The sequence below is a fragment of the Suncus etruscus genome, chromosome 15 (assembly GCF_024139225.1).
Source record: "Suncus etruscus isolate mSunEtr1 chromosome 15, mSunEtr1.pri.cur, whole genome shotgun sequence".
Lineage (NCBI taxonomy): Eukaryota > Metazoa > Chordata > Mammalia > Eulipotyphla > Soricidae > Suncus > Suncus etruscus.
In genome coordinates this window covers 31,783,610-31,844,557 of record NC_064862.1, presented here as the reverse complement: position 1 = coordinate 31,844,557, position 60,948 = coordinate 31,783,610, and the positions used below count along the sequence as shown (strand labels likewise).

Here is a 60,948-nt window from a genome sequence, read left to right as displayed (position 1 = left end):
TTCTGAGAACTCTGTTTATGGGTGATTGTTCTTTCACTGTAACTTTACCTTGTCCTCTTTGCATCATTGTTCTCATAATTAAAAATAAAAAATTAAAAAATTATATTGTTAAAATATGGAAACCTGATATATTAGTATTTTTATTTTATTTATTTATTTATTTTTGGTTTTGGGCCACACTCAATGACACTCAGGGGTTACTCCTGGCTATCTCCTGGCTTGGGGACCATATGGGATGCCGGGGATGGAACCGAGGTCTGGCCTGAGTCAGTCGCGTGCAAGACAAGCACCACTGCGCTGCCGCCCGGAACATTAGTCTCTTTTCTTTATTTTGGGCCACACCCGGCTGTGCTCAGGGGTTACTCCTGGCTGTCTGCTCAGAAATAGCTCCTGGCAGGCACGGGGAAACATATGGAACACCGGGATTCGAACCAACCATCTTTGGTACTGGATCAGCTGCTTGCAAGGCAAACACCGCTGTGCTATCTCTCCGGGCCCAACATTAGTCTTTTTAAGTGTGATAGAAATTCTTAAAAACATTCTTACCCGGTAGGGGAGATACCATGATCACCAAGGTGGTTTCCCCAGGGCGAGGCTCACTCATTGTACTCCGGGTGTGCTGACCCCTGCAAAAATTTAAAAAAGAAAAAAAAGAAATTATTAAAAACAAAATTATTAAAAAAATTATTAAATACAATAGTTGTCAGATTAAGTTCTTTGTTACACACAAATATTGCTATTCAAATTAATATTTTGAAATTTCTTTGTCATAAAAATGTTTTTCCCCCAGTATCTTTATTTTCAAGTGGAGTATATTCTACCCCCTGTAATTTTGAATGCATCTTTTCCCCAAATCAACTAAATTCTAAATGGAAACAATGATGACCATTACATACATTATTTTAGAAAGTGAAGTAGATTCAAATCTGGATTTAAAAACCAGAGTTCTAAAACTGCTTTGCATAAAAACTATCACTGAGGGCTGGAGAGATAGCACGGAGGTAGGGCGTTTGTCTTGCATGCAAGACAGTGGTTCGAATCGTGGCATCTCATATGGTCCCCGAGCCTGCCAGGAGCGATTTCTGAGTGTAAGGCCAAGAGTAACCCTGAGCACTGCCGGGTGTGAGCCAAAAACCAAAACCAAAACCAAAACCAAAACAAACTATCACTGAAATTAGTAGAAAGCTTTTTTTTTTTTTTTTTTTTTTGGGGTTTTTGGGTCACACCCGGCAGTGCTCAGGGGTTATTCCTGGCTCCAGGCTCAGAAATTGCTCCTGGCAGGCACGGGAGGACCATATGGGACGCCGGGATTCGAACCGATGACCTCCTGCATGAGAGGCAAACGCCTTACCTCCATGCTATCTCTCCGGCCCCCAAATAAGTAGAAAGCTTTAAGAGTTTTTCTGAGGTTGAGGTTTTTAACACTCATTTACTATTTATGTTATTAAAGGTTAGATTTACAAGTCATACTTATAAATCCTAACATTTCAGAAAATAGGTAAGGGACGAGATTTGAGTAGCCAGCAAAGCTATTTTTGTCACTTCATAACATCAATAATAAACATAACATTTCATCCTCCATTAAACTTTCGCATTTTTCTCATTATTTCTTTTAAATATTTTTGTTATTCTCTATTCAATATGGGCAAAAGTGCATACAAGTTCCTGATCCAGTGGTATTTTATACTTGTATACCACCCATTTTAAACACTAGACACCCTTCCTCAGTCTTTCTGCTCACCTCAGTTGTCACTGGGTCCCCGAGTTTCATGAACTTCAACATGATAACAGTAGGGACTGAAAAGATCAGATAATGACAGTCTGACTCAGACTGTTATGGGAGATTTCCAGCTTTCAGTAGCTGTTTGTCATTTTAGGTTGACCATGGATGACACTAAGGACACACTCAACCCCACCTACCCCCACACACACTCATCCTCACAGGTTGACCTCCTTCTGAATTCATCCCAGTTCACTGAGCCAGGGGCCAATGCCACTTATCAGCCTTCACAATGAAGAATATAGGGACCACGATTCAGAGAATGAACTGCTCACGCAGATGCTCAGAGTCAAAATGGCGGAGGAGGCAGTTGTTTGAATGTAAACTTCAGAATGTTGGGCCAGGGCATCCTGCATTGGGGTGGGGGGACGACGACAGGAGGGCCTGGGTGGGGGAATATTCCATCGGGCTTGGTTGAGGGGGGTGTCAGGCGGAGGGCCAGAGCTAGAACTTTCCTTCAAACTTTTCCACGGCAGCACAGTTGGCATGGCCACTCTCAGCCACTTAGACAGCTTTCAGATACACAGCACACAGGTTGGACTTGCTCTTCTCTTTACTGCCTCTTCCATCAGTCGAATTTTGTGGCTTTCAAGCCAGTCTACTTTCTCTCTCCTGCTAATCCACTTCAACACTTTCTCACACCACAGTGGCTCATCAACCCATGGAATTTGGACTTCCAAAGGGGCTGGCCCCAGTCGATGCAGAGTTTTTGGTTGCTGTTTGCACATACATTTTTAGGGTTCAGTCCCTGTGTCTTCAGGTGTTTCCTGGAACTGATAGTTCTGTAAGTTCAGAGAGGACTTGCTTTACTAAAGTTTTTTTTTTAATTTATTTTTTAAATAATATCTTTATTGAAGCACCATGATTACAAATACGTTTGTCGTTGGGTTCTTATAACAAAAAGAACACCCCCTTCACCAGTGCAACCTCCCACCAATATTCCCCTTTACTAAAGATCTTTTCTTTCTGAATTGCCATGCATCCTCAAGTTTCACACAGGTACCAGATCCAAAGCTGCTACTTCTTTCTAGTCTCAGCAAAGTACAGACTATTCTTTTTTTTTTTTTTTGCCATGTTAATGTTAAATTTTAATCAAGGATAATCTGTGCATAGTTCAGAGCTAAGTTTTCCAAGGGCTAGAGGTATTGATAAATGTTCCTCTACTTTCCCTGGTTAAAAACAATGCTTTCTGTCACAGAGAACTACTTTTCTGTTTTGTTGACATATTGCTTAACATGTGTAATGTGCTGAAGCCCAAAGGCAACTTAGATTATTTTTGTTGTTTTCCCCTATCCTTAATAATGTTTACATTGCACTGTATTAGTTGACATGTGCAATGATTTTTTAAATAATTTTTTTTTTTTTTGGTTTTTGGGCCACACCCGGCGGTGCTCAGGGGTTACTCCTGGCTGTCTGCTCAGAAATAGCTCCTGGCAGGCACGGGGGACCATATGGGACACCGGGATTCGAACCAACCACCTTTGGTCCTGGATCGGCTGCTCGCAAGGCGAATGCCGCTGTGCTATCTCTCCAGGCCCCGATTTTTTAAATAATTTTTATTGTGACCAAAGTGGATTACAAATCTTTCACAGTAATATTTTATATACATAGTGGCATTGAACCCAGGGCATTCCCACCACCAGTGTTGTCCTCCCTCCAACCCTGTTCCCAGCATGCATCCCGTTTCCCCTCCTTTGCCTCCCGGGCTGCTAGTATAAATGGTTCCCTCTGTGTCTAGTTTGTTGTAGAATGGATATTGATTCTGTTGTCATTGGCTTTGGATTTGGTGTTTAAGACTGATAATTTTTTTTCTACTCAATGTTCATACAACTGTTTGGTCGTGGTACCATCCATTTTCCCCCCTCAATTTATGAGGCAGAACAAGATGATTCAAGTTATGTGGTTCTATTTGAAGGGAAATAAAAACAAACAAAACAAAACAAAACAAAAACCAAATAGGACAAACAAGAAAAAACCCAAAAAAGCAAAAAACAAACAAACAAATCCAGGAGGGGTCCATCTGCAGTGGTCCTCAAACTATGGCCTACGGGCCACATATTGTATTTGTATCTGTTTTGTTTATTCATTGCAAAATAAGATATAAACAGTGTGCATAAGAATTCGTTCATAAATTTTGTTTTTACTATAGTCAGACCCTCCAATGGTCTGAGGGACAGTGAACTGGCCCCCTGTTGAAAAAGTTTGAGGACCCCTGATCTAGAGGGTTATAAATATCAATTTAAGAGAAGAGAGGGGATAAAGAAGAAAAAACATCACAAAAAGACAAAACAACAAAAAAATTAAGAAAAAAGAACAGACAAACAAGAAAACAAACAAACAAACAAAACAAAAACAAAACAAAAAACTACAATGACAAAAAAAATCCAAAAAACACCACTGCAATACAGATAACAACCAAGCAATAATCACTAGCCCAAAATAAAACGTAGAAAAAAAATCTGTACTTCCTCCCCACCCCCTATTTTGCAAAGGCACAGTAAATATTGGAGAGATTAGAAAGGGAATTCCCTTGGCCCTTATAAGAGATACAGGGATTCTCTGCCTTTGAAGCATACTGTCATGGGAATAATTACAGGCTCTGTATATGCTCGTTTACTCTTCCCTAGGTCTTTTTGTGGTGTCTGGAAACTTTCTGCTCAGTTGTGGATGATAAAATCAGGTCCCTGTAATTAGAGATCTTGGTATTTTGTGCAATGATAGTTTTAAACAAGGAACATGGCGTCTCTCTTTTTTTAGGAGGCCAGATCTGAACAGCACAAACTTCTATAAAGCTTAGCCAAGTCCTTCCATCTCTGACAACTCAGTTGCAAATGGCAAAGGGAGGTCTTACTTAGCACCTGAAAAGAATAGATATGCATCTGGGTTCACTGATAAAGTCAGAATCAAAATGTCCTTCAGCATAATTTTGTCCTTAGTTAAAAAACCCTAAATTCAAATTTCTAATATAATATTGGTGAAGTGTGTAGGAAACACATTTCTAAACTTCCGATTTTCTCTTTTTTTTTTCTTTTTTTTTTCTCTCAGTTTTTGGGTTACACCCAGCAGTGCTTGGGGTCACTCCTGGCTCTACACTCAGAAATCACTCCTGGCGGGCTGGGGGGGGGGGCGACCTTATGGGATGCCGGGATTTGAACCACTGTCCTGCATGCAAGGCAAAGCCCTACCTTCATGCTATCTCTCAGGCACCTAAAATTCCCATTTTCAACAGATTAGTAAGTGTTCTCCAAAGTCTCAATCTGAAAATATTTGGGATGTGACATTCCTATACAATATTCAATACTGTTTGACTGCTGAGCAGGAAATGACCTGCTCAGTGATTTTTCCATCAGATCATTCAACTCTCTGCAGTAACTCTCTGTAGCCAATCTTTGTGAGTTTCCCAGCAGTCATCTTGTGCATTGAATCCTGGCTTAACAGATGATGCTGTGATAGAAATTCATGCAAAATCAAGAAAAACTTTTCCTAGACACTGATGTTGGACAGGGAAAACAATAAATTGAGACAGTTCTTGGGTCTTGAACTTTGATAGTGGGGATGTAGTCAATGATTTTCAGCCAACAATTTCCTGGGAAATGGATTTTGAGATGAAATATGGCCCTCAGTCTCGGGGGCAAAACTTTAGTGTTACTTTCTCCCTCTGTCACGAAAGTCCACCAGTAACTACGGACAATCTCATGCATGACTCACAGAAGTTTCCACCTACAACGCCCCCTGCACAGATGCAGATGCATACACATTAGGGCCTGGCATGGCCTCTTCCAGCTCAGCACTTGAAAGATAGAGGTGGGTCAGGGTAAAAAAAAAAAAAAAAAAGATAGAGGTAATGGATAGACATGCATACTTTCAGCTCTGGCTGGGTCTCTGCTGGCACCATTGCCCTACACAGACTTTGGGTGAAATAATCTTGCTTGAGGGTATTTGTCCCCATGTCCATGTCAGGGTAAGATAGATGAGTGTGTGTGCCAGGAGTAATCTCTGAGCATCATCAGGTGTGGCCTAAAAACAATAATAATAATATAATGATGATAATTCAAACACTGTAAGTCACTTTATTATTTAAGGCTTCAATACAATAATGACATTTCTCATTTGATTAATGCCTGAAATTAGTTTTGCAGGAAGACCAAGCTAGAACTTGTGGGAGATAAAAGTCTGGAATCCTCGCAGTGAAACATCACTGGTTATAATATCAGATCTGAAATCACCTTTTACCATTTGGTCATCATTAATTTTTTTTGACCCTTGAGGAAAATATCTAAGGGAAAGAGGTTTATATTTCTTTCAGATCATACATTCTTTTTTAAAATATCCCCCCCACACACAGCACAATCCTAAGTTATTGTGGAAATAAAGCAAAATCCATAACCAGATCCCTCTCCATAGGTTAATCTCAAAAACAGAAAAACAAAAAAAGTGAAAAAGAAAAAAGGAAGTATCTGAAAGATGGTCTGATAATTGATCTAGGACTCGTTTTTCATTTCATTTCTTTTTTGGGGGGTGGGGGGATCACACTCGGTAGTGCTCAGGGTTACTCCTGGCTCTACGCTCAGATTGTCCCTTTGGCTCGAGTGACCATATGGGATGCCGGGATTCGAACCATCGTCCTTCTGCATGCAAGGCATGCTATCTCTCCGGCCCCTCGTTTTTCATTTTAATGTGTCTACTATGCCTCCATGGGACAAGGATTGGGATGAAAAGCAGCAGAAGATAACAGGAAACTCTAAGCCTCCTTTCTCCTGATACCCTGGAAGAGATAAAGCAAATAGAGTCCTTAGCAGTGGACCCTGACCAGCTCTGCCTTGTGGGAGTGTCAGGTTTGGGCCAGTCCCTTCTGAAATCAGAAGAGATTTGGTGCATTCAGGGTGGTCACTTCTTCTGAATTTCTACTGATTCCCTCAAAGGGAGATGGTACTTCTAATGTGCCAGCTTACTACAGGGGTCAATGGCCTCGCAAAAACTGAATCAAAAATTTTGCTATAGGCAGAGTGTATTGTTTTAAATTGTTTTTTACTGAATCACCATGAGACACAGAAGGTAAAGGTGGCTGATGTTGAGTTTCAGTCTACGATGTTTCAGCACCCATCTCATCCTATCGTTCATTTGCTGCCACCAATTCTTCCAGTTTCCCTCCCTCCCCTCTTCTTTTCTGCCTTTCTCTCTCCTCTTCTCTTCTCTCCTCCTTTCTTCCCTTCCCACCTCCCCTCCTCTCCTCTCCTCTCCTCTCCTATTCCTCTTCCTCTTTTTCAGGCATCATAGTTTGTAATATGGTTACTGAAGGAGTATTGTACAGATCATTTTCCATCCTTTCAGCACTCAGTTCTTCTTCAGAGTGATCATTTCCCAACTATTATTGTTATACTGGTATCTTTATAGAGTCAATTTGAATGAAACTTTCCCTGAAATATACTTCTGAATATATATACTGAATATACTTCTTTAGATCTGAGCAAAAGTGATTTAAGGGGCCGGGCGGTGGCGCTGGAGGTAAGGTGCCTGCCTTACCTGCGCTAGCCTAGGAGACGGACCGAGGTTCGATCCCCCGGCGTCCCATATGGTCCCCCAAGCCAGGAGCGACTTCTGAGCGCATAGCCAGGAGTAACCCCTGAGCGTCACCGGGTGTGGCCCAAAAACCAAAAAAAAAAAAAAAAAAAGAAATTCCAAGGCCTGGGCCAGAGCAATAGCATAGTGGGTAAGGTGTTTGCCTTGCATGTAGCCAACCCGAATTTGATCCCCAGCAGCCTATATGATTCCCCAAGCTGACCAAGAGTAATTTTTGAGACAGAGCCAGGAGTAACCCCTGAACACAGTCAGGTTTTGCCCTCCCCGCAAAAGAACTTCCAAGTGGGCAAGAAATCCCTGGGTTCTGGGCTAGCTCAGACTGAGAGTGTACACACCCTGCCAGACCCCCTAGCAGAAAGTGGGGTGTTCTTGGGTCAACACATCCCCCACTAGAATGGGGGTAGGACAGTAATAATCAGCATGACAAATGCCTTACCTCCATGCTATCTCTCCGGTCCCTGTCTGTTCCCTTTCCTTGTTACCCCATATACTACAGATGAGTGAAATTATTTGAAAATTTTTTTTAATATTTTCTTACCAAACACAGAAATTTGCTTGGCAATTTGGGTTAGGTAATTTCCTTGTATATCATTTGTCCTTTAAATCAGAGTTTAGAATGGCCGGAGTGGTGGCACAAGTGGTGGGGTGTCTGCCTTGCACGCTCTAACCTAGGACAGACCGCAGTTCTATCCCCGGTGTCCCATATGGTCCCCCAAGTCAGGAGCGATTTCTTAGCGCATAGTCAGGAGTAACCCCTGAGCGTCACTGGGTGTGGCCCAACCCTCCCCTCCAATAATAAAAGAAAACAGAGTTTAGGAAATGTGAAATGTGATTAAAATTTTGCTTTTTGTCTTGTTTTGGGATCATACCCGGTGATATTCAGGGGTTACTCTTGGTTCTGCACTTAGGAATCATCTCTGGCAGTCTCAGGGATGCTGGATGCAGAGATATGGGAGGCTGGGAATCAAACTTGGGTCAGCCATGTGCAAGATAAGTGCCCCATTCGTTGCACTATTGCTTCAGCCCCTGTAATTTCATATTTTCACAATCCGCACTTGATTATAGAAACCCATCCTTGTGTAGATGGTAATAATTGACCCAAACCACTCTGGGATTTCCATGATGGCCCATCACCATAACGATGCAATGGTTTGCAGCCCAAAATTATTGCAACTGCGATGGGGCTCAGTAATTAAAATAGATAAGAGGTAAGGTTTGTGATCTGCTGCTTAGACCCTAAAATGGGAGGCCTCAATTGCTGTTTTAAAATATACCAGTTTTAAAATATACCAGTTCAGGGGCCGGAGAGATAGCATGGAGGCATCCCATATGGTACCCCAAGCCCACTAGGGTCGATTTCTGAGTGTAGAGCCAGGAGTAACCCTTGAGCGCTGCCGGGTGTGACCCCCCCCCAAAATATATATATACCAGTTCACTTTTCCTCAAACTCTTTTCTTTCTTTTTCTTTCTTTCTTTCTTTCTTTCTTTCTTTCTTTCTTTCTTTCTTTCTTTCTTTCTTTCTTTCTTTCTTTCTTTCTTTCTTTCTTTCTTTCTTTCTTTCTTTCTTTCTTTCTTTCTTTCTTCCTTCCTTCCTTCCTTCCTTCCTTCCTTCCTTCCTTCCTTCCTTCCTTCCTTCCTTCCTTCCTTCCTTCCTTCCTTCCTTCCTTCCTTCCTTCCTTCCTTCCTTCCTTCCTTCTTTCTTTCTTTCTTTCTTTCTTTCTTTCTTTCTTTCTTTTTCTTTTCTTTCATGTGGCTATACCCAGCAGCACTCAAGAGTTACTCCTGGTTCTGTGCTAAGAAATCACTCTTGGCAGGCTCAGGGAACCATAACCCAGGATGTGTCCTGGGTCAGCCAAATGCAAGGCAAATGCCCTATTGCTGTGCTACCTCTCCTCTCCTTTTTTTTTTTTTAATTTATTCTCTCTAATTTCTCTTATATCATTGTGTGATTTACTCATTTTATTATTTCTCCTCAGTTTTATATTTTGGGCTATTTTTTCAAGGTACTTGCCATATACTTATTAATGTAGATGTCAAGTATATACTGCACCCATAGGTACTAGCTATTTACTAGTCATATATATATATTTTTTTTGTTTTTGTTTTTGTTTTTATTTTGAGTCATACCCTGCAGCGCTCAGGGGCCACTCCTGGTTCTATGTTCAGAAATCGCTCCTGGAAGACTCAGAGGACCATATGGGATGCTGGGATTCGAACCAGCATCCTTCTGTATGCAAGGCAAACGCCCTACCTTCATGCATCTCTCAGACCCCCATATATATTTGTAACTCCACCCTGGATTTAGGTGTAGCTACCTGAGACCCACCCATTTCTGGGAGGGGTCTTGGGAACCAGATATTATGTGTGACCTTACCTGCAAGACCCCGCCCATTCCTGGGAGGGGTCTTGGAAAAGGTAGATAAGCCTTTGAGCCAGGGGATTAGGGGTCTGCCCTGCTGGGCTCTCTGGCTTTTGGGTCTTTGCCTCTTTTGGTCTTTGACCAGCATGGAGGTCAAAGGAAAGATGGCTGAAAGGAGTTAAGATGCAGGGCTAAGAATAGCAATGCTTGAAAGGTTATAAGATAGGCCACACACATGTGGTGAATAGGGTATGAATAAAGCTGATGCTTTCTAATGCCTGCCTATGAGTGAGTTTAATACCCGTCGCTTTCCTGAATCCCAGACCCGCCGGTTCATGGGGGTTCTGGAGCCACGTGGCCGGGGCCTAAGGACAAAGGCCTCCATCCTTCACCATCCACTTCCATCCATCTCCATCCAGCTCCATCATTATTTATTTAAGACAACATATATTGTTATACAATTTTTGGAAGGTTCTTTTGGTTTTATTTTGTGTTTTTTGAGGGGGCCACGCCCAGTGGCGTTCAGGTATTACTACTGGCTATGCACTCAGAAATCACTCCCTCTAGGCTCAGGGGACATATGAAATTCCAAGGATCCAACCTGGATTGGCCATGTGCAAGGCAAATGCCCTACCTACTATTATATTGTTCTGGCCCCACCATTTATCTAATTTTTTTAAATCTTCAGTTATATTTTAAAAATAACAGTTTCAGAATTGAGAGAGTACTGGCAATGTTGCCATGACTAGATTAGCATTTCTTTCTTTCTTTTTTTTTTTTTTTTGTTTGTTTTGTTTTGTTTTTTGGGTCACACCCGGCAGCACTCAGGAGCTACTTCTGGCTCTATGCTCAGAAATCGCCCCTGGCAGGCACAAGGGACCATATGGGATTCCGGAATTCGAACCACCATCCTTCTGCATGAGAGGCAAACACCTTACTTCCATGCTAGCTCTCCGGCCCCCTAGATTAGCATTTCTTACATGAAGCATACTCACTATGACACTTTCTACATTGTCCTTTATACTGACCATGAAAAGAGTCGGTCTATTGAAATCATGTTAATGATGTTTGCTTAATATTTTGCAAAGCAGAGCATAAGAATATAAATATGTCTAGGGTACCTTTGTTTCTAGAATTGAATCCAAGTCTCAGAATTGCAGAATCAAATCCTGCAACCTGGAGGAAATACTATATTTAATATTTACTTCTATGGCCTTCATTATGCATGTTGTGTTGGTTAAATTTTCCTAGGAAGCCAAAGTGAGTATTTCTTCTTTCTTTGTTCCAACTTGAAGGATGTTCAGATGAGCCTTCCAACAGCAGCTCAGTTCATGCCTGTCACTGGCACATCCACTCTATTGCTTTCTTCAAGTCTAGTATGGCTCCCTAAGCCAGTCCTGAGACACTTCCCTGCCTTACTAATGAATCTAGTGTTGTCTCAACCAGATTTGGGAGGAGGAGGAGGAGCAGGAGGAGGAGAAGGAGGACGAGGAATCTCCAGTTGGATAGAACTATCAAGAGCAACCATTTGGGGCTGGAGAGATAGCACAGCGGCGTTTGCCTTGCAAGCAGCCAGTCCAGGACCTAAGGTGGTTGGTTCGATACCCCAGCGTCCTATATGGTCCCCCATGCCTCCTAGGAGCTATTTCTGAGCAGAAAGCCAGGAGAAACCCCTGAGCACCGCTGGGTGTGGCCCCCCCCCCAAAAAAAAAAGAGCAACTATTTTGCAAGGCAAATGGGCTAACTTTGAACATGTATATTGCCTTTTCTTTAATGTAAATATAAATATCTGAATCGTGGTATATGGATAAATGTGGGGGTATTTTTTAAAAATAAATGATGACCCAAAATAAAAATCGAATGCTCTGTGTATTGAGTATTGTAGAAATACTAAATATTTTTTACTTGGGAGACAGTGTTACTAGAGGATTCTTGCCACCAGAGGGCAATCACAACCTGTCATATTGTGTTTAGGAGACATTTTTACCAGTTTTGCTTTGAATCAAGAATTTTGTGCTTTCCAAGTGCACTAGAGCAGAGAAAACTATTCTCTTAATAAAAACAAAAGTGGGGGCATTAATGGTGATGTGTTGCACTGGTGAAGGGGAGTGTCATTTTATATAACTGAAACCCAATTACAAACATGTTTGTAATCATGGTGCTTAAATAAATATATTAATTTTAAAATAAGAAAAAAAAGAAAAGAAAAGAAGGGGGCCGGAGAGATAGCATGGAGGTAGGGCGTTTGCCTTGCATGCAGAAGGACGGTGGTTCGAATCCTGGCATCCCATATGGTCCCCCGTGCCTGCCAGGATTGATTTCTGAGCGTAGAGCCTGGAGTAACCCCTGAGCGCTGCCGGGTGTGACCCAAAAACAAAAACAAAAGAAAACAAAAGAAAAACAAAAGTAAGGAGACTTGTACCTTTTCTATATATGTCTGCTTTAAGACCTTTGATTTCCAGGCCCGGAGAGATAGCACAGCGGCGTTTGCCTTGGAAGCAGCTGATCCAGGACCAAAGGTGGTTGGTTCGAATCCCGGTGTCCCATATGGTTCCCTGTGCCTGCCAGGAGCTATTTCTGAGCAGACAGCCAGGAGTAACCCCTGAGCACTGCTGAGTGTGGCCCAAAAACCAAAAAAAAAAAAAAAAAAAAAAAGACCTTTAGGTCTTTCCAAGGTTCTTAGTACCCTCTGCTTACTTACTAGTATATTTATTTATTTGTGACTCTTCTAAATTTTTAAGCTTTCTCAGATGCTGCTAGTCTATTTAATTTCAGAGTGGTCTGAGAGCATCTATTCTAGTTTGTATTTATATGAATCTAGGCACTTGTGCCTATGGCTGAGAATAGTGTTTATACTGTTAAGTGGTTCATGCCAATCTAAGAAGATGGTGTTTTCTTCTCCCAAATCATGGTTCTGGTAAAACTTAATTCACTGAATTCATCTTCTCATCTCTAAGCTTGGGGCAAGAGTGTGTGGCCTGAGCCTAAAAGAGTTATATAATTGCAAAAGTGGTTTATTCCATTTGTTTCTTTTGCCTAATGTCTGAGCTCAGATAAGACATCCCTGGTGATTCATTCAAGTATCCACATTAGACAATCAATCTAAGTATGCAGCTTAGTGATAGAGCACTTGCGTTGCATGTATGAACCTCTGAGTTAGATCCCTGGTACCACACACTTGCACACAAGTACATGCATGGAAAATTAAACAGTGAAATATACTACACATTTACTACATAAATTCATGCAAAGCCCTCCCACATACAAATGTGATAGTTGATTTATTAACAGCCCTCACAGATAAACTGTGAAAAAAGATAGAAATATTCCAAGTACATAAACTCTTATGTGAATAATCCCAAATATGAACCCAGATGTGAAATTTGGTCCTCAGAGAGAGCAAAAAGCAGTTAACAAACTGGCTATGTGTCTGACCACAGCATCAAGAGAAACCACAGAAGTTTGCTTCAGACTCTCTCTATATATGCTCAGAATTACCTGAATCTACATGATCCCAAACTGTCTATGTTTATAAGCTGGAACTATGTATACTAAACCTGACTAAATATCAATACTAGTGTGAAAACTTTTTGTTCGTATTCTGAGAATAGGGCCAGGAGAGATAGTACAAGGGTGCTTGTCTTACATGAGGTTGACCCAAGTTTCATCTCTGACACCCCATATGGTCCCCCAAGCACTTCCAGAAATAATTCCTGATTATAGAGATAATAATAACCACTCAGCATTTCCAGGTGTGGCCCAAAACCCAATCCACTCTTAAAAAAAAAAAAGAAAAATAATCTATAATCTGAGAACAGTAAACCACCAATAAAAGTACCTGGAAAATTTCTTTGATAACTTGCTGTCTTAAAGCAAGTGTTAAAACCACAACGACCTGCTTATAGGACAGGGCTCCCTGCATTGCCCTTTGATTGTGAGGTGAAACGAGAGGACGCTCCACATCCTGACTTCAATGTAGGATATGCAGATTCCAGGATCTTTTTTTTTTTTTATCTTTATTTAAACACCGTGATTACAAACATGATTATAGTTGTATGATTACAGTCATGTAAAGAGCACCCCCCTTCACCGGTGCAACATTCCCACCACCAATTTCCCAGATCTCCCTCCTCCCCACCCCCCTACACCTGTACTCGAGACAGGCTTTCTACTTCCCTCATTCATTCACATTTTATGATAGTTTTCAGTGTAGTCATCTCTGCAACTGCACTCATCACTCTATGTGATGAGCTGCATGTCCTGAGCTGCACCTACCAGCCCTCATCTCTCTTGTCTCTGAGATACTGTTAAAAATGTCCTTCATTTTTCTTAAAGCCCATAGATGAGTGAAACCATTCTGCGTCTTTCTCTCTCCCTCTGACTTACTTCACTCAGCATAATAGATTCCATGTACATCCATGTATTGGAAAATTTCATGACTTCATCTCTCCAGATTCCAGGATCTTTAATACAGAAACATGATACCAACAACAGAGACTGTGTGAAAAATAAAAGTGTGTTGGCACTACAGACAATGTCTTGGATTGGACGATTTAGCTTGCCTGGAGCTTAGAGAGTTGGTCTTGTGCCAGAAAACTTCAGGGGTCAGGTCTCTTTGTATTTAGGCCAAGGTTATTTCTTTCCATGTCCCTCATATTTTGATGGGCCTATGCAAACAACAATTGCCACTCTAACACCATTTTTACTGTGCTCCTTTGGCCTATGCAAACAACAATTGCCACTCTAACACCATTTTTACTGTGCTCCTTTGACTCTAATCCTTAAAAAGAACCCACTTAAAATTTGAGATTAACTTAAGCTAATATGCATGTATATGGAAATGTAAAAAAATACTATGCCTGTAATGTTTAAGGAGTTATGTAAGTTTTATGGCTTTAGATTGCCTTGTATGATGTTAAGAAATATTATAATGTTTTACAATCTGGGGACTTGAGGGACAAAGTAATTGTACATGGATTCTGTCTTATTTATCTTTTTTTTTTTAATGCATAATTTTTTTTTTATTTAAACACCTTGATTACATACATGATTGTGTTTGGGTTTCAGTCATAAAAGGAACACCACCCATCACCAGTGCAACATTCCCATCACCCAAGTCCCAAATCTCCCTCCTCCCCACCCAACCCCCGCCTGTACCCTAAACAGGCTCTACATTTCCCTCATACATTCTCAATATTAGGACAGTTCAAAATGTAGTTATTTCTCTAACTAAACTCATCACTCTTTGTGGTGAGCTTCCTGAGGTGAGCTGGAACTTCCAGCTCTTTTCTCTTTTGTGTCTGAAAATTATTTGTCTTATTTATCTTAATGTTCTTTGGTTCTTTGGCTGAAATTTCAAAGTTAAGATATCAGCAAGGGGACTTCTGAGAATTATGTTATGGGTGATTGTCCTTCCACTGTATCTTTACCTTTTCCTCTTTCTTTGCATCCTTGTTCTCATAATTAAAAATAAAAAAATTTAAATATTTAAAAAAAAAAGCAAGTGTTAAGACATTTTTTTACTCATATTTGATAGCGTTGTTGCTAGGACTCCTGGAAATGCTTACATTCTTAAAGGATTCACTCTATGACACTGAACTCCCAAGTACCATCTTCTGATTAACTTTTGTTTTTGTTTGTCTGTGTTTGGGCCACAGGGGTTACTTCTGGCTCTACACTCAGGAATCACGCCAGGCAGAATGGCAGGAGTGGGTAACATATGGGATGCCAGGGATCAAGCCAGGGTCAACTGCGTGCAAAGCAAGTGCCTTAACCATTGTACTATCACTCCAGGCCTAACTTATTACACTTAATACTCTTGTATTACAAGTAGAGTGTGCAGATACTCAGCCCACTCTCACGTACTTTTCCTTTCTTGAATGGTTACTGCTAGCAGGGAGGTTTATCCATCAGTCTACATAGGAGACAATGATAGTGAGGACATGATAGGGGGAAATATTCTTTTTATAGTTTAGTAATATCATATTTAGTTTAATAGCTCTCAGTGGATTTTTGAAAGCCTCAAAAGCAGTGTTCAAGTGGCCTTGGGGACTCACCAGGGATTCTTGGCCAACCTAAATGGTGGTTCAGTGTAAAGGCCCAGGGATGGAGGAATTCATGTGGAGGTCAAAGTATAAGCAGGTGTGAGTGGATTCAGCAGAAGAAGACATGGCTGCCAAAGTGTTTGAGTCTGTTTGCAAGTTAGGCCTGGCTTTAGCTGTTGCAGAAGGCATAGTGAACTCAGCCTTGTATAATGTGGATGCTGGGCATAAAACCATCATCTTTGACTGGTTTCTCAGCATGCAGGACATTATGGTGAGGGAAGGGACTCACTTCCTCATTCCTTAGGTACAGAAACCAATTTTTCTTGGTTTGCTGCTCAGGACCTTGTAATGTGTCTGTCATCACCAGCAGCAAAGACTTACAGAATGTCAACATCACCCTATTCATCCTCTTCTGGCTGGTGGTCAGCCAGCTCCTACGCATCTGTACCAGCATCAGTGAGAACTACAACAAATGTGGGTTGTGGTTCATTCCCACACAGAACCTCAAGTCATAGTGGCTGGCTTTGATGTGGAAATATAAGGTATCCCTTCCCCCAACTTCTCTTATGCCCTAAACTTACTTTTGAGATGTTAATCACACCTGGATTATAAGGCTGCCCTCCCTGCCCCCCCACACTGGTGTGTGGGGATCTAGAGAATAAAGAAAAGAATCTGGCTGGGGGAAAGAAAGCAAACAAGGAAGCTTGGAGAGTAGCAGAAATGGAGACCGAGAGAGCTCCTGAGAGAAAGAGATGAATCAGGTAGACGTGGCTTAGAGTCTGCACATGGCAGAGAAAAAGCTGTGTGGGAATAAAGTAAGCTGACTTTATTGAGACTTTAACTGACTGCGAATTATTTTGCCACTACTACCCTTCTTCAGCTGAAGGTCTAGAGACCTCTTAAGGACCAGCAAGGGCCTAGAGGTGCCATGTCGTGCCTAGGAAGGCCTCACCCAACATGAAGACATTAGACTTTATATTTTATGTTAAATCAACATGGGAGAACTGATCACCCAGAGTGGAACAAGCAGCCATCTTTGGGCTCATCCTGGATGACACGTCCCTGATACATCTGACCTTCAGGAAGGAGTTCACAGAAGTGGTAGAAGCCAAGCTGGTGGCTCAGCAGGCAGCAAAGGTGCCAGATTTGTGGTGGAGAAGGCCAAGCAGCAGAAAAAGGCAGCCATCATCTATGCAGAAGACGATTCCAAGGTGGCTGATCTGACTACCAACTCACTGGCCACCACAGGGGAGGTCCTGATAGAGCTGCACAAGCTAGAAGTGTTAGGGTCTGGAGTTGAAGGATGAAACCACACAATTGAAATAAAGCAAATGAAAGTTTTATTCAACAAACACAATTGTTGTTTTACCAACAAGCTACAAACTTATAAGCCACATCACCTCCTAGAGAGGTGACCCTGCCAAGGGGGTCACAAGCCAGGTTATCTAGGGATAGAAGCAGGAAGTCTTGACCTTTAAGTTGATTGGCTGTTGTCTAGGATGTTTCTAGGGTGTTTCATCATGTTCTTTTATGGCTAGATGTCTAGGGTTGTATATTGTGGTTTACAGGGCCTCAGGGTCTTTGTCATTTTTGTTGGGATAGAAACTTAGCTCTTAAATAGAAAATTAGCCTTGTTAGCCTTAAATAGAAACATAACATTGGTTCTACGGGGCCAGAGAGATAGTACAGTGGTAGGGCATTTGCCTTGCACGCAGCCCATCCAGGATGGACAGTGGTTCAAATCCTGGCATCCATATGGTTCCCCCATGCCTGCCAAGAGCAATTTCTGAGCACAGAGCCAGGAGTAACCCCTAAGCCCTGCCAAGTGTAACACAAAAACAAACAAAGGCAAACAAAATATAACACAAAAAAAACCCCTCCAGGGGCCAGAACAAGAGGGAGGGAGAGAAGGAAGGAAGGAAGGAAGGAAGGAAGGAAGGAAGGAAGGAAGGAAGGAAGGAAGGAAGGAAGGAAGGAAGGAAGGAAGGAAGGAAGGAAGGAAGGAAGGAAGGAAGGAGGGAGGGAGGGAGGGAAGGAAGGAAGGAAGGAGGGAGGAAGAAGGAAGGGAGAGAAGAAGAAAGGAGGAAGGGAGGGAGGGAAGAAGGAAAGAAAGAAGAAGGGAGGAAAAAAGAAGGAAGGAAGAAGGAAGGAAAAAGGAAGGAAGGAAGGAAGGAAGGAAGGAAGGAAGGAAGGAAGGAAGGAAGGAAGGAAGGAAGGAAGGAAGGAAGGAAGAAATTAAAAAAAAAATAAAGCTCCTGCCTTGTAAATAGCTGACCTGGGTTCCATCCTTAGATTCCATATGATTTCCCCAAAGCCAGGAGCGATTTCTGAGCACAAAGCCAGGAGTAATCCCTGAGGGTCACTGGGTGGGGCCAAACAAACAAACAAACAAACAAAAACAACAACAACAAAACCTCCAATGGCCAAAAACTACTGTGCTATAAGGGCCCTATAGTGCTAGAAATACCTATCTGGGTTACTCTGGCCATTCTAGAGTCCTCTGGGACTGCAGTGCTTGATCCTCTAGTGGTGCATCTGGGCATGTTTCTGGAGCCAGGCAGTACAGGGAACCAAACCCAGGTCAGGGGATCTAACTGCTGTGCTATGGAGGGTCTTTCAGTGAATATATGACAATTGGTTAGTGAACAAAACAATAATTTCCCCAGTGCTGCTATCCTATACACCACTTAGTATAAAATGCAAACACTCTATAAAATTATTGATGACTTTCAAGGTAGGATGTTTGCACATGCAGAGTTAGAGGTGTTTGAAGACATCATCAAACAATCACTAGTCGAATAATTAATGGTGGCTGTTGGTGCAATTTTGTCACCTCAGCAACACAGTGCATGTGCTTTCTTCTCTCAATCCTTTTAGGTTGCTCCTAATTACCAGGAGAGGGTTCTAATTCTCCTTTTCTGTCTGTTCTTATTTGCCTTCATCTCACAAAGGGAATGTCTGAGGAGCATTGGCTTGTTTTTTAACCAGCCATCACCGTAATTTGTTCTCCTGTACAAGTCAAGCAATATTCTTTAAGCATGTGCTGCACTGCACCAAATGGACTGACAAGTGGTCCCTTTCCTTTAGCTTCTCTCTTTTTTTTTTTTTTTTTTTGGATTTTGGGTCACACCCGGCCACACTCAGAAATCGCTCCTGGCAGGCTCGGGGGACCATATGGGATGCTGGGATTCAAACTGCTGACCTTCTGCATGAAAGGCAAATGCCTTACCTCCATGCTATCTCTCCAGCCCCTCCTTTAGCTTCTCTTGAGCACTTGGTTCAGGACCAGGCAGGTCAGAAGGTGTCAATACTCTCAAGGTAGGCTGACCAGTCTTTCCAAGAGAAAAATGTGTTCTTATAACTCCATATGACTCACATGTAGATGACAGTGTACACCAGATAGGTTAACTTTTTCTTGGAGGGTTGAAGAGAGATCATAAGGAATATGGAAAGGCCCTGTCATTTACACTTCCCTCCTTTCATTAGGAATGTTGTCATCAACCATGTCATTGTATTTGACAGAGATATTCTCCCAAGAAAAGCTTCTACTTTACCATGGGTGCCCTATGATTGAGCGAGACTTTTATTTATTTGTTTGTTTGTTTTTTGTGGGTTTTGGGTCACATCTGGCAGCTCAGGGGTTACTCCTGGCTCTACGCTCAAAAATGCTCCAGGCAGGCTTGGGGTGGGGGGGTGGGGGGACCATATGGGATGCCAGAATTCGAACCACCATCCTTCTACATGCCAGGCAAATGCCCTACCTCTGTGCTATCTCTCTGGCCCCTTGAGAGATACTTTTAAATTGATCTCAATTGATAGTCACCAAAAGAACCCCAGATGCAGGCAACAAAATGCTCTCATCTTCAGTGTTTTCTCTATTTACAGGACAAGTCAACAGCAGGAAATGGTAAGTCTTCAGAATTCAGTTATTTGCTGAGGAAAGAATTTTGTCTAATACAGAAGGGGTTTTCTGCTAGTTTCAACTAGAGAGAAAAATTATCAGCTGTTTATAAGAATAACTACTTGGGAAGTGGGAAACATCTAGATGTCCAGGTGGAAAACTATATTCAGATCTACCTTCCTAAGGAGAAATTTATTTCCTTAAGGTTTTGTAAGCATGTGCATGAGTCATATAGTCTAAATCTGTGTAACAATTGTGACTATAAGAATGTATCTTGGTGCTTGAGAAAGAGAAATCAAATGAGTGATCAAGAAAGGGAAAAAGACACACACACACACACACACACACACACATCAAGATACATTGTGCTTTCAAGCAGCTATATCCTATTTGTATTCAAAATTCCTAATATGGGGGCCAGAGAGATAGCATGGAGGCAAGGCATTTGCTTTGCCTGCAGAAGGTCGGTGGTTCAAATCACGGTACTCCATATGGTCCCCTGAGCCTGCCAGAAGCAATCAATTCCTGAGTGTAGAGCCAGGAGTAACTCCTGAAAGCTGCTGTATGTGACCCAAAAATCAAAAAAAAAAAATTCCTAATATGAGGGCTGGAGAGATAGCTGTAGGGCATTTGCCTTGCATGTAGCTGACCCTGGAGAGACCCAGTTCAATTCCAAGCATTCCATATGGTCCCCCAGACTGCCAGGGACAATTTCTGAGTGAAGAACCAAGAGTAGCCCCTGAGCACTGCTGGTGTGGCACAAAAACAATAAATCAAACAATAAAAAAGTAAAGTTAAAAAAAAAAAAAACAAGTTTCAGGGGCCGGAGAGATAGCATGGAGGTAAGGCGTTTGCCTTTCATGTAGAAGGACGGTGGTTCGAATCCCGACATCCCATATGGTCCCCTGTGCCCACCAGGGGCGATTTCTGAGCCTAGAGCCAGGAGTAACCCCTGAGCACTGACAGGTGTGACCCAAAAACCAAAAAAAAAAAAAAAAAAAAACAAAAAGAAAAAAACAAAGACAAAAACAAATTTCCTAATATGCTTATGAACACTCAAAAGTGTCATGTTCAAGTGACAACAATGGACTCAGAATGGATCTAGGCACTTCATCAGTTTATTGAGAGATAATTTACATTATTTTTCATTAACAGATTTCATTCGAGAGAATATTTAATAAAGTTCATAGACCATGATGTGCCTAACATTGTGCTAATGGCTTTATTGAAAGAACAATTCACATTAGTTTCCACTGCAACCCAGTGAGGTAGGCATTACTGCACAAATGCATACCTTTTTTACTGAAGAATACACTGAGGTCTAGAAAGGTGAAGTGGCTCATCTGAGGTCACATTGCAAGGGAGCATCAGAAGTGGCATTTGAACCTGGCCATGTGGTGATTATGCAACTCTAGTGTGGGTTTATTTGATCATTTCTGGCACCAGGATAATCCTCTCTATGTCACTCGAATAGAGAATGGCCCTCTTCTGGTCCATGGTTTCACGAGGCCTCCAAATCATGGAGAGAAGGCTGGCCAGGACTGCATTGAGGATGGCAGTCACATATCCCCAGCCCAGCTGGCATTGCCCACTACAGTATATGGAAGAGTCTCCACAAGCTTCCTTGGAAAATGAAGATGCCAAGCTGATAGGGAAAATCAGAAGGCCCACAATGTTGGCAGTGGCTAGAGATAGCAGGAAAGAAACCAGCAAGTCAGTATAGGGACTTGAGTCTTCCACCCTAGGACTAAATCATCCACCCACTCATCTGTCCATCCATCCACTCACATCCACATATCTACCCACCCAACCCCTTATCCATCCATCCATCCATCCATCCATCCATCCATCCATCCATCCATCCATCCATCCATCCATTCATCCATCCAATCAACCAAATATTCACCCATCCATCTAACCAACCAAGTATTCATCCGTCCAACCATCTATCCATCAATCCAACCATTCACTCAATCATTTATCTATCCATTCATCCATCCATTCACTGTTTATTCAATAACTGTTTATCCAGTTATTGCTCAACTACCCTTTCAACCATCTGCCCATCTACACATCAAACTACTCAACCATCCATTCAACCAATCCACTTATTCTCTTCATTTCTCTTTCCACCTCCCCATTCACTCATCCACAGCATATTAATTCTTTCATTTAGTGGCCTGGCCTCTGCCTGGCCACCAACCAATCTAATCACATCCATCCATCCATAAATGTATACAGCCACCCATCATCCTAGCTTCTGACTCATTTATTTACCAGCCCATAAAGGAAAATCAGACACATCAATTCCAATGCACTCAATGCAAGATAATCAGATGATTTTCAGTCTCCTGACTGCTCATCTCTGACACTAGTCTACTAGCAGTTCCCTGAAGGTACCTTGGCTATTTATATACTCCTAATGTTTCCTTTACCTGAAATACCCTTTTATATTTCACTAATTCCTTCTCATCCTCCCATGTCTCTCCATGAGAACATCAGCATCATGAGAGCAAAGACATGTCTGAGTACACTACTCAGCCGATTTGGTATCTTCTCAAGGAAGTCTTCCTTATTTTCTTCCACCCACTGGGCCAGGTATTTCCTGGAACTTTTTCTTGAGATTGTGCTCATCCCTAACCATACAAATATCCATTGACCTGTCTGGCCCCCAAGCCCCGCTATACACTGCATGAGCCGAAGACAAGATTATATCTTACTACATGGTTCCAACAAACTTAGCAACCATCTGTTAATGTGTGAAGCCCTGTGCTAGGTGCAGGAGAGATCACGACACGTGACCTTTACCAGGTAGAAAGCTGGTGCAGAAAGGTGCACAAAATAAGCAAGCACATCAGATATTTCAGGTGAGTGAGAAAATATCAAGCAAAGTGAGGGGAAGAAGATTGAGATGGGAAGATCTAAGCCAAGAGAATTCCAGGCAGGTTGTGAGAACCTGGTGAAATGAGCTGCAGAAAACAAGGCAAGGGGAGACTAGAGAACATGAACTGGCCGGGAAGGTGGGAGAGGAGTTCAGTGAGAGACTGGAAGCTTGGACAGGCAGAGTATCATTCGATGCAGTAGGGTCTGTAGAGTCTCCTGAGTGTAACAGGAAGTCACAGGAGAATGAACAAGCCAGTCTGAGTGGCATAATCCGATTTATGATCTGATTTCGGCTTTCTCAGGACCTGTTTGACTAGAGTGTAACAGGTAGATTCTAGGGGCTAAGGTTGATGACAGGGAGGCCCAGGAGGTGGTTATTCCTCTGACAGGTGAGAGACAAAGAATTCATTGTGGGAGGATTGTGACCAAGCCATGGGCTGATCATGTGAAGCCCAGGTGTGAACTAGCAAAAAGCATCCCTAGGAACAACTGTCACCTTCAAGTTTCCCAGTTTAGCAAGTGGGCACAGGTTAGATTTCAGCCTCTTTCTGCCCTCAGCTGGGCACCTCTGGGCACCTGCTCAACTGCCCCATAAAAGATGAAGCAAAGCACTTAGAAGAGAGAGGAAAAAAGGGGTGGGGGGACAGGTTCTTGGGAAGAGGGAAGGGCAGGAAAAGGGGATGTGAGGGTGCCACCCTCATATTTCTGACTTGCTAATGAACCAGGAAGGATGTCTAATCTTAGGAATAATGACTGAGAGTTCTCCCTGTTCCCAGGTACACTTTTTCGTTTTCTTTTTTTCTTTCTTTCATTCTTTCTTTCTTTTTTTTTGGTTTTGATTTTTGGGTCACACCTGGTAGTGCTCAGGAATTACTTCTGGCTCTACGCTAAGAAATCGCACCTGGCAGGCTCACGGGACCATATGGAATGCCGGGATTTGACCCACCATTCTTCTGCATGTAAGGCAAATGCCCCACCTCCATGCTCTCTCCAGCCCCCCAGGTACACTTTTTCATTACCTCTACAAACATGTCTGAAGTGCTTGTTATGCAACATTTGATTTACCTGCAGCTGCCTGCATCCCTGGCGTCAGGCCACTGCCCCTCCTTGGACACAGCCCTTTGGGGGCTAGGGCCCAGGACAGGAGGAGAAGTGCATTGAAGGCCAACAGGAGCCAACCTCCTAGGAGGCTGGCAGCTGACACCTGTGGGAAGGGGAGGAGGGGTGTTGGCTAGACTGGAGTGGATGGGTGTTACATTGCCTTTTTCCCCCTAAAATTTCTAAAAGCTTTATTTTCTTTAAATAATTATTTTCTTTTCTATTTTTGTTTTTGGGCCACATCTGGCTATGCTCAGGGGTTACTCCTGGCTATCTGCTCAGAAATAGCTCCTGGCAGGCATGGGAGACCATGTGGGATGCCAGGATTCAAACCAACCACCTTAGGTCCTGGATGGGCTGCTTGCAAGGCAAACATCGCTGTGCTATCTCTGGCCCCAAATAATTATTTTCAATGAATCACCCTGAGATACACAGATACAAAGTTGTTCATGGCTGAGTTTCAGTCTTACAGTGTCCAACACCTTAACCAGTGCATACTTCCTACCACCAATGTCCCAGCTTCCCTCCTGCCCTCCCCCTTGCTCTGTCCTCTTCCCTGCCAGCCTTTGTGGCAGATATTCCCCCCTTCCTTTTAGACACTGTGATTTGCAATATTGTTCCTGAAGGTTTCATACATATCACTTTACCTCCTTTTATATTCTGGTTATAATACCCAAAGGCAATAGAGTCTCTAGGGTTAAGAGGTCTAGTACATGGTAGAAAACTTGCCACAAACAGTGTGAGGTGGGGTGAGGTGGGGGGGGGACATTGTTTCTTGACCAGCAACTGGATGCAGGGAACCCCATGAGATCTGTGCTACTCTAATCCCCTTTACATGCAAACAAAGGATGTGCAAGGACTAGAGTCATGGGTCTCAGGGCACAAGCTAAACAAGTGGAAGAGACTTAATTAAGGGGCCAGAGTGATAGCTCAGTGGGTAGGGCTTTGCCTTGCACATGGCCAACTCGATTTGATTCCCAGCATCCCACATTCACCCAAGCCTGCCAAAAGTACTTTTTGAGTGCAGAGCCAGGAGTATTTCATGAGCACTGCTGGATATGACTTCAAAAATAAAAGAGAGAGAGGGAGAGGGAGGGGGAGAGAGAGAGAGAGAGAGAGAGAGAGAGAGAGAGAGAGAGAGAGAGAGAGAGAGAGAGAGAGAGAGAAGATTAAGATGGAGAGATCTCTGGGGCTGGAGGGATAGCATGGAGGTGTAGAGCATTTGCCTTGCATGCAGAAGGATGGTGGTTCAAATCCCGGCATCCCATATGGTCCACCGAGCCTGCCAGGAGCGATTTCTGAGCATAGAGACAGGAGTAACCCCTGAGCGCTGCTGGGTGTGACCCAAAAACCAAAAACCAAAAAATAAATAAATAAATTAAATAAAAAATAAAATAAGATGGAGATCTCCAGTGCAGAGAGATGGTACAGGAGGTGAGCATGTGGTTGTGTGGGCAGCCGTGACCCTGGTTTGAGTCTCTAGCACCACAGATGGTTTGTCCCTGAGCATTGCCAGAACACTCCGGAGCACAGAGCCAGAAATACTTCCTTTTCCCCTAAAAAAGAACCACTACCACTAAAATAAAAAGAAATAAAGAAAAAGAAAAAAAATGATCTAAAGTTACAGCCACCAATTGCAGGCTTGACTGAATTTTGGATGCACAGCAGACCACCCATAGCCCTGTGTAGGTCCCTTTCTAGAAGACTGTGATCTTCCTCAGGGCACAGGCCTAGAAGTCCCTTTGTCCTCATTTGGGTCAGTGCATCGAAATAGAGACTTTCAGCAGCTAAGCTGGGATTTTCAGCCAGGATGCTTTCCGAAAGGCCAGGTTAGCCGTGCATGTTCTGGACTGCAGAATGGTGGGAGATGCCTTTGAGGATCCCCACAGGCCAGTGGGGATGCAGACTCTCCCAGCAGGGGGCAGTGCCACACTCTCAAGAAGGGCCACCGCGGCTTAATTTGTACAACGAGGTAAAGTGGGTTGGGTAGCTGCCTGTGGAATCATTTCTGGTTGGTTCAGATTCAGATAGCTGGGAGAAAATCTCAGCCAGAAACCAAGGAAGGAAATACGTAAGTGGCTCTGAAGGGCTTTTGTGTTTAGAAATTGTGGTCCTTGGGGCCGGAGAGATAGCATGGAGGTAAGACGTTTGCCTTTCATGCAGAAGGTCATTGGTTCGAATCCCAGCGTCCCATATGGTCCCCTGAGTATGCCAGATGTGACCGAAAAACCATTAAAAAAAAAAAAAAAAGAAAAAAGAAAAAAAAGAAATTGTGGTCCTCAATTCAATACAACTGGCAGGTTTCCAGGCCCAAGAACACCCAGAGCAGTAGGAAAGGGTCCTTACTATTCTGCCCTGGTGGGTTGAACTGGACACTCCCTTTCCCACCACGGGGTGGGGGGAATGGAAGAACCCCAGACCTCACCTTCCAGGCAAAGTCAGGAATCTCCTCCAGGGACCAGAAGGTCCCGCACGTATGGTTCCAGCCATCACCTGGAGACCAGGAGCAGTAGGTCAGGATGCCAAAGGAGAAGGTGGGCGTCTGGAACCAGACCGGGGAGACGAGGCTGAGGCCCGAGATGCAAGTCAAGGACAGGCCCAGGGCTGCCCACACACTGCCCATCGTCATGGTAACAGATGCCCTCAGCGATGGAGACTGCAAAGGCAAGGAGAGAAAGAAAGCTGTTAGGCCAACTATGGGGGGTGGGGACTGGTCCTGGGTACAGATCCCATGTCAACAACAGCTCACGAGATGCCACAGTAGCTAATCATCACTGGTGCTTGCTAACAAGTTCTGGACATAGAAATCCCCAACTCTCTAGTCCAGAGAGATAGTCCAGAGGGTAGGGTGCACACAGCTGACCCTGACTGGATCCCCAGAATCCCATGTGATCCCCCAAGCACCTCCAGGAGTTATTCCTGAGCACAGAGCCAGGAATTAAGCCCTGAGCACTGCTGGGTATGCCTCCCCAACCCACACCTTCAAAGAAGAAAGTTGGGCTGAAGAGATAATACAGCAGGGAAGGCACTTACCTTGCATGAAGATGGTCTGGGTTTGATCCCTGCCACCACATATGGTTCTTGATCCCCACTAGGAGTGACCCCATATGGTCCCTATAGCTTCACCAGAAGTAATTCCTGAGCACAGAGCCAGGAGTAAGCCCTGAGTACTGCAGGAGTAGCCCCAAAACAAATAAACAAAAAATGTAAAAAATTAACTTTAGGGGCTGGAGAGATAGCATGCATGCTGAAGGTTGGTGGTTCAAATCCCGACATCCCATATGGTCCCCTCAGCCTGCCAGGAGTGATTTCTGAGCATAGAGCCAGGAGTAACCCCTAAGCGCTGCTGGTTGTGACCCAAAACCCCCCAAAAAATTAACTTTAAAGAAACTCCCAATTCTGGAATGACTAGTACTTCCGCAGACCTTAGAGCACTGCTGTTGGGCCATGTGCTCCCTCCCACGCCTCTTTCATTCGCTCATTTGTTTCCTTGCTTCCTTCACAAACCAAGTGCTGGGTGGAGAGCAGAGAATGGACCAAGATCTCAGGGGGAGGGAAAAGGCGGTGAGAGAAGGGGAGGTGAGAGCTTGCTTCGATCCCTCCAGTTTGGCAATCCCACACTGAGAGTCCTCTCTCTCCCCAAAAGGCAGGGACAGACAACCCCCTCAAATCCCACCCCCCTCCAAACAGAAAGAGGCATGGACTGGCACTTCAGGAGTCTCTAGAGAATCATGACTCCAGAGTTTCCTAGTGAAGAATGTAAGTCCCTCAGAGTCTGAGAAAGTCTGTGGGGATCACTGAGGTGGCCAAGGAGTCACCTTGAAAGTACAAGCCATGCTTGTGTTTGGAAGAGTGCTATGTTTCTTGTCTCCCAGTTGTCCCCCAGTCTTGCTTCTTACATCAAAGAGCACAATTCAGGGGACTCTGGGCTTTTCTCTGCCTTAAACCTCCCCCCCCCCACTGCTAGTGTCCGACATTCAGCAGTGATGCGTGATGTGTTTGCCTCACATGCAGCTAACCCAGGTTCTATACCTGGCACCCCCTAGAGCCCTCTGGACACAGTCACAATCACTGCTGAGTGACCCCTGAGTGCAGGCCAGGAGTCAACTCTGAGCACCACCCAGGAGTGGGGTGGTTCAACCCCACTCCTCACACCTAAACCCTCTTATTACAGTGATAACAGGGACTGGCTGCTGATGGAGACATTTGAGGGAGGTAGGAAGCAGTCTTGCTAAAAACCAGCATGATCACAGTCACTGATAGATAAAAGGACTGATTCTGCTAGGGGTCACCCCAGGTTAAAAACAGCTGAGTGAGGGGACAGAGAGATAGCATGGAGGTAGGGCATTTGCTTTGCATGCAGAAGGACGGTGGTTCGAATCCCGGCATCCCATATGGTCCCCCGAGCCTGCCAGGAGCAATTTCTGAGCATAGAACCAGGAGTAACCCCTGAGCGAAGCTGGGTGTGACCTCCCCCCCCCCAAAAAAAAACAACAAAACAAACAAACCAGCTGAGTGGCCAGCCCAGCACAGGGCAAAGCCAACTTCCAGCTATTGCTGTCCAACCTTGGGTTTCACTCCAGACATCGAAGCTACCAGCACTTTAAAGGTGCTTAGAGGGTGCCAGGTCCTCTCCCACTTTCCCACTCTTTTTTTTTTTTTTGCTAAGGACCCCCATCTGTCCATCTGTGAAGCAGGGGATAGGGACTTAGTCACTAGCCTAGGCATTGTGGTCTCAAGACCTCCAGCTTTCCCTTCCAAGCACCGTGACCTTGGGAAGGTTGCCTCACTGGTGAGGGAATGGGGTGCGGCTTGCAGTGCAGTTCCAGGGGACGGAGGCCAGCGATGTAGTGGGCAGGGCAGGGAGGCTAAGTTGGGCCGCCTGGACTGTGAATTCCCAGGATTTGAGAAACTCCCTGGCTGACAGCCAGCACTGCAGTCCGGCCGGTGGGGACGTGGGGACGGTGGTGTATTTCTGTTCTGCACCCAATTCAGCCTCCCCTTTGCCGCTGGCAGTTCTCCAAAGGGGGAGGTCATGGTAACAGGAAGGTGGGGGAGCCCTGAACTGACTAGCTTGGGATTTGCCTCTCTCTGGCAGCCCTGGGGTCTCTCTGGGTGTTTGTGACCTTGAAAGGAGTTTTGTTCTCCAGATAATGTGCTCAGTGTCACCTGGGAAAAAATCACAGCACCAGCTCAATAAGGCTTTAGAACCCGAAACCACATCCGCCAGGCTCCAATTCACTGGGACCCCGGAAAGGAAATTTGAAAGGGTCCAGGCAGTGTCTCCCCAGCAACTCAGCACTGAACGGTTATTGGTGCTTCTTGAAAGCTCAAGGCACACCCCAAGGCCATAAACACTGGCAGAGGCTCATGGCCTGGAGGATGGGTTCTGTCTGACTTGTTCCCCTATTGCAGCAGACAGAAATAAAGGCTCAGGAAGCAGGTGATAACCCAAACTCAGAGTTTGGGCCCCTGACTTGGAACGTGGGTCCTAAGTGCAAGGCGGGAGAAAGGGTGAGTTTGAATATCAGCCATCAGCCTGTGAGTTAGAGCACCTGCTGCCTTATAAGCACATGACCATGAGTTCAAATCCCCAGGATCATTCATGGGCCAGGCTTAATCCAGAATGTTCTGAGCATCCCCTAGCAAACATCACAACTGCCACTTCTGGGCTGGAGTAGTAGTACAGCAGGTAGGGCCTTCCCTGTCTTGCAAGCAGCTTACCCGGATTCCATCACCAGCACCCCATATGATCCCTTGAGCACTGCCAGGAGAAATTTCTGGTGCAGACCCAGGAGTAAGCCCTAAGTACAGATGTGGTTCTTTTTTTTTTTTTTTTTTTAGGGGAGAGTGCGAACACAGTCCTCCACTACCACAAATTATGCAGTTGAGTTTCCCACATTTGGGGAAATCGCAGGGGTTAGCACATCCAGAGTGCAATGGAATGGATAAGCCTCACCCTGGGAAAACCACCTTCATGATCATGGTATCTCCCCTGCCAGGTAAGTATTCAGATGTGGTTCTTAAACCAAAATAAAAACAAAAATACTTGAGTGCAGAGCCCAAAATACATGAAAAAAGGGACAACGCAAACTCTTGACCGCACTATACCACAAAGAAAACAGCAGCACCAGAAATAACAGCATAGGGAGAACAGGTATGTAATCAGCCTTCTACGACAAAGGCCCACAATAATCCCTTGGAGATCGTAATCAGGATCACAGGTAAAGAATACCACTGGAAATCACTGATTCCAATGGAATCATCCCATAACATCATGTTTTAATGCCTTATCTTACTATATTTAAAATAACCTCTCAGCTTTTCTGTCCACAGACATCCTTGGATACAAAGGGTGGATAAACCAAGATGGCAGCTCGGGATACCACACGAGATACCATTCCTAGCTGGCACTACGAGATGGTCCCGAGAAAACTCTTTAACATACACTTTTTTTCAAGGTTATACCTTCTTTTAGGAATCGAAGCACGTGGCCAGTCAGACCACCGAAGCAGTACCCGTGACATACGGACTTAAACTACAGACTACACTCATCGAACACACTCAAGCAAACTCACATTCCCTTGCTATTCTCTCCTCTCTTCTCACTACTTTCTCTTTTTATCATTTCTTCTCCACTCTTCTCTCTACTTTTTTTTTCTTTCCTCTTTTCCCTTCCTTTCCAATGTATTTTCTCGTTTCTCCCTTCCTACCCCTACCATATACCTTCCCCTTTCCCCCCTTTGGAAATCCAAATACCCCCTCATCCCTCGTTCCCATCCATACTTCCCACTGTATTAACACTCTTCACCCAATATAAAAAAAAAAAAAAAAAAAAACCAACAACAAACAATTGACACCTGTGTGCATTAATTGACAAGGTGTGTGCAAAGCATAGCGGCACCATAGCTAAAAATGTGTAGCTCTACAGTCATGTGTGTGTGACCACTGGTCACCCCAACAATGGTGGAAGAGTGGTGAGAGTTATAATAATAAATAGGGGCCAGCGAGGTGGCGCTAGAGGTAAGGTGTCTGCCTTGCAAGCGCTAGCCAAGGAAGGACCTCGGTTCGATCCCTGGCGTCCCATATGGTCCCCCCAAGCCAGGGGCGAATTCTGAGTGCTTAGCCAGGAGTAACCCTTGAGCATCAAACGGGTGTGACCCGAAAAACAAAAAATAAAATAAAATAAATAGGGGTCGGAGAGATAGCATGAGGTAAGGTGTTTGCCTTTCATGCAGAAGGTCAGTGGTTCGAATCCCGGCATCCCATATGGTCCCCCGAGCCTGCTAGGAGTGATTTCTGAGGGTGGAGCCAGGAGGAACCCCTGAGCACTGCTGGGTGTAACCCCAAAACAAAACAAAACAAAAGTTGGGGGCAGAGCAATAGCACACTGGGTAAGGACATTTATCTTGTATGCAGCCGACCCAGGTTGGATCCTCAGCATCCCATATGATCTCTTTGAGCCTGCCAGTAGTAACTTCTGAGCACAGAGCCAGGAATAATCCCTGAGTGCCACTGGGTGTGCCCCCAAAACCAATAAATAAATAAAAAGTGAGGGCTAGAATGATGATAGAGCAGTTAGGGCTCTAACCTTGCATACAACTAACCTGCATTTAATTCTCAACAGCACATATGGTCCCTCAAGCCTTTCAGGAATAATCCCTAAATGCAGACTCATAAGTAAACCCTGAACTTCACCCAGGTGTGGCCCCCCAAAAAAACAAACAAAAAAATCAACCCCCCCTTAAAAAACAGTAACAATCTCATGAAAACAAACCCCTCAAAATGCCAAGCACCCTGCAGAGCCCAGGGTCAATGCTTTGTTAAATCCCACAGCTACATCCCAGAAGCATGAAGGGCCCTGGAGACCAGAGGCCATAAGTTGGGTGGCTTGTCCCCACAGCCCTGTCCCTCACTTGCCAGGACCTGCTTCCCTGGACCTGCCCACTGAAGGGTTGATTGTCCCTTCATTCCACTTTCATGTGTGACCTTACAGTGTTCAGAGTGGTAGACAAAGCATCCATCATGCCTCCCAGAAGCTTAGGGTTTATAAACAGGACAGATGAGCCTCCGGAATAGAACCACAGGATCCATCTGCCATTTCCCTGGTCATTCATGGAGCATCTACCAGGCTTGACGGGAAGAGCTGGGAGTGGAATCTAAAGTGGTGGGAAGTCGGGCAGGAAGTGGGACAGTCCAGGCAGAGGCCAGGATGCCTCCAGGACTCGAGAGGATGCCTCCAGGACTCGAGTCCTCAGGGAGGGCAGAATTGCCTGCCACAGAACAGTTTAAGGTCACTGATGGGCTGGGGGCAGCAGGTATCTGTCAGCGTGATTTAGAGACAACGAAGTCTGATCCGAGCATCTGTGCTGACCACTAAGAAGAGAAAGCCTGGATAGGCTGGGTGAGCATAAGCAGGGTAGGTTGGGGGCACCTGAGTCAGGCCAGGGGCCTGCAGTGCCCAGCTGAGAAGCCTGATTAGAGGCCATGGGGATAGAAAGGATGTGGGCTGGTACCCCTGTCTCATCCCCCACCCACTGCACCACCAGCTGAGCCAGATTCCTTGTTTTGTTCCAGGCTTCACGTCAAATTGCCTCTATGAACTGGGACAAATGAGTGACTGAGCCTCATTGTATTGGACTGTGAGTGTGGTGTGAGCTCAGATGAACAAAAGGCTCCGAGCCTCAGTTTCCTCACTGCAATGAACTGAGTGTGGTGAGCTCAAATTACTAAATGGCATTGAGTTTTAGTTTCTCCATGGCAACGCACAGTGAGGGTGGTGTAAGCTCAGATAAATCAGTTGCTCTGGGGCCAGAGAGATAGCACAGCGGTGTTTGCCTTGCAAGCAGCCGATCCAGGACCTAACGTGGTTGGTTCGAATCCCAGTGTCCCATATGGTCCCCCATGCCTGCCAGGAGCTAGTTCTGAGTAGATAGCCAGGAGTAACCCTAACCCCTGAGCGCTGCCGGGTGTGGCCCCCAAACCAAAAAAAAAAAAATCAGTTGCTCTGAGTTTCAGTTTCCCTACTGCAATGGAATATTAGCTTCCACCCATACTGTGAAACCCTAATTCCCCCATCATGTCCTTTTGGGGGGGGGGGAAGGCATTTGGACCCAGGGCTTTGTGGAAGGTCAGGAGATCAAGAGGGTGGAGCCCCAGAAATAGAATTAGTGCCTCGGGCAAAGACACCCCAGAGAGGGCCCTCAGCTTTCCTGCCATGGGGGAGCACTAGAGGTGCATAGTTGTAGCAGCCCAATTGGATACCTCAATATAGACTGGGAAGTCTCCTCTGAAAATGCAGTATTCAGCATACAGTTTTGAACCTTATATAGAATTGTGTGTGTGCATATACCTGTACACACACACATTACTGTAAGTGTTTTCAGGGCCTTCTGGAGTCCTGGGGCCCTCCCTGGACACGAAGGACACTGTCCTCATTTTTGCTCCTGGCCTTCAAAAATGCCTCCCTTCACAGACTCACCACACTTCAGCACCGGCCCCTCCAGGATCCCTCTGCAAAGGCTCTGGTTTTACTTGCAAGTCTGTGACCTCCTGGGCCTTCAGCGTCCCTGTGAAGGAGACGGTCAGGTTGGCAAGCAAAACCCAGGTGCGTGATAAGCGTGTGTGTGTGTGTGTGTGTGTGTGTGTGTGTGTGTGCGCGCGCGCGCGCGCCCGTGCGCACATGTGCTCAGCTCTCCAGCCCAGCCTTTTACTCTGGGATCTTGGATGGGCTGAACAAAGAGGGCAAAACCAGCCCAACTCAGGATGAGGTGAGGATATGAGGTTTCCTAGGGGAAGAAGGTCTGAATAGGGATTAACTGGCCTGCAATTAAACACCAGGAGGGCACATTCTTGCCACTCTTCGCCTTCCAGCCACCTGCCCTGGGTAATTCTAGTCCAAGGAACAGACTTTTGTGTTCTTTTGGAACCTAAGAACCTTCCCTGCAGGCTGTGACTTTCTAAAAACTGGGCACTTGGTCTTAAAAAAGTTTCATCTTCAGCATCCAACATGATAAATGATTCAGAGCAAGTGCCAGTCTCCACTTTTGATCTAGGTGATGGAAATACAGTTTAAACTGTCTTGAGTAGGAGCCAAAGGGATAGCACAGCGGTAGGGCATTTGCCTTGCATGCGGCCAACACAGGATGGACACCGGTTCAAATCCCGGCATCCCATATGGTCCCCGGAGTCTGCCAGGAGGCGATTTCTGAGCACAGAGCAAGGAGTGGCCCCTGAGCACCACCGGATGTGGCCCAAACCCCTCCCCCCAAATTGTCTTGAGTAAAAAAAACTACAGTGGTTCACATCCCTGAACATTCTATGGTGCTGTCTTAGCCCAGGTGAGCAAGCACCCTTGCCCCCCTATTCTGTTTTCTGCTGGACTGGTTTCACTCTCAGACACATCCTCTCACAATGCTGGCTTTTGGAAAAACTTCTTCAGACTTAGCACCCCAGAGGAAAGGAAATTCTTCTTTGTACCCACAAACCTGGTCATACCACAGGACCCAGTGATTGTGCCCAAGGCAAAGGGATGCTCTCATGGGCCAGACTTAGATCCTCTGATCTAGGATTGGGGGTGAGGCTTGGAGATTGGGCACAGGGTAGGATGTCATGAGACTTGTCCCACTGGAACTCTGCAGACTAGACATAGGGGAAGGGCAGGTCCTAGGAGGTGAGGGATATTGAGGTTGCTTGCAGAAGAAAGGGGTTGATGCTGGGCAGGCTCAAGACAGACAAGCACATGCTAGGTGTGGTGGAAGGAGGGATATCTAAGAAGCCTCTGATGTGTATTCAGTCTCAGCTGTGCTGCTCTAGAGGGGAAAGGTCACTCAGTGTGCCCTTGGCTAGGACATCTCTGCTTCTCTGAGTCTCATTTTCGCCAGAATAAAATAGGGTATTGCATTAGATAGTTACCTTTGCCTTTTGCACTAGTTCCATGGGGCATTGTCTCATTTCCCCCTTTGGCCACTATCTATTGAAAGGTTTTGGAAAAGCCCCTGGGACAGATGTGAATCCCAGCTCTACTGTTGATTCTCTCTCTCTCTCTCTCTCTCTCTCTCTCTCTCTCTCTCTCTCTCTCTCTCTCTCTCTCTCTCTCTCTCTCTCTCTCTCTCTCTCAGCTTCATAATACATCTAACCCAAAGTGGCCCTGAATGGGACCCAGCCTGACCTGCTGCCTCCCCTGCAGCTCTACCACTGCCTCCACTGGTCAGTTCCACCTGCAGTGACCCCACCTGAGCTGCAATTCAGTCTCCCAGCATCCTAGCTGCCACCCAGGCCAACTTGGCTGGACCCTTGGCAGGAGATGAGGGACCTCTAGTGTCTCCTCTTCCAGACTCAGCTGTGGCTCTGTGGGTGGGATTGGTTCCTTTGAGGCTGCTCTGAGGTCCAGGTAACAACCCATAGGGGAGGCTCAGTTATGTCCGACTGTGACTAATGAGGGATTGTCAGGAACCGCTGCAGTAGAGGACGTTCCAGAGACTTCTTCAGAGGTGCCTTGAGTGATGGAACTCCAGGTAGGTGTAAAATTACATGGGGGGGAAAATGCACCAATGAAAACAACTCTACAGGGATGGGAAAAATAGTACAGCAATTAGGGTTCTTGCCTTGCATATGGTCAACCTGAGTTCAGCACCTGCACCTCACTTATATGGTCCCCCAAGCACTGTCAGGAGTGATTCCTGAGTGCAGCTTCAGGAATAACCTCTGAACTTGGCTGGGGGTACTTCAAAACAAAACAAACAAAAACAAACAAAAAACAAAAAAGCATGAACAGGGTGTTTGCCAACAAAAGTGTGGGATCCAAAGCTATACTGCTCAAAGAAAGTATTCAGAGCAACATATGGCTATTTTGATTTACATTAATTCAAATGGGCGAGTTTTAAATTTCAGTCCCTCTAATAAAACACAAAAGCAAAAAGTAAACTAAATAAAATTAAAAAAGTCAGTTCAGATAAAAAAAAAATATCATATTGGCTGTATTCCTTCTCCTGGAAAGTCATCTGTGGTTAATGTTGAACCGTGCAAATACGGGACAAGTCCATCATGGCAGGAAAGTCCTCTGGGACAAACTTACCAGATTCTAACAGTGCTGAATCAGGGCAGACTTTCTGGAAGAGGAGGAAGAAGAGGAGGAGGCAAAAGATGACACAGAATGGGTTCTGGGATGTCTCTGGGTGTCACTACCGCTAGTTCTCAGGGGAAAGAAAAGTCAGGCCTAGGAGCGTGAGATGTGGACTTTGAAAACAATGTGTAACCTGATACCTCAAGGGAGCTCAAGGGGAATAATCTCTAGGTATGCACTGGCTGCCTAGGAGGAAGAATGCTGGAATGCAGGAGGCTAAACAGGAAGCCCCGCCTTTTTTTTCCAGGTGCCTTCTGGGAATTGTAGTTTTGCACCTCCGGAGCGTGCAGAAAAGCTGACATTGAACCTGGGCTGCGAGACCTTAGGGGTGAAAAGTTCTGTGGATGCTGGTCAGGACTGGAATACGCATGGGTTTGGGATCTCTATAGAGACTAGGAGTGGCAGGAGATAGATTTTTTTCTTCTTTTTCAGGCTTTGGATGCAGGTAGGGAGGAAGGGGGCAAGCTGAATGTCTAAACTGGCTGGAAAGCTGAGAGACCCATAATAGTTAAACATCACTTGCATTTCCCTGCAAGTCGGTTAATCAGGATTTGTCCAGAGAGGCAGGAGGTTCCTGCAAGGTCAGAAAAGAGAGGCAGCATGTGGCACACTGTCAGCTGCAGGTCTGCATTTAGCCTAACATTTATCCTACTCCCTTTCTCTTTATTTCATCCTTGTTATGTTTTTACAAGGTCAGGGGGTTGCATGCTGTAGTGGTGCTCACACTCCTTTGCTGCGTGCTAGAGATGGCACAGCTTGGCTAGACCCTAGGCACCACAAGGCCAATGTCCACCAGCTCATTCAGCAGCGTGGGCAGCGTGCCCAGCAGAATAGGTGCCACAAAGGGCAGTTAAATAGGCACTTTGATGCCCAGGGACCCACTTCCTACGACTCTTTCCACTTGTCCAAAAGCCTTCTATAAAAAGAGAGCCAGGAGTAACCCCTGATAGCTGCCAGGTGTGTCCCCAAAACCAAAACAAACAAACAAAATCTTAATGTCAAATAAAATTAAATAAAAATTAAAAAAATCCCTGCCCTTCTCTAGAGCCTGGTAGTAACAGTCTTCTAATGCAGCGTTTTCCAACCACTGTGCCGTGAAATATTGTCTGGTATACCATGGGGGAAAAATTCCAATTTCATCCCTCACATGCAGCTTCAGCTCACAAATAGACCAATCACTTGATTCTTTCATAATAAAGTCATTATACAATAATTTCTTTGTGTTCACTTCGGTTCTATTCAAGAGAATGACTTTATATACAGTCAATATAGGCACCGAGTAGAATTTTTTGTTAACATTTTCTTTTTAATTTTTTGGATTTTGGGCCACACCCGGCAGCGCTCAGGGGTCACTCCTGGCTCTATGCTAAGAAATTGCCCCCAGCAGGCTCGGGGACCATATGGGATGCCAGGATTCAAACCATCGACCTTCTGCATGCAAGGCAGAGAAGCCTTACCTCCATGCTATCTTTCTGGCTCCATTTGTTAACATTTTCTTTTTTTTTTATCTTTTCGGGCCACACCTATTTGATGCTCAGGGGTTACTCCTGGCTAAGCGCTCAGAAATCTCCCCTGGCTTAAGGAAACCATATGGGACACCGGGGGATCGAACCGAGGTCCTTCCTTAGCTAGTGCTTGCAAGGCAGACACCTTACCTCTAGCGCCACCTCGCCCGCCCCTGTTAACATTTTCTAATGAAAATTTCTTTTTCTTTCTTTCTTTTTTTTTTTTTTTTTTGGTTTTTGGGCCACACCCGGCGTTGCTCAGGGGTTACTCCTGGCTCTCTGCTCAGAAATAGCTCCTGGCAGGCACAGGGGACCATCTGGGACACCGGGATTCGAACCAACCACCTTTGGTCCTGGATCGGCTGCTTGCAAGGCAAACGCCACTGTGCTATCTCTCCGGGCCCTCTAATAAAAATTTCTAATGAACATTTTCTAATGAAAAAGTGTGCCTTTGCACAAAAAATGGTTAAAAAAACTTTTCTTTTCTGGGGGGGTGGTTTAGGGCAGCGCTCAAGGGTTCCTCCTGGCTCTGAGCTCCGAAATCACTCCTGGCAGGCTCAGGGAACCATATGGGATGCTGGGATTCGAACCACCGTTGTGTTCCGCACACACCCTGGGTCTGGCCAGACTGACCTTGCCAACAGCCAGCCTGCTGCAGTACCCCCTGAATTCCGCTAGGGAGTGCCAGTACTTCGGGGAAAAAAATCCATGGGGTGGATTGCAAGGGCAAGCCATTCCGGGCACCGTTCAGGATTTCTGGGGCGTGTGAAGTTCTCAGATTTAGCAGGGAAGCGGGGTCCTGAGTGAGCCGGGTGGCTTTCGTCCTGGGGGATGGAGGGAGTCCCAGAACGACCCCGGCGTTGACCTCTGACCCGCCCACCATCCATCCCCATAACCCGGGCACGCCAGCCAAGCCAAGGGCTAGAGCGCTGCGGGGTGGGCGGGGCTGGCAAGCTGCGCTCCGCCCTGAGCTCCAGCGCGCAGACGCGGGCGGCCCGGCCGGGGTTCCCATGGCGACGGGGGCGCGTCCCCGCCCGAGGCCCCGCCCCCAGCAGGCTAGGCTGCGCCAAGCCGCGGGCCACTCGCGCAGGTGCCGGGGCCGGCGGGCAGGTGGCGGCGGCGGCGGCGGCGGCTGCGGCGGCAGCTTCAAGGTAGGTTGCACGGAGGCCGCAGGGGGTGGGGGGGGGCTAGCCGTGCGACCCCCCGATCGTCCCCCCAAAGCCAAGGGACTCGCGGGGAAGCTGCAAGCGAGCGAACGCCCCCCAAGTTCTGCTGCGCCCAGGCCCCCGGCAGAAAAGTTGACCAAAGTTGAACCGGGAAGAGGCGGGGACCCTGCGGCTGCTTTTGGGGCGCGGGCGGCTTTTGGGAGAGGCCGGGGGACGTTCTGCCTGGGGAAGCCGAGGAATTCGGGTTGCTTCTGAGAGTTGGGAAGTGGATCCTCGGGGGGAAGATTCCCCCCCCTCCCGCCCCGCCTCGGGGATCCCTTGCCTGCCTGCAGGCTGCAGATTTGAGACTAAGATCCCAGGAGGAGATTGGGGTGCCCGGGTTCAACGGTGGCCAGAGATGGGGGTGGGGGCTGCGGGCGTAATGGATCCCATGCATCCTTTGCAGAGGGGTGCCAGGAGGAAATCTGAGTGACCAGGAGCTGGGGGGAATGACTGCAAATCTGGGTATCCCCCCTGTCCTGGATGTCGGTGCAGGTTTGCAAGGCCCCAGAGGTGGACTCTGGGTGCAGAGGGAGGCGACATCCCGGATGCCACGCAGAGGCTTGGGTTGCAGCCTCCCTACCTGCCGGCCTGTGCACCACCAAGCCAGGGGGACCAGTACCCCTGGGGCTTGAGGTTCTGTGCCCCTCCCCTTCATCCGGCTTCTTCCCAGGCCTGCTGGTGCCCCCCACCCTCCAACTAGCAAGCAGCAACCAGAGCTTCTCATGCAGGGATCCCGCACCCTGGAGCTTGACCTTTCCACACCCTCCTGGCACGCACATGCCCGGGCGCGGCACCCTGGAACCTGCTCTCTGTGCTCTGGAACGGGGTGTGTGACCGCTGGGGTGGCCCCAACTTTCTCTAGCCCGCAGCAGCCATTACCTTGGACGGGAAAGGGCTCTCTACCTGTTGCACCCAGCACGAGCCTTTCTCTCTCTCTCTCTCCACCGCTTCTTTGTGTCCCGAACCCTCTGGGCGCAGAGGGGATGTGGGGTGAGGGGTTTCCAACCTCCCAGCTGCAGCCACAGTAAGATGTTCTGGGTCTGAACCAGGTAGGGGCTGCCTGGTGGGCTGCTCCCCTGTGTCCAAGCCCTGCAGTGTCCTAAAGAAGACTCTAGAAGAAATGCAACTTGCTGAGTTTTCTAACTGCAGGATTAAAGGGATATTTAACTAGGGCTTTCTTCTAAATGGGTTAATTGCCCCTCCAGGCCCCTTGCTGAGAGAAGCTTTGGGTTGGCTAATCAGTAACCTGGCTTCTCCCCTCTGGGCCCAGAGGCTCCTGGACTAGCTTGCGCTCACCTATAACACTTCTGGAGCTAGCTAGTTAGCGTCCTGGAATTGGTCTTGGACTTGAAGTTCTGGTGCTGTCTTTGGAAGGATTTGGCAAATCCATGCTGGACCAGGGAGCAGTTCTGAGAGAGGAAAGCGCAGAATTCAGTGTCCCAGAACATGTCTCAGCTGGCGACTTGAACTCCATCGTCCCATCAGTTTGTGTGTGTGTGTGTGTGTGTGTGTGTGTGTGTGTGTGTGTGTGTGTGTGTGTGTGTGTTTTCCTGGAGCACCTACTATGAGGCAAACACTAGGAAGACCGTGCCCCTGTACTGCCAGTGCTTGTCTTCCTGGCATTGTGTGCCAGCGAAGGAGCAATTGTGCTCATCATGCCTCAAGCTGATTTTTGACATTGGGGTGCAGCCCTCACCCCAGTTTCTGAGGTGGATGTTTGTGCTCTGCCTCTCTTGGAGGCCCTTGGGGATTTAATTCAAGGCTGACATTAGCAGGGAGGGTGCAGGACCCACTCTCTGGCCCCAGTAGTTCTCTCTTCTCGCCATCACCAGAGTACTTCGGGGATGGGGTTAGTAAATTCCCCAGAGGGTATGTATTTGAACCATGCAAACCTTCATTCAACAGGTATTTGAGGACCTACTCTGGAAGTGAGCTATAGGGTACCGCCTGAAGGGTTAAAACCTTCCTGAAAATAGGGAAACTCTAGAAGGGACTGGTTGGGGGAGGGATGAGAGACCTGGCCTTGCTCTGGTGTGGGAAGAGGATGGTGTGGGGAATGGGGAGAAGAGAGAAAGACCTCAGTGGGGAGCAGGAGATGCTGCCTGGGTTAGAGCTCTTCATTTTCCAGAAGGGGGCTTTATTTCAAGGTGGGGTAAGGGGAACATTACTATATTTCTGAGTGATAGAGGCGGAGGGGTGGCATGTTTGGGGAACTTGCTAGTGCAGTCCATGGGCCCGTGGGAGGGTTGGACTCCCATCAGAGTCACTGGTCAGTGTTGGGGTCATTCAGACCATGAGACCCATCCTCCAGGCATAACTGTTTATCTGGAAAAGGGATCCTTCTAGTCCCTGCCAGATACCCAAGTATTAGGATTTCATTCAACTCAGCCACCCCTTCTGTTTGATTATTTTTGTTTGTTTTGGGGGCCAGACCCTTTGGTGCTCATGGTTTACTACTGGCCCTGGGCTCAGGAATTACTCCTGTAGGCTTCGGGGGACCTTTTGAAGTGCTGGGGATTAAACCTGGGTAGGCCACAAGCAAGGCAAATGCCTCCTCCTCTGTACTATCACTCTGGATCCCTAACTTCATAGGAAATAACCTTTACCTCCTTCTTATGTGAGGGGGCTGGGGCTCTCCATCTCCATCTCACAGATTCAGGACTTGACCATCCATGGCACAGCTGGGATTTGAACTTGCTACTCACTTGCAGTGTGGTTATGTTGAGAGTTAAGGTGGTTGAGCAGAGAAGCCACAGTCACAGTATAACAGGGGCTAAACCCAGGAAGGCTTTCAGGAGGAGAATGAGCTAGACAGGAAGACTTAACAGGGAGGGATGGGCCCACACTCTGCTCCTTCCTCACAGGACCTTGCGAATGGAACTTGTTTAGAGACTCAGCTTCTTCATTTTTAAAATGGGTTCATGATATGATACGGCTCTCCCAAGGTGACTGAGTGAAAGCCATGGCATGGAAAGTGGCAGATGCAGTCTGTCATGATATGACCTTCCGTAGTGGGGAAGCATGGTCTGTCTCATTTCAGGCCAGCAGTGCTGTTTCCAACAGGGAGTGAGTATATGTGTTGGGGAGCCCAGACCCAGTAGAAGGGACATTTGAGGCAGACATAGCAGCATAGACAGAACCACTGTTGCCCCTCTGAAGAATTGCGTACTCACCGGTATACCTGGAATCCAGGGTGTGCTCAGTTAGTGAGACCATATCTGTCGTAAGTTCCCTCTGCACCCCTCAACCACTGCCTGGCCGCCTGCAGGAATGGGGGGGGTGTCCCTGTCCAGCTGGGCGCTCATGTCCTGGCCCTGCCCCACATCTGTGCAGTCCTCAGCCAGGCCCAGATCCTTCTATGGTATAATGGGTGGGTTGGAGAGAACAAAGCTCTAAACCCCAGATCTTTGACTGGCTCCAGACTGAACTCTTTCCTTCCTGTTTCTTCCCAACAAATCCAGGAAATGGCTACTTTGCGAGAGCCCTTGTTGTGGTTTGGGAAAGTGGGACTTTGAGAGGTCCTGCCTACTGCCAGAAGTACACATACATAGTTATTATTATTATTACTGTTTTGGTTGTTGTGTCACACTGAGCAGTGCTTAGGGCTTACTCCTGGTTCTGCTCTCAGGAGTCAGTCCTGGCAGGCTTGGGGAACATATGGGGGGTGTCGTGGATTGAACCCAGGTTGGCCATTTGCAAGGCAAGTGCCCTCCCTGTTGTACTATCTCTTACCTACACACACCCCTGAGTTTTACAGGGAGCCAGTACATACTTTCCCCTCTCCATTGTGATAGCTGTTTGCCTGAGCCTCTTAGACGAGTTTGATTTAAGATTCCTTATCCACAGGAGTGAATTTGCTGCTCTCTGGTATACTCAAGTGGGCAGGAAAGGCAAAGGGACAGATTGCTGGGAAGGACTGGCCACTGCATTTTTTTTTAATTCTTTTTTTTTTTTACAAGCCTTTCACAGTCATATGCATTTTTGCAATGCTGTTCAATTTAAGGACCTTTGAAATGCCCTAGTAAGAAGATAAATTTTAGGGGCCGGAACAATAGCACAATAGGTAAGGCATTTGCTTTACACATGGCTGGCCTGGGTTTGATTTCTGGCATCTCATAGAGTCCCCTGAGCTTGCCAGGAGTAATTTCTGAGTGCAGAGCCAGGAGTAACCCCTTAGCACCGATAGGTGTGGCCCCAAGCCCTATAAATATATAAAATATGAGCTCTGCTGGGTGTGGCCCCACAGCCAAAAAAAATGATATATAAAGTTTGACCTCAAGTTCTGACCTTTGATATTTACATCACTGAGTCAGAAGTAACACATAGTTTTATGAGTGTGGTGACATTCAGAGGACACTCCAATCATTGAGGATGACAAAAGGAGGACTGTGGAGATGGGTCAGCATGCTGGAGACACAGGTGTGGTCCCTAGCATCTTGTGGGGATACCCACCAGGCACTGCTCTGTGTGACCTTAAAACCAAATAACAAAAAAATATTAAAGATGACACAATGACACACATGAAAATGTGGTCCACCCCACCTCCTTACTCCCCTTTTCTCATTTTCTTCTCTTTTTTATTTTATTTATTTTTTGTTCTTTTGGGTCACACCCTGTCATGCTCAGGGGTTACTCTTGCCTATATGCTGAGAAATCGCTCCTGGCTCAGGGGACCATATGAGACTCAGGGGAACCGAACCGAAGTCCGTCCTAGGTTATTGGCGTGCAAGGTAAACACCCTACCATTGCGTCATTGCTCTGGCCCCTCTTACTTTTTTTTTTTTTTTTTTGGTTTTTGGGTCATACTCGGTTGCGCTTAGGGGTTAATTCCTGGCCCTGTGCTCAGAAATCACTCCTGGCAGGCTTGGGGGGACCATATGGGATGTGAGGAATTGAACCAGGGTTCGTCCTCAGTTGGCTGCGTGCAAGGCAAATGCCCTACCGTTATGCTATCTCTTCAGCCCCTCTTCTCTCATTTAGTAAGTTCTCTGTCCTCTGACCCAGAGGGTTTTGGAAGAAGTTGGTCTTAGTTCCTACCCTGATCTACTTTGTGATCCGGGGCAGGTGACCTAACCATACTGTACCCCAGTTTCTGGATCAGTAAATGCAGAAAAATAACAGGTTGCCCCAGGGAGTCCAGGGAAACACCCTGGTTTCATGTGGGGACCCAAACTCTACACCCTCCATAAAGCTCTCATTTGTTATCTCAGAAATCAGTGTGACCTAAGCACTCCAGTCAGCCTGGGAGGAACAACAACAGCCTTGCAACAAAGGATTTCACACGTGAGACCAGACCCTTTACCCTTGCACCATGCTGATTCCCTTTTAAAAAGCTGAATAACCTCAGATGCTCGAGGACGTTGTTCACTGTTTAGTCCTTGTCTGTGGTTGCTGAGTCTTTGCCTTGTGCTGAACTTCATTGCTTAGCGTTGTTTCTGCTGCAAGAGACACAGTATAGCCACCTGTGCGGGATGGCACAGTCTACACACATATGCCGCAGTTGGCTGCATGGGCCCAATAGGAGGTGGAACCGAGGAGCTGAGGGTCCAACTTGCCCACCAGGTGCCCTCTTAGCACTGCCCTGCTTCATAAGGTTGGGCCTGTGACCACTTCCTAGATTTCAGAAAGGCCTCATGGGGTTTGGTCTTGTTGGTGGCCATGGGATAGAGAGTTGGGCATGACAATAGGGAAGTTCATGAACTCTGGACTGGACATGGTGCCATATTTTATGATTTTTGGGTTGATTTTGTGTGTGTGTGTGCATATAGGTGTGTGTGTGTGTGTGTGTGTGTGTGTGTGTGTGTGTGTGTGTGTGTGTGTGTAGGGTGCTTCCAAAGCAGTGTTCAGGGACTCTGGGGCTGGTTGCAGCAGTATTTAGCCAGCCAATCTGAGTGTTGGACCCTGTGCCATATAGGCCAGACCCAGTGGTGCAGGGGCCATCAGGTATTAATGGACAGTGCTGGAAGGCCACATGGTCCAGGACACTGAACTCAGAGCCTCTCACATGCATGTCCCCATCCCTTTGTCATTGTTATTATTACTGCTTTGGTTTTTGAGTCACACCCGGCAATGTTCAGAACTTACTCATGGCTCTATACTCAGGAATCACTCCTGGTGTTTCAGGGGACCATATGGGATGCCAGGGCTCAGCCACATGCAAGGCAATGCTCTCCCAGCTATACTATCACTCCAGTCCAAGCCCTGTGTTTTTATAGGGGCACACACTATGGTGCTGAGAGGAAATGGGGAACCCAGGATTGCTTCCTGCAATACTTGGTGTGGGGCTGATAGTTCAGATGTGGGGTGCTCAGCCCACAGATACTTAAGGGCCACCAGATTTTTACTTGGAGGTGCTGGAGTGGAGCAGGGGTGTGGTGGTGGTGGTGCAGGTGGTGCCGGTGGTGCCCAGATCCATCACTGAGCCCTGGACCAGCCACACATATGCTGTACCCTTAGAACCTAATTTCCTGTTGTCCCCAGCTACAAAAGCTGTGTTTCAGAAGACATTTGCCTTTGTACATACAAACTGACATCTCAACACTCCAATAAGGGGCACTTATATTGCACCCCATTATGAAAGCATTGTAAAAGCATCCAGCAATTTTTGGGACCTATAATGAGGATCCCCTGGTAGCCCCCTAAGCCAAAACAGGTCCCCTTGTTCTTCACTCCTCTGGTCTGATAAAGATTGTTCCTTTCTCAGCCATAGCTAGCTATGGCTAGCCATGGGCTAGCCCTGCATGTGGGATTCTGCTGGGTGTTGTATTGGGGGTGGAAAGAGGATAATGAGGGGCTGGGGGTTTAGGTAGGAGCTTCCAGTGTGCCATTGGCCAGGTGGCTTCACCTCTCTGAGCATTTCCTCACCTGTAAAGCAGGCCTCAAAAGACCAGGCAAATGGAGGTGAGCTCTTCGGAGAGGACAGCTTTGAACCTTAGTGTCACTGGAGGTCTCTCTCTGGGGCCCCTTCTCCTTCAAGGGTTTTGGGGAGAAGATGGGGGGGTTGGGGTGGAAACTTAGGTAGAGAAGGGTCAGTACAGGAGGGAGGGCACTTGCCTTGCATATGGCTGACCCAGATTCAATCCCTGGCATCCCGCAAACACCACCACCAGGAATGATTCCTGAGCACAGAGCCAGAAGTAATCCCTGAGCATCATTGAGTGTGGCCCCAAACCTCTGCCCCCCCACCAAAAACTATAAAAAAGCAGGTGGAGATGGGGCTGGAGAGATAGCATAGATGTAAGGCGTTTGCCTTGCATGCAGGAGGTCAGAATTCCGGCATCCCATATGGTCCCCTGAGCCTGCCAGCTGCAATTTCTGAGCGTAGAGCCAGAAGTAACCCCTGAGCGCTGCCAGGTGTGACCCCCCAAAAAAACCAAAAAACATCAAAAAACAAAAAAGCAGGTGGAGAGTCTCAGTTCTTCCCTAGGCTCTATGCTCACCACATTTTCCCTAAGCCTTTTAATGTGGCTCTTGTGTCCCTATTGTATATGTATGAGCAGACAGAAGTCCTGGTAGAGAGAAGAGCCACCACTGGGGATGGGAATAGAGACTCCCCCCCTTCTTCTATAGCTTGACCACGGTCCCTGTATCCTGCTGCCGCCCGGGTGATAAATGGTAACAGTGCTGAAAACCCTGTAGTGGAGACCTATCAGCCACTGTTACTGCCCTGTAACTTTGGAATGTCACCTTTCAGTGTGCCTCGGCTCTTCATCTGAAGCCAGAAGATGCTAAGATTCTCCCTGTGGGGTCTCGGTAGGATTTTGCGAGATCACTGGACACAAAGCCACACCTCACTCATAGTAGGTACTTTAAAATTGGGAGCCAGGGTTAAATCAGTTGAATGTTTTCTTTCTTTTTTTGTTTTGTTTTGTTTTGAACCCCTGCCCAGTATGCTCAGGGCTTACTCCTGACTCTGCCAACCAGGGAACCATAATGAGATACCGAGGATCAACACTGGGTCAGCCATGTGCAGTGCCTTCCCCGCTGTTCTATTGCTCCGGCCTTTGTTTTTTGTTTTTTAATTTTATTGCATATAAGTCATCCCAAGAAATTGCTTTATAAACCACAGATGAAATCTTCCCAGTGTGTAGTGAAATAGTTGCAGAACTCATTACATGAGTCATAGAAAAGAACAGTTAAGGCCAGAGTGATAGTACAGCAGGTAGATCGCTTGCCTTGAAGGTTCAATCCCTTCAACCCCTGGCAGCAGGTGAGATCTCCATGACCTCAGAACTGAGCACCACTGGATGTATGGCTCCAAACCTTCTTCACACACACACACACACACACACACACACACACACACACACACACACACACACACACACACACACAAAATAGTTAGAATGACTTGCTACTTCTTTTTTTTGGGGGGGGGGGTTGGGTCACACCCGGCAACACTCCAGGGTTACTTCTGGCTTTACACTCAGAAATTGCTCCTGGCAGGCTCGGGGGACCATATGGTATACAGGTATTCGAACCACCATCCTTCTGCATGCAAGGCAAATGCCCTAATTCCATGCTATCTCTCTGCCCCCACTTGCTACTTCTAATGTGTTCCTTCCCTCACTCTATTTTATTGTGCTGTTTTATTGCTTCTATTCTTTCTTCATGCACTGAGCCCATTGACACTTGGAGGGGTGGGATGGGGAAGCAAAACTGAGTCAGAGTTCTGGTGTTATGGGCTAAGAAGCAGTAATGACTCTCCAGGGCACAGATGGGCCTGAAGCTTCCAGCCTATCCGAGTTGCTGTTTCTTCTCTTTGAAGCTTGCTTCCTCTCTTTCTATAACAAAATCCCTTTCTGGGGACAATCCTGTCTACCTATGGTGGTGAGAGCTGCCTGCTAGGGGAAAAGAAGTATGTGGAGTGTGCAGAGGGCCCTTTAGGCCGAAGGAGCAGCCTCAAAGCTGCTCTGTGAGCTCACTCAGCCACTCTCCCCCTCCTGCCCCGACACCAAACCCAGACCTTGGTGGGCACAGATCCTGCAGGGATGAGCCATTTCTAGGAACCTGGGGCTGGGCTGGAAGGAAGACTGTTGGGAATAGCCAGGCCACATTAGTTTCTCTTCTTTTTGTTCTAGACCCCAGCCCACATCCCCACACCAACTGATTCTGCTGTGGTCTCTGCCCCAGAACCCTCAGAACAGATGACCATTTTTTGCCTTTACTATATATTAGGCATCAACTGTATGCCAGTGCCTGGGCACCACCCCCGGAGGAGAGAGATGTGGAAGCAGCTTAGAAGGGGCAGGATTGCAAAGTGAAGTATGGAACCCCGGGTGTGCAGGCTATGGCCATGTATTCCCAGAGTCCTGAAGCAGAAACGTTCTATGCTGGAACTGTTTCTCAAAGAGGTGAGGTGAGCCCTATTCCCGTGCATTTGGACTATGTAGAGTGGGTCTGCAGAGGTTCTTGATGGCTGTGGTCCCTCTGCCTTGCCCCCTGGAATGTGCGAGAATGCAGGCAGGGCAGTGGGATGCCTTGGAGATGGCTCACAGGTAGGCAGCGCCCAGCAGAGCCAGAGTAGTCAACCCCCTACTCTGGCTTCAGTTGGGTCAGCTGGATGCCCCAGTGGGCTCTGCTGCTTCAGGCCCAGCCACCCCCTGGGAGGCCCATCCTGGGCCCCATCCTCTAGTCCCCTGGCCACAGCAGAAGCTTCAAGGAGGAAGCTGTGCCATACCCAGAGTGAGGAAGGTGAAGAGCTACAGGCACCCAGACACCCTCAGGAACTTGGGCCAGTGAAAAGAAGGGGGATGGTTGGAGGCTGTTGGCCTCTGGAATGTGTGCCTTTGTGTGTGCCAGAACTCTGTGTGAGGTGCGTCTGGCATCACCTCAGAAGTCCGTGACAGAGCTGGACTCATGGAACCTGCCGCTCGTAGAGGGACTTAACCCACTGGACAGAAGTGCCATGCACATTTGTGACAGCCACACAGTTGGTGCCGGTGCCATGCTGAGTCCCAGCTTGGTGACATCTCACTGAGTCCCTGGGACTGCTGTGCCTGACTCATATAACCTCTTTGTTGTCCGATGCTGCGTGGCCGAGGAGGTTCCATCATGGCCTCGTGTTGCCAAGTGCGTGTCATGTACTCAGCACTCAGAAAAGTGATCACCTAAGAGTAGCCTGAGTGACTGGCATCATCATTGTCATCACCATTGTCATTGTCATCCTCATCCTCATCATTGTTGGTTTTTTTTTTGTTTTTTGTTTTTTGTTTGGTTTTTGGGTCATACCCGGCGATGCTCAGGGGTTACTCCTAGCTCTGTGCTCAGAAATCGTTCCTGGCAGGCATGTGGGACCATATGGCATGCCGGAATTCGAACCACCTTCAGTCCTAGATTGACTGTGTACAAGGCAAATGCCCTACCGCTGTGCTATCTCTCTGGCCCCATCATCATCATTGTTATCATTATTAATTAGCTTTTGCTGGACTAGAAAAAAAAATCCATTGTTGGAGAAGCAGCAGTTCCGCTGTCCAGTTCTCCAGCTAGACCTTGGAACTTCTGTCCCTGCGAGTCCTCTCCCAGGGTGCACCCTGGGTAATGTTTCCACTGACAGTGACTTTGGGGTGGTCCCTCTACGAGGGATTCTGCTGGGCCCTGTTCATTCACTGCCCTCTCCCTCCTGTGCAGTCTGACTCCTCCTCTGTGTCGGGCACAGTGCCAGGAGCTGCAGCCACAGCAAGATTCAGTGTCTTCGGGGATGTCACATCCGAGTGGGGGAAGGCCTGCACACAAATTCACCCATAAAACAAATTTGGACAGCTGTGGCCAAAATAAAAGACTTCTGGTGTCTATTTTAATTAAACATTTTTTTTTTGTTTTGTTTTGTTTTTGGAGGGGTTGGTTTTAGCGCCAGTAGTACCAGGACTTACTTCTGTCTCTGCACTTAGGGATTACTCCTGGTGGTGCTCAGGGAACCATATGGGGTGCTGGAGATTGAACTCAGGTCAGATGCAAGGCAAGCGTTTCCCCACTGTACTATCTCCCTAAGCCCCCGATGTCTGCTTTAGATTGTTAGTAAAAGCAGGGAGTCTTTGAGGAAGTGAACTTCATGCTGAAAGCTTGAAGGAGTCATGTTAAGGGATCTGGGAAAGGGTTCTGAGCATCAGGGCTGGCTGGTGCAAAGGCCTAAGGTAGGAATAAGCTGGGAATACTGTAGGCACCAAAGGCTCAGGGGTCTGAGCAGCAGGAGGACCATTTCAGGCGAATTAGTGTTGATATTCAGTTCAGCAGCCCTTCATGATGTATCTGGCTAGAGTTCTGTTTGTGTGTGTGTGGGAGGGCACACCCTGCAGTGCTCAGGGCTTACTCTTGGCTCTGTGCTCAGGGATCTTGGTGGGGCTCAGGGGACCATCTGTCAGCAGCTTTTCCCATTTTCAGTTTGATGATTAGGTGTTAATTCCTCTCTCCTGCCTGAGCCACCCTCACTCCCATGGAACTGTCAGCTCCAGGAAGGCACTCTTGGCATGTTGGAACTGAGACAGTCTAATGAAAGCATTTGTCATCTGATGACTCGCGAATTCTCAGGAAATTCTGGGTGGGAAGAAGCACGAGGAACAGAAATAATAATGAGGGTCCCACGAAAGGGTGTCAGACTCTGGTGATGAATCTTGTATTGCACCTTGCTTCCACCCCCAAAATTGAGACCCCTCCTTACCCCATGGAGGTATATCCCATGACCCCCACCCAGCCTGCAGGCCTCTGACTGGATTTCAGGTTGATCTCACTTTGGGGAAAGACCTTACCAGCCAGACTCAGGTCTTGGGAGAGCCCGAAGAATGAAGCCTGTACCACCTAGGGGTTAGAACTATGCAGCTAAAGTTAAAGAGATTCGGGTGGCTAGTCTGGCCTTTGCCAACCTTGGTGTCATCCCTTCCACAAGCCACTGTGTCCCTGCACAGTGAAGGATGGCGACGGATGGTGATGGCACCTTCTTCCATCTCTCCCCACCCCTGCCTAGCATGCCAGGCATTGTGCTAAATCAGGCTGTTCCCAGGTGATTCTCTTCTCCCCAGTCTGAAGTCTTCTTGTCCCTCACCCTTCATTCTCCAGATAAGACCAAGGCTAGGAGAGGTGAAGTCACTAGCCCAGGTCACCCAGGAGGGAGAATTTGGACCCACTTCCAGCTTGCGCTTTGAAAATTGAACTTGTGGATTCAATGCAGTCCCCAACGTGCTCAGTTCATTCTTATGGCACCTTGGAAAGTTTTCATGTCTGCATCACTGGGGCTGCCACTCAGCTGCTGGACTTTTCTGTAGGTTCAGCTAATGCTTTAAAATGCTTCACTGGGGACTGGAGCCACAAGACAGCGGGTAGGAGTTAACCAATCATAGGTTCAATCCCTGGCATCCCATATGGTCCCCTGTGTACTGCGAGGAGTGATTCTTTTATTTTGTTTTTATTTATTTTATTTTTTTATTTTTAATTATCTTTATTTAAACACCGTGATTACAAATATAATTGTACTTGTATGATTACAGTCATGTAAAGAACACCCCCCCTTCACCAGTGCAGGATTCCCACCACCAATTTCCCAGATCTACCCACTCCCTACCCCACCCACACCTGTACTCGAGACAGGCTTTCCTTTTCCCTCATTCATTCACATTGTTATGATAGTTTTCAGTGTAGTTATTTCTCTGCACTTATCATTCTATGTGGTGAGCTTCATGTCATTAGCTGCACCTACATGGGAAGATGGGGGGAAGTAAGGGTTGGGACTGAGGCAGTAAAATATTAGAAATGAGCTTTGTAGGGCAGTATCAAGGTCCCAATACAAGATGGATATTATGGATATATAGAATATATGCACACAATAATATCAATATGAAAAAAAAGAGAAAAAATTTCCACTGACTGTCCCAATATAAACCAGTGCTAGAACAGCCTGCCCGAGGAGTGATTCTTGAGTGCAAAGCCAGGAGTAAGTCCTTTGCTTCACCAGGTGTGTCCTTAAAAAATAAAAAATAAAAAAGCTTCATTGGCACCATGGAGATTAAGTACAGTGGTGGGGTGGCAAGGTGCATGCTGGAATGTGTTCATCCTACCTAGTTCTATCTCCAGCACCCTGCATGGTTCCTTGAGCACAGATAGAAGGGATCTCTGAGCAAAAAGCCAGAGTTAAGTCCTGAGCACTGCCAGCTATGGTCCCAAACCAAAAATAGATAAATACATAAAGGAAAAACCTTTTTGTGGGGTTGGAGAGATAGCACAGTGGTAGGGCATTTGCCTTGCATACGGCTGACCCAGGACCAATGGTGGTTCCATTCCCAGCATCCCATATGGTCTCCTGAGCCTGCTAGGGGTGATTTCTGAGCACAGAGCCAGGAGTAACCCCTGAGCACTGCCAGGTGTGACCCAAAAACCAAAAACCAAAAAAAAAAAAAGAACAAACAAAAAACTTTTTGAATTATTTTTCACATCTCACACAGTTTCTCCAGTTTAGACTCAGTGGTTTTCAATCCATAGAGTTCTTTAACCTCTGTAGCAACATATTTCTGAGCCCAACAGGTATCTAGAGTTGGGGGACACCTTTGAGATTCTCTGCTGGCCATGTAAGCCTGATGGTTCACTTCTTTTTTTTTTGGTTTTTGGTTTTTGAGCCATACCCGGCAGTGCTCAGGGGTTACTCCTGGCTGTCTGCTCAGAAATAGCTCCTGGCAGGCACGGGGGACCATATGGGTCACCGGGATTCAAATCAACCACCTTTGGTCCTGGATTGGCTGCTTGCAAGGCAAACACCGCTGTGCTATCTCTCCGGGCCCGATGGTTCACTTCTTTTAGTGAGTTTGTTTGTTTGGGCACACACCCAGTGGTGCTCATGGCTTATTCTGGGCTCTGAGCTCAGGGATCACTCCTGACAGGGCTCAGACTATATGGTATTCTGAGGACAGAACTAGGATTGTAGTTGCATGCAAGGTAAGCATCCTTCCCACTGTCCTATCGCTAGTCTTATCAGCCTCCATTGCAGTTCCTCTCCTTGTCTGGATTTCATCAGAGAGCCAGCTGGGCAACCATGGCTCCAGATGCTTCCCTGGGCAGCTTGCTTGGCCCTTGGCAACCCTCTTGCAGGGTCTTTGGGTCTTGACTTCTGAATCCAGCAATGGGGAGGGTTTTTCCTGCTACCTCATGGACCAGCTTCATTTGTTTGGGAAGTGGGGATTCTAGGTCAGTAAACTGTGAGCCAGGCTGGTTCTTCCTTCCCCACCATGAGCCTATTTGACACTTCTTGGAATGCTGAGTATCTCCCTTAAGGTCAGTGACGCCACCTCAGGCACTTCCAATTAAAGAACAGAGCCTTGGGTTCTAGGGAGCTATCATTAGATTCAGGCCTTCACCAGGTCTTGATTTTGTCCTTTTATTTCTTCTGGAAGTGGTTCTATTTTAGGAGGGAGCAAAGAACTCGAGCAAAAAAATGATTAAGTTACTTTATTTAAACACCGTGATTACAAGGTTGGTTTTAATACATACAGTTGGATTTTTATTCACACTTACAAAGTTGTTCATGATTGAGATTCAGTCATACATTGTACAACACCCTTCACCAGTGCACATTTCCTGCCACCAATGCCCCCAGTTTCCATCCTACCCTCCTCACTGCCCTCTCCTGCCTGCCTCTGGGGCAGACATTTTCCTTCTCTCTCTCCCTCTCTTTGTCTCTTCCTTCTAGACACTGTGGTTTGCAATCTTGTTACTGGAAAGGTGTCATGCATATCACTTTTTTCTCTCAACACCCAGTTCTTGTCCAAAGTGATCATTTCCAACTATCATTGACATAATGGTCCTTTCTCTGCCCTAACTGCACTCCCTTGTTATATGCAGCAACCTTCCTACCATGGACTGGTCCCTGGCCCTCATCTCTTATCGTTTCTGGATATTATTACCCAACTATATTTTTTATTAATATCCCACAAATGAGTGTGATCATTCTTTGTTGATGTTTGTCTCAAGGTCACACTAAAGATACAGGTGGGATTTTGAGGAATCCCTAGCTTTTCGCTTCCTGTTTTCTGCTTCCCACTTTCTATTTTTGATTTCCTGTTTCCTGTCTGCTTCCTGCTTCCTGTTTCCCTTTGCCTGCTTTCTACCTGGCACCCTTTGCCCTCTCTTTGGTTCCATTGTTGGGGGAACCTGCAAGCAGGTATGAGGTAGCTCCAGTTGCAGTCCCACCTGAGGGCCACATGCCAGCTTGGGTGCTTCTACTAGGGATGTGGGGCACTCATAGGGCAAGTGGGGACATGAAGGTGTCTGGGCACGATGGGGGGTGGAGAAACGGGTTTGGGCCCTTTCCTGGATCAGCCCTGGGCTGCTGAGTCTGCTGGACTTTGTAGGGGAAAGGCCTGGTCAAAAGTAGATCTTAGCCAGCTGTGCAAAGATCTCAGACTTCCCTGCTCTGGGTGGGCGTCAACATCTGGGACTGCAACTCCCAAAGGAGATGGGCACAGGAAATGAGTGTGGGTTCCTGGGTCTGGCATTCACTCTCTCTCTTCATGATTCTAACCGTGTCTAGATTTTTCCCATGCTATCACTCTCCTAGTATGTAAAGTCCCCTCCATTGGGGTTGATGTCCAATAAACCTGTGGATTGAATAGCAAAAACCTAGATGCTTTGACCATGCACAACCTTTCTCTTAGGCAATGTTTATCACACAATTCACATTTTCAGGTTTGTGGAATTTCTCTTTTTTTTTTATATGTTTTTGGTTTTTGGGTCACACCTGGCAGTGTTCAGGGGCTACTCCTGTCTTTGAGGGATCACTCCTGGCTGTGCTAAGGGACCATATAGTATGCTGGGAGTTAAATCTGGTTCAGCTGCACTCAAGGCAAATGCCCTACCCACTATACTATCTTTCTGGCCCCCTGATATTTATTTTTTGAGAGGGTCCATACCCAGTGATGTGGCGCTCAGGAGTTAATCCTGGTTCTGCACTCAGAAATCGCTCCTGGCAGGCTTGGGGGATCATATGGGATGCTGGGATTCGAACTGCCTTCGACTGCATGCAAGGCAAACGCCCTACCACTGTGCTATCTCTTCCCCTCCATGATATTTCTTTAAGCTATTTTCCCTGCTTCCTTTGCTGTTTTAATGAGCACAGCTGGTGCATACCTGATAGATGTGTCTGGAGAGCAACACACCTTTCTTTGGCAGCATTGGGGTGGGGTAGGGAGAACACCTCTGGGGATCATACTCACACGTGCTCCTCCTCCACCACTGAGCACCTCTAGGCCCCAGACCAAGAACATTTATGATTTCTGTTTGCTTCCCTCTTGGACAGAAAACCCAATTTAGTCAACTCAACAACAGAGGAAAATTGAAGTGCAGGAACCCAGACTGAAGAGTAAGTTGGGGGTTGTGATATGGGGGGAGTCTAAGAAAAGGTTAATTCCTTTTTCTTTTTTGGTTTTGGGGCCACACCCAGCAGTACTCAGGGCTTACTCCTGGCTCTGTGCTTAGGTACCACTCCTGGGAGGTGCTCCAGGAAACCTAGGCAGTGCCAGGGATCAAACAGGGTCAGCCAGGGTAGCATAAATCTAGCTGTATTTGCAGGATTTATGCTAGATTCTTTCCCAAGTTGGTGAAAAATGTAGGCTTATCTTTGTAGTTGTAGTTTTCTCTGCTTCTTTTTTCTATAAATTGCCTGCAGTGTCTTTGAAGAGCAGTGTCAGTGATGGTGTGTCTGTCAGGAATTCATTTAGTTTGCTTCAGAAATTCACTTTACACTTCTGGCTTCTTGGACGCCATTGTATTGGTGGCCTGGAACTGAGTCACAGTAAAATGTCGTCCACAGAAAATCATTCTTTCACAAACACGCATCCAACTTGGCTTTTAAAAGACAAAGAAAGCTAAACTTGGTGATCTCGACTGGATGCATTTCTCTGTTCCTGCGGGTTTTGAGCCAGAGATTTTGCTGTCACTTGGGTAAGAAGGGTGGTTAGCAAGTGGTGTTCAGGAGTTAAGGCCAGACAGGCACCGATGGGGACTTTCTCTTGCACCTGGTTTTTTTTTTTTTCTTTTTAAAAGTTCTTTTTTGGGCTGGAGGAATAGCACAGCTGTAGGGAGTTTGCTTTGCATGTGGCCAGCCCTGGATAGACCTGGCAGCCCGTATGGTCCCCTCCGTGCCTACCTGGAGCAATATATGAGCGCAGACCCAGGAGTAACCCCTGAGCGCCTCTAGATGTGGCCCCAAAACCACACCTCTTTTTTGGCTGTTTTATTTTTCATTGTTGCTATTGGAGTCTCACACTTAGTTTTTTGTTTGTTTTGAATTGCACTTGGCAGTCCTCGGGACTTACATCTGCCAGGGAATCTCGAAAAACTTTAGTGTCAGAGATTAGGAGGTAGAGAAAGGGGTTGGTGACACACTATGGTTGTGGTGCTCATACATTTTTGGCTGAGATTGTGCAGTAGGTGATGACAGCACTGGACTTTGCAGAGAGCAGAGTGTCCGTGTCTGAGCTGGGCATATGCGGGCAGCACCATGCATTGAACTCAGGACCTCACGCTTGCAAAGTCAGTGCTTTCAGCCACTGAGATATCTCTGCACCCACCTCAGAATGTGTCTGCCTTCCCTGAATCTGTGCTTTTGTCTTCCTCCCAGTGCTGATTTGGTCAGTGACATGGAATGAGGGGAGTCCCACGGGTGAGGCCACTTGCTTATTTGCCCATCACTGCCCTGTGAGCATTGGGGTAATTCCATGTGCAGAATCTCTCCTGCTCTGCCATGACCCCAGAGCCTTAGAGGACAAGAGGTTTTTTATTTACAGGTTTATTGAGAGGAGACTGTCCTGGCCAAGGTTGGGCACTTGGTTGGGCACTTAGCCCTGAGGGCACAGGGCTAGCAGTGGGGAGGAGGGGGAGTAGCATCTGCCGCTGGGCCAAGTCCTAGTGGGGTGAGTGTCTTGTTCTAATGCTGGATTTTCTGGACTGAGGGATAGTGAGCATGGCTCCCTGTCAGTTCTGGCTGTGAACTTGGCTGCATCCCTTTTGCTTTTGTTTTCCTTGTTTTGGGACCACACCCGGCAGTGCTCAGGACTTCCTACTGGCTCAGGAGACTCTCAGGAGACCCTGCGGGGCATCAGGGATCAAGCCCAGGTTGTGCAAGCGGGGCAGACTCCCTTACCCACTGTCCTATCGCTCCGATCCTTGCTGCCTCCCTTGACCTCCAGGGCATCCCTGGCATGCCTGTCATATTCATGCATTTATGAGATGTCTGCAGCAGCTAGCAGAGGGCCAGATTCTGGGCTGGTGGCTGCAGGGTCCCTTTCTCAGGTGATGACTGGCAAGTGGACATTGCAGGAGAGGATGCTGGGAAGAAAATCAGGGGGATGGGATGTACTCTGCAGGCCATTCGGGTCTTTCTGAGGGGGTTGTAGCAACTTATCACAGTTCACCAGAGGTAAAAGCTAGAACTCATTCTCCCTGTCTGGAGGCTCAAAGTACCAAAGACAGGCCACTCTCTTAAGGACCTAGAGGGGGACCAGCTCATTTCCTTTTATATGACTGCGGGCTCCCTGTCATCACTGGTGTCTGTCTATCCATCTGTGTCTGCTTGTTTGGGGCCAGGGTGCTCTAATTATTCTGGATCTCTCAGCCAATTCACCAGCAGTTCAGTGCAAGGATCCAAGGATGCAGTGTCCCTGCAGTGCTCAGAGCCTCCAAGGCTGTCCTCAGTGATGCCCAGGGGACCAGGTGGTATTAGCATCTAACTGGGGCTGGCTGCAGACATGTACCCTGACCCTTGTACTGTCTCCCTGGGCCCTTCCTCCTGTCTTTTGAAAGTCACTTCTCACAGCTCTTCATGGTCCCATGAAGACTTAATCACCTCAAACACCACATAAGGTCACATTCTGGCCTCCTGCCTGGGTGTGGACGCAGAATGGATGGAGTTCAATGATGCAGTGAAGAAGGATCTCTGGAGTGTGTGGAGGGGAGGGAACCCTGCCAGAGTGCTGGTGGGGACATCTTTCTGGGCTGAAGGAACAGTATGTGTGAAGGAACCGGCTAGGTATGGTCCTGCAGCAGAGGACAGGGGCACCAGAGCAGAGGAAGCATGAACAGGCAGTGGGGAGTCATGGACAGAGAGACTAGGAGTCAGGGGACCTGGGAGACTGGGCACAGGGCCAGGTAACAGCTTGGATCTCATTACAAGAGCTTCTGTGGGACTGAATCTGGGACCGCCTTCATCGATTCACTCTGGGGGAAGATGATTCTGGCTATGGATGAGGGGGCATGGCTGTGAAGGGCATTGTCCATGCCTGAAGGGATCCCCTGCCCCATGCACTCTGCCCATTTCCTCCCTTTTATCATCCGAGCCCTGGCAGGTAGGCAGGACCAAAATGGAGGACCAGAGAAAGCAAGCAGTTTCGCTAGCATCACACAGATGGGAGAGAGTTCCCTTGCCCAAGCCACCTCTGGTTAAGCACACCTGGAGGTGAAGGCTTTGGGAAGAAGGCGCCACCTCAGTTTCACTGGGGCTGGGATTCCGGGCCAGCAAATGGTGGTGTTTTGGTGTTATTGGTCCAGCTAAGGGAGTTGGGGGGCAACTCATCTGTGCCAGAGGAGTGAGCACTGATTTTCCTTCTACTTGTGATCCTCTGTGATCCCCCCAGTGCAGAAAAGAGCTCTGGAAGGAAAAGGCAGACACCCCCCCCCTTTGACCTGTCCCCTGACTGGCCATGTGTGGGGGCTGGTGACTATGTCTGGACCTGGCCGTGTTAGAACCCCAAGACCTGTTCACTTGCTGTTCCAGTCCTTTAGAGTCGATGCTTCTCTGGTCCTTTGGAAAAGCACGTCCCCCTTCCCAGAAGGTAGAAAGAACCTCATATTTATTCAGCCACTTCCCTTCTGCGGAGATTTCTATCAATTAAGCATGTGCCTGCTCCCCTCTGGGTCCCATAAACACCTTCCCAGGAGAAGCTAATTGGCCACATGGGAAGTGCCATGTGGAGCACCATCGGCTGCTGTGCTGATCTCTCCGGTCTCTTTCTGGTCCCTGTACTGGGGGTAGAGGAGCTGGTATCCTTGAGGAATGCTCACTCCTTGTGGGGGAAATCTGCGGGACGCCCTCTGGGGAGATGTGAACCAGCCTCCCCTCACACTCCTTCCCACTTGACTGTGGGGGTAGATCCCCCCTAAACAAGGTGGAAGATGTGCAGTGCATGCATGTGGTGTGTTATGTGTGTATTGGGGGATAGGGTGGCGGCTGTGATGGAGAGGAGTTAATTTTGGTTCCAGATCTGGCTCCAAGGCCTCCCAGTTTCCTTCCTGTCCTGGTGAAAGGCCCCAAGGAATGAATCACATCCTCTCTTTGGCGCTCAGGGGCCCACGGAATGTCACAGCCATGCTGCTACTGTTGGACATGAGACTGGTTTGGGACTGTTGGGAGGAGCCTGTGTCTTCCCTTTGAGGTGTGTCTGTTCCCTTCATTCATTCATTCATTTATTAGTTCACCCTCCTATCACCAGCCTCCGGATACTCAGCCCCTGAGGGAGGAGCCTTCCTTGATCGCTGGCCCTTGTTACTTCAGCTCAAGCCTGGGCTGAGTCCGGGGAACTCGTACCTAGAAGTGACAGACCAGATCAGAGCATAGAGCCTGGTCAACTTCTGTAAAGCAGAGAGTACATAGTTTTGGCTTTCCGGAACCACCTGGCTCACATCGCCTCTGTCCACCCAACTCTTCTGTCTATCATCCAAGCCATCAGGTACTTTTTTTTTTTTTTTTTTTTTTTGGTTTTTGGGCTACACCCAGTGGTGCTCAGGGGTTACTTCTGGCTGTCTGCTCAGAAATAGCTCCTGGCAGGCACGGGAGACCATATGGGACACCAGGATTTGAACCAACCACCTTAGGTCCTGGATTGGCTCCTTGCAAGGCAAACACTGCTGTGCTATCTCTCCGGGCCCGCCATCAGGTACTTTCTATTGTTCAATGGGCCTGGTCCACTTAGACAGCAGTGCTGGACTCTGAAATGTGGTTTTTCATATAACCCCCACAGGCCATGAAGTAGACTTCTTTTGATTTTTTGGAGGAGTGGGGGGTGATAAGGCACATACCTGGCTCAGGGCTTATTCCTGGCTCTGTGCTCAGGAATAATTCCTGGTGGACTTGAAGGACCATATGGGGTTCTGGGAATTGAAATTGGGTCACCCTCATGCAAGGCAAGTGTCCTACCCACTGTGCTATTAAATTGGCCTGATACATTTTTCTTTTATCTTTCCTTTTTTTTCTTCTTTCTTTCTTTCTTTCTTTCTTTCTTTCTTTCTTTCTTTCTTTCTTTCTTTCTTTCTTTCTTTCTTTCTTTCTTTCTTTCTTTCTTTCTTTCTTTCTTTCTTTCTTTCTTTCTTTCTTTCTTTCTTTCTTTCTTTCTTTCTTTCTTTCTTTCTTTCCTTCCTCCTTCCTTCCTTCCTTCCTTCCTTCCTTCCTTCCTTCCTTCCTTCCTTCCTTCCTTCCTTCCTTCCTTCCTTCCTTCCTTCCTTCCTTCCTTCCTTCCTTCCTTCCTTCCTTCCTTCTTTCTTTCTTTCTTTCTTTCTTTCTTTCTTCTTTCACTCTTTCTTTTCTTTCTGTCTCTGTCTCTCTGTCTCTGTCTGTCTGTCTGTCTGTCTCAAAAATAGCTCCTGGCAGGCTGGGGGACCATATGGGCTGCTGAGAATCGAACTGAGTCTGTCCGAGGATGGCCGCATGCAAATCAAATACCCTACTATCACTCTGGCCCCTCTTTTTCTTTTCTTTTCTTTCTTTTTTTATCTTTTTTATTTTTGGGGCCAGAAGTGCTCAGGGATTACTCCTGACTCTGTGCTCAAGGATCACTCGTGGCAGGCTGGGGGACTATATGGGATGCCAGGGAAAGAACTTAGGTCAGCTCCTTGCCTTGTGGCCCTGGTTGACTCACTTTGCTCTGTTCCTGCATGAAGTTTGTATTGGCACCTACTCAGCACCTAATAAATGGATGAATGATTCCCTGGAGGAGGTGCTGGCCCAAGGCCCAAGAGTGGACCTTGCTCTGGCTTCCTAGGTGCATGTCTTTGGACACCTCACATACCTTCTCAGGACTCCTCACTCACAGGAGCAGCAAAGCAATTTGAGCTGCAGAGAGGATTTCAGCAGGAGATTCTGGGCTTCCACACCCAGGAATTCAGGGCTGGTCTGGGCTCTGAGGCGATGCATTGGCCTATGTGTGTATGTGGGAGGAGGGTCGACCCCTGCCCTTGGGTGGGGAAGAAATTATTTGGGTTGAGCTGGGAACCCTTGCTCTCAACCCCTGTGAGAAAACACTCATTGTTGTCATAGCTGCTGTGTCCAGGGGTGAAGAAGGGTGAACCCCCAGCTTACCCTGGGTCCTCTGCCAAGTGGACTTTTGTCTGTGTGAAGTTTGAACAAGAAAGGATGAGCCTCCTCAGTGCAAGGGGAAACTCTTCTAGGGGTTCTGGGGTTCAGGCAGGAAGTGACAAAATTCTCACTCTGCTAAACATGT

The 60,948-nt window shown here is 47.0% G+C and overlaps 2 protein-coding genes and 1 non-coding gene across 3 annotated transcripts; 1 reads left to right on the top strand and 2 right to left on the bottom strand.

The window, feature by feature from the left end:
- The first annotated feature begins 15,887 nt into the window (after nucleotides 1–15,887).
- LOC126029786 (prohibitin 1-like) lies at nucleotides 15,888–17,070 on the top strand. Its single transcript, XM_049788084.1, is given in 4 exon segments — nucleotides 15,888–16,034; nucleotides 16,147–16,237; nucleotides 16,782–16,898; nucleotides 16,901–17,070. Coding segments are annotated over 4 exon segments (525 nt in total).
- Nucleotides 17,071–20,962: 3,892 nt separating this feature from the next.
- On the bottom strand, nucleotides 20,963–35,816 carry LHFPL7 (LHFPL tetraspan subfamily member 7). Its single transcript, XM_049788871.1, has 5 exons — nucleotides 35,722–35,816; nucleotides 33,127–33,214; nucleotides 26,071–26,301; nucleotides 23,613–23,751; nucleotides 20,963–21,349 (listed from the first exon to the last, which is right to left on the bottom strand). The coding sequence occupies exons 3-5, from the start codon at nucleotides 26,272–26,274 to the stop codon at nucleotides 21,087–21,089; spliced, it is 606 nt and encodes a 201-aa protein (XP_049644828.1). The 5' UTR covers nucleotides 26,275–26,301; nucleotides 33,127–33,214; nucleotides 35,722–35,816; the 3' UTR covers nucleotides 20,963–21,086.
- Nucleotides 29,487–29,655, bottom strand: LOC126031700 (U1 spliceosomal RNA). Its single transcript, XR_007503533.1, has one exon. It is a non-coding gene; the product is annotated as a U1 spliceosomal RNA (small nuclear RNA).
- Nucleotides 35,817–60,948: the final 25,132 nt, after the last annotated feature.

Bases quoted from the DNA above. Each gene is read 5' to 3' on its own strand.
- LHFPL7 (XM_049788871.1), bottom strand. From the start codon at position 26,274: ATGACGATGGGCAGTGTGTGGGCAGCCCTGGGCCTGTCCTTGACTTGC. The intron at 23,752-26,070 runs GTGAGGTCTGGG...CCCTTCCCACAG, and splicing joins TTCCTGACTTTGCCTGGAAG to GTGTCAGCTGCCAGCCTCCT. The intron at 21,350-23,612 runs GTAAATCAAATG...TGCTATCTCTAG, and splicing joins AGGGATGCAGGCAGCTGCAG to CCACTGCCAACATTGTGGGC.